At 47.7% G+C, this 72,089-nt stretch overlaps 1 pseudogene; it reads left to right on the top strand.

The window, feature by feature from the left end:
• Positions 1 to 25,995: 25,995 nt before the first annotated feature.
• LOC147107684 (tapasin-related protein-like) lies at positions 25,996 to 63,008 on the top strand (annotated as a pseudogene).
• The last annotated feature ends 9,081 nt before the right edge of the window (positions 63,009 to 72,089 follow it).

Genomic DNA, 72,089 nt, shown 5'->3' with positions numbered 1-72,089 from the left:
GGTAAATCGTTTTCCGGCCAGGTAGTGCCTCCAATGACGCACAGCCTCCACAATCGCCTGGGCCTCCTTCTCAACAGCGGAGTGTCTGGTCTCCGGGCCTTGGAGGGTTCGTGAAAAGAAGGCCACGGGTCTCCCCGCCTGATTGAGGGTAGCGGCCAGGGCAAAGTCAGACGCGTCGCTTTCCACCTGGAAGGGGATGGATTCGTCCACTGCGTGCATGGTGGCTTTGGCAATGTCCTCCTTGATACGGTGGAAGGCTAAGCGGGCCTCTGCCGTCAAGGGAAAAGAGGTGGACTTGATCAGCGGACGGGCCTTGTCCGCATAGTAGGGGACCCACTGGGCGTAATAGGAGAAAAACCCTAGGCACCTCTTCAGGGCCTTGAGGCAGTGGGGCAGTGGAAGTTCCATAAGGGGACGCATCCGGTCGGGGTCGAGGCCGATGACTCCGTGTTCCACAACACAGCCAAGGATGGCGAGGCGGTTTGTGCGGAATATGCACTTCTCCTTGTTATGTGTCAGGTTTAGGAGTTGGGCGGTGCGGAGGAATTTTTCGAGGTTTGCGTCATGGTCCTGCAAGTCACGGCCGCAGATGGTCACATTGTCCAGATATGGGAAAGTGGCCTGCAACGCATTTTGATCTACCATCCGGTCCATCTCCCTTTGGAAGACGGAGACCCCGTTGGTGACGCCAAAGGGAACCCTAAGGAAGTGATAGAGGCGGCCGTTTGCCTCAAAGGCAGTGTACTGGCGGTCCTCAGGGCGGATGGGGAGCTGGTGGTACGCTGATTTCAGGTCAATGGTCGAGAAGACGCGGTACTGCGCGATCTGGTTGACCATATCAGCTATACGGGGGAGTGGGTAGGCGTCCAGCAGGGTGTAGCGATTTATTGTCTGGCTGCAGTCGATGACCAGGCGCTGCTTCTCGCCGGTCTTAACGACCACAACCTGGGCTCGCCAGGGGCTGGTGCTGCCCTCAATAATCCCTTCTTTCAGGAGCCGCTCCACTTCGGTTTTAATGAAAACCCTGTCCCCGGCACTGTATCGCCTGCTCTTTGTGGCGATGGGCTTACAGTCGGGGGTGAGGTTAGCAAACAGTTGGGGGGGGGTGACTCTGAGTGTGGAGAGGTTGCACCTGGTGCGCGGCGGGCAGTTTGGAAGCTGCTGGCTGCGGACTGTGAGTGGGGGTAGGGGTCCACCGTACGCCATCGTAACACTTTTAAGGTGGCACTGAAAATCTAACCCCAGCAGGACGGCAGCGCAGAGGTCAGGCAGGACCAGAAGTTTAAAATGATCGTACACGGTCCCGTCTACTACGAGTGTCACCACGCAGTAGCCGCCGATGTCCGCCGACTGGGACTCGGAGGCCATAGAAATCCGCTGTTGCGCAGGCAGGACTGGGAGAGAGCAACGCCGCACCGTGTCGGGGTGGATGAAGCTCTCCGTGCTCCCAGAGTCAAAAAGGCAGATTGTATCGTGACCATTTACCTTAATGTCCATTGTGGAACTGGCCAGTTGGTGCGGTCTCGCTTGGTCCAGTGTAACGGATGCCAGCGTAGGGGTCGGTGTGTCGCTGCGGGTATCAGATGAGGCGGCGTCGGGGGCCTGCTGCGTCCCGGCTGTCGTCCAAGATGGCGGCGTCCATGATCCCCATGTGGCTGGAGGCGTCCAAAATGGCTGCTGTACCGGTGATTCGCACATGGCCGGGGAGGTCCAAGGTGGCGGCCTGCATGGCCCACACGTGGCGCTGCTGGGGTTCGGGGTGGCTTTGGCCCTGCAGACGCTAGCGTAGTGTCCCTTCTTCCCGCAGCCCGAGCAGATCGCGTTTTTCGCCGGGCAGCGCGCTCTGGGGTGTTTTGCCTGGCCACAGAAGTAGCATTTCTGGCCTTGGGGCACTGCTGTCTGGCCTTGGGACACTGCTGCGGTAGTTGGGCCGTTGTTGGGGTGTGGCTGGGGTGGCACGGCGCTATGAGGTGGTCCTACCGTGTCCCAGGCTGTCATTCCCCGCGGCGTCCACGGTGCAGAGGAGTAGGCATCCATGCCCTGGTAGGCTGCATCCAACGATAGTGCGAGTTCAGAGGCCTTGTTGAGGTCGAGGTTACTCTGCTCCAACAGTCGCTGTCGGGTGTAATTGGATCTGTGGCCCGCTACAAAAGCGTCCCGGATAAGTTCCTCTGTGTACACGGCGGCCTTTACATCCTTACAACCACAGGCCCGGCCAAGCACAGACAGTGCCTGAAGGTATTCCACGGTCGATTCCCCAGGTTGTTGTTTACGACTCCCCAGGAGGTGCCTGGCGTACACTTCGTTCACTGGGCGCGTGTACTGGTCCTTGAGGAGCTTGATAGCGTCCGCGTACGAGGTCGCGTCTTGGATGACCGAGTACACTCGGTGGTTCACTTTGGAGGTCAGGACATCCAGTTTGTCCTCGTCCGATTTGATTGCTTCGGAGGCGGTCAGGAATTTTTCGAAACACTTAAGCCAGTGAGTAAACTTGGTGGATGAGTCCGCCTCCCGATGATCTAAGTCCAGGCATGCTGGTGTGAGGATCTTCTCCATTATAAAAATGTTGTTAATAAAATTGATGCGCTATCAATTACTCATAAAAGACTGAGAGTTAGAAGAGTAACTAAAGGCTTTTATTAACAACAGAATGGAGGTCTGCCTCGCGTGGTCGACCGGTCCATGATACTAAGGGCTGGGGAGCAGTCACCTTTATACTAGGACCTGTGGGAGGAGTCAGCCGAGGCATGTCCAGGCATGTACACAGTGGAATACAAACAGGAATACAAACAGTGGTTTACCACCGTGTCCATTTCCCATTTCTGGCAGAAGCACGGTTGCACATTCTTACCCACTGAACAACTGTTGCTATCCCTGTCCCAGAACTGAACTTGTCAATTCAGCTGGTGCTGGGCAAAATGTCTTCACTCGTAAACTGTTTTACCAAGTGGATTCTCCTCATGGTTACTCTAGGTAAGGATGCTTATTTATTCTGACAATGCTAATGAAGTTGTGAGATCAGTTACTACAGGATAACCTGCTGGTACTGATTGTTATTTTTCTATCACTGAAGTTCCTGGCCTTGCAGGGTTTTTTTGTCAAGCATTCAGGTGGCCTAAATGTCGTGCAGTATACCACCGGGTGTTGGCCTGTATTCTTTTGAGGCCTTGCTTATATTCACAGATAACTAAATTTAAAAAGGAATCTGTCATGAATATGAAAAGGAAACTGTGTTTCGTAAGGCATTTATGTGCAGAGTAATGTGATAAGATGTGATTGATAATGCAGTGGTATCAACTTTGTCAATCTTATTTTCTGTTACCGATAATTCTTTTTGTGTAATTTTAATTAAGCATCAATTAAAGTTCAAAAACGTTCATTCTGAATCTTTGCCGTGTCTGCTGCAGTGTGAACATATCTCCACAGTTAACATGGTGGTAGGTGAGCAGTGTTTTTGAAAAAGTCACTTCTATACCTTTGCAGGCATTAAACGTGTCTAAAACTCTCCAGTACAAGCAAAGCACCATTTCAATTTTGTTTTCACTGTGAGTAGGCTATTCCAGCACAGTAAGAGATATACACTCGCCAAGAAGGTGCATTGATGTTAGACGTAGAGCAAAACCATGCAGGATTGTAAGATTTGCAAAATTTCTGCATTTCCCTGAAGGCTGTTATTAATAAACGGGACCCTGCGTGGACATTTTAAATCAAAAAGGGTACTCAAGATGGCGTCCGTGCCTTGTGGCAGAAAGCCTGTGGGATTTTAAAATGGATTCTGCTACGCAGACAGCTTGGAGAAATCGAAACCAAAGCTGCAGTGTCTGTAAAGAGAAGCTTTGTATTTTGAAACCAGACAGGACTCTGAATTATGCATTAGACCGTATTGGAGACAAAATCTAAATTCAGTTTAGGCCTATAGGTAAGGCCATCAAACAGTCTACATATATTATTGGAAACAGATTAACACAGCCATCGAGGCTGGACAAGCCCATCAAGGAACTATCATGACAATACAGGTCAATTATCGGGCTGGTAGATGTGATTACCGGCTATCTAAAACCAGTTAGTATGCATTGCTACCATTATTTAAACTAGCCCGCCAAAATTAAAACAAAGAACTAACCTGATTTGGCGTGCAGATAAGGGTTTTCGACGAAGGTATAATTGAAGGCCCCGGGTAGCATTGAGAAGTGTTCAAGATCGTCAGGTGTGTTCGTTGGTTGGTGTGCTGGTGCTGCTCTTCGACCCCTCGCCCTCGTGGCTGCCACTCTTTCCCCGTCCCGTGCTTACCCACTGGCCTTTGCCCGTGCCCTTTCCCACTCCATCTGGAATCGCCCCGGCACCGGGTCGGGCGGACATGGACAATTCAGGCCAGGCGAGGTGGGACGCGACGAGGGGAGGAGGGAAGACCACCGAAGGGCAGGCCACCTGAGGAAGACCAGCTGAAGAAGACCAACTGAGGAGACGAACCGAGGGGAGGCTTCGAATGATCGGGCCTTCAGCCTCGGCCGACCTTTGAATATCTGCATACCAACTCAAACTGGTGGCTGGCGGCTGTCGACGAAGAATCATCCTTGCAAGGTAAAGTGCCCAAACAGAGACTTTAACTTTGGGGTACATGAACCTGGACAACGCCCTTGCAGCGCCCAGAAACCACGTGACGATGGCAGGCTCCAGAGAGCACCAAGAGTGAACCCCGAACTCAACCGCTGTTTCGAGTCTAACAAACCCTTTTTGACTGGTGAGCATGAAGTTCTGACCCCTCATAGCTTAATCTAGTTAGGTATTGGGGGTGGGATAAGGATAAGGGGATTGTTAAGATAGTTGTTTTCCCTCAATGTGCCGTGTGTTCCCCATTCCATGTATAAGTATAGTTTATTATTATTCTTTTGTATTTTTGCCTGTAGAAGTGTACACTAGTAATTTTTCCATAAGATTGTATCAAGTTTTCCTCCTCAATAAAATCTTGGTTTTTGTTTACATCCAACCACCTGTCTACTCGAGTCTTCTCTGTACCGCTGCCTTGTCTAGAACCCAGGGGCGTGGGAGCGATTCGAATGGCTCACAAAACAGTCAGAGGCATAACTGACTGGGTGTACGTACGCGCCAAACACCACCACACGCCACCCCCTACAGAAATGGCGACCGCAGCAGGACACCGGCAACAAGGTTGCGATACAGTAGACAGTGGTTCGGATGAGTGAATCGTGATGGAGGAAAGGATTTCTGATTGTGTTTAGCAAGGTGAATATCACTAAGAAGTGGATCACCACTCTGTTAAAGGCTGGGCGTCCGATAGATGCAGCAGCTAAGTGGACAGAGGGAAAGGAACACAAGAAGTCCTTAGAGAAGGCAGTTTGGCTGATGTGCTTTAAGAAGCAGGTCCAGCTCTTGGACGGGCTCGTTGCAGCACAGGCAGTCAAGTTAAGCGAGTCGGCCCTGGAGACCCGGAACAAGGCTCTCGCAGGGGAGAAGTTATTAGTAGCTTTGCAGGCTTTGAACCAAGAGAGAGTACATTTAGTAGGAGTACACAAAGCCCAGTTGGAATACCTGCGGTGCCAAGTCACCGAAGCCAAGGGAAATGAGTTAAGGTTGCAGGAGAAAAACGCCCGCTTGGCAAGGCAGATCAGGGAACAGGAAGAGGAAGTACAGGAGGTAAAAGCCGCTTATAACGCTTATAAGCTAGCAAATGAACAGGGGTTTGAGGAGGCAGACCACGGCCCCTGTAAAGAGAGGATAGAAAATCTGAGCCGGGCCCTCCGGAGGGCAAAAGGCATGGTCTGCCTCATAAGCCCAAAGGCAGGCCAGGCAGATTTTCTGGGGAACGAGGCGAGGACGGTTCTAACGTCACCGGTGGTGCCTAGGGACGACCCGGTTGAGAGAGAGAGGAGACCTCACGGCCACCACCCGTAGCGCCAAGTTTCAGCGAAGTTTGGCAGCAAGGGGTTTGAACCAGGGGTGGAACACGAAGCGGAGCCAAAGGTGGAGGTAGAGCAACCCCCGCCCGAGAGGCCAGAGCCGGGTCCGATGTGCCCAGCACGGCATCAGAGGTTCGGCCCACCCGCCAACGGCAACATTGAGGGACCTCTCCAAAACCAGTTCGTGTTACCCTTCGACACCCAACAGCTCAGGGTTATGGTCAACCATATCCCAAAGCTTTCCGCAAAGGGAGACCCCTCGATCCACTTCAGGGAAATAGAGCAGACCGCCAGCGTCAACGACTGCGATGATGCTGAGAAGGCCAAAATGCTGCTGTTCTCCCTGGAGAGTAATCTCCTCCAATCCCTCTCTGACGAGTGTAAAAGGGGGCAGGGCGGGTAGGAGGAGCTTAGAGATGCGGTTCTAGAGGCCATGGGGATGGATGAGGGAAGTTCCTTCTCCCGCGTGGACAAGACGATCCAGCTTTCTGGGGAAACCCCGCAGGCTTTTGCGGACCGGCTGTGGCCGGTGTACCGGAAGGCTTGCCCGGGGTCGCCAGGCCGGACGTTCCTGAACGGGGATTCCCTGACGCATTGGCTCCGTTGCCTGGTGGCGAACAGCTTGCCACAGGTCCGGGCCAAGGCAGAAGCCTGGTTTGACCCCAAAGATCCCCAGACCACAGAGCTCACGGTAATTAGGCAGCTAACCCTAGCCTACAAAAACGGCAGGGGAACCGATACACACCCACCCAAAAGGAAGGTGCATGAGATAAAACTAGGAGTACAGAGTAGAAAGGAATGGCATCAGGAAGGGAGTAGTCCCCCCAACACAAAGGCGAATTGTTACGGGTGCGGGAAGGATGGTCACTGGCGGAAGGAGTGCAAAAACACTTGGAAAGATAACAAGGGAAAGAATTCCACAGCCCCAGCCCAAAAGGCGGAGGCAGGAATCACTCCCGCAGCGGTCGAGTCATTTTTGGACGCAATGAGGTCCATATTGACTGGCCAAGGGAGGGTAGCAGCCGCTACCGGTGCTCTGATCCCGTCAGCCCCACCCAACCCACAGCCCTGACTAGAACCAGCGCAGCCTGCCGACCTGTGTCCCTTTGAAAACGACGAGGGGAGCAGGCCCTGTGTTAAGATGCGGGTGGAGACGGTGCAGGGGAGATATTCAGTGGACACTGGAGCTTCCAGCACGGTGGTCCATTCAGAAGACCTGACCAATCCACCCCGGTCTAACAAGGTCCCATTTAGCTTAATGGGATCTACAGGGAACGAGCAGGCTGGGGAAATGGCCAAACCTTTGGCCATAGTTTTAGGAGCCCTCCCTACCACGTGGGAGGATAACCAATGGACCCACGAGGTGGCCGAGCAGAGGGCTAGGGAAGGAAAGTTATGGGATCCCTGTAGAGCAGGCCCGGTAGCCACAGTCCGGGACAAGGGAGGCACACGGGATAGCTTTGGCCCCGAATCTAAAGCAGGTCCAGGCCCAGGATCCCGTCTGTAAGGCCGTCCCGGTAAGGGAAGAGAAAGGGGAGCCCCTAGAAGGTCCGTTCGGGGCAGCGGGCGAGCCTTCAGCACAGGTTTTAAAACAGGCCGCTGGTTACATCAACCAGTGTAAGCCGTTTACACCTGAAAGGGGAAAGCAGCCAGTTGGAAAAGGGTCTGAGGATAAAGATCCTCAGCCCGCAGCAGGAGCGAGTTCACAGACTGCACAGGCAGGCGCTGTGGATTGTTTGAAGGGAGGGACCATCCCGCCCATCGGTTGGGACACTCCCCCACTCTTCTGGGATCCAGATGAGGGGGAGGGACCTGAGGGTGAAAACTCCGCCCCTAACCCAGGTGTAGGGAGGGAGGGACCTGTGGTCGAAAACCCCGCCCCGGACCCAGCCATGGGACCTGGGGGCGGAGACTCTCAGCTCGCAGCAGCAGGCTGTGAAAAGTTACCTGCCCCCCAGCCCAGGTTCGGGAGGGGTCAAGCCTGGGGGAGCAGCAGTTCGGGTAAAAGGCCCAGTGCCCAAGACAGCCCCACCCGTCAAAGCCCCATGAAGGTCCCCAGCCGAGAAAGCTTATCAATTACTCCATAAAAGACGATGAATCAGGAAGGTGATGAAAAGGCTTTTATTAACTAGAGAACAGAGCATGCCTCTCGTGGGTGGCTGGTTCCAAGAAGGAAGTGAGTCGGCGAAACCCCCACCTTTATACCTGGTCATGTGGGCGGAGTCAGCTGAGGCATGCCTTGGTACACAGCGCCACCCAGAGGTAACAATATACAATAACAGTGGTTTACCACATTCACCCCTTGTTTAAAATTAAGTCCGGCGGGGTGAAGGGTACTACAAGTTCGTGTAGTTAAGTCTATCAGGAGGCCTTGTCTGACGTCCTGATCGTCGTGGTGGCGGCGGCGGTGTTGCAGCATCCAACGTCGGATCTGGTGTCTGGGTGGTCAACGAAGGGTCCTGGGGCTCCGGCATGTCGTCTACAGGGGTTGGATTGGGAGGGGTGGTGGGGGATAACGGTGGTAGTTCAGGGGTACCCGAGGGTGCGAGATCTCGTATGGAGACCGTGTCCTCCCGCCCGTCTGGGTATGTCACCCAGGCATACTGGGGGTTGGCGTGTAGGAGGTGCACCCTCTCGACCAGGGGGTCCGTTTTATGGGTCCTTACGTGCCTCCGCAGTAGGACGGGCCCAGGAGAAGTCAGCCATGCCGGTAGCGAGGTTCCCGATGTGGACTTCCTGGGGAAAACGAACATTTGCTCATGAGGGGTGGCATTAGTGGCAGTACAAAGCAGTGACCGGATGGATTGGAGCGCCGCAGGGAGGACCTCCTGCCAGCGAGAGGTCGGAAGGCCCTTAGATTTTAAGGCTAAGAGGACGGCCTTCCAAACCGTCGCGTTCTCTCTTTCCACCTGGCCGTTCCCCCGGGGGTTGTAGCTGGTGGTTCTGCTCGTAGCAATAACTCTCGCTAACAGGTACTGCCGAAGTTCGTCGCTCATGAAAGGTGAGCCCCTGTCGCTATGTATATAGCTAGGGAACCCGAACAAGGCGAAGAAGTCATTCAGACATTTGATGACCGTGGTACTGGTCATGTCTGGGCAAGGGATGGCAAACGGGAAACGGGAGTACTCATCAATTATGTTGAGGAAGTACACATTGCGGTCAGAGGAGGGGAGGGGCCCTTTAAAATCGACGCTCAGGCGCTCGAAGGGGCGAGTGGCCTTGATCAGGCTTGCTCTGTCCGGCCTATAAAAGTGCGGTTTGCACTCGGCACAGATTTGGCAGTTCCTGGTCATGGTCCTGACCTCCTCGATGGAGTAGGGCAGGTTACGGGATTTGATGAAATGGAAGAACCTGGTGACCCCCGGGTGGCAGAGGTCATTGTGGAGGGTCTGCAGTCTACCAACCTGCGCGTTGGCGCATGTACCACGTGATAGGGCGTCTGGGGGCTCATTTAGTTTCCCGGGCCGGTACAAGATATCATAATTGCAGGTGGAGAGTTCGATTCTCCACCTCAAGATCTTGTCGTTCTTGATTTTGCCCCTCTGCTTATTATTAAACATAAAAGCTACTGAACGCTGGTCAGTGAGCAGGGTAAACCGTTTTCCGGCCAGGTAATGCCTCCAGTGACGCACCGCTTCCACAATAGCCTGGGCCTCCTTTTCGACAGAGGAGTGTCGGGTCTCGGGGCCCTGGAGGGTCCTTGAGAAAAAGGCCACGGGTCTGCCCGCCTGGTTAAGGGTCGCAGCTAGGGCGAAGTCGGATGCATCGCTCTCCACTTGGAAGGGGATCGACTCATCCACTGCGTGCATTGTGGCCTTCGCGATATCGCTCTTGATAAGAGTGAAGGCTGCACACGCCTCTGGTGTCAGGGGGAAGGAGGTGGATTTGATGAGGGGTCTAGCTTTGTCTGCATAGTGGGGAACCCACTGGGCATAGTAGGAGAAAAACCCCAGGCATCTCTTCAGTGCTTTTTGGCAGTGGGGGAGGGGTAGCTCCATTAGGGGGCGCATTCTGTCGGGGTCGGGCCCGATGACTCCGTTCTCCACCACGCAGCCGAGAATGGCGAGGCGTTTGGTGCGAAACATACATTTCTCTTTATTGTACGTTAGGTTCAGCCGTTGGGCCGTACGGAGGAATTTTTCTAGATTAACGTCATGGTCCTGCTGGTCGTGGCCACAGATGGTGACGTTATCCAGATAGGGAAAGGTGGCCTGCAGCGCGTTCTCGTCAACCATCCGGTCCATCTCCCTTTGGAAGACCGAAACCCCGTTGGTGACGCCGAAGGGAACCCTAAGGAAGTGGTAGAGGTGGCCGTTCGCCTCGAAGGCAGTATACTGGCGGTCCTCATGGCGGATGGGGAGCTGGTGGTATGCTGACTTAAGGTCAATGGTGGAGAATACTTTGTATTGCGCAATCTGGTTGACCATATCAGATATGCGAGGAAGCGGGTATGCGTCCAGCTGAGTGTACCGGTTTATGGTTTGGCTGTAGTCAATGACCAGGCGGCGTTTATCAGTGGTTTTAACGACTACAACCTGGGCTCGCCAGGGGCTAGTGCTCCCTTTGATAATGCCCTCCTTCAAGAGCCGCTCCACCTCAGAGCCAATGAAAGCTCTGTCCCCGGCGCTGTACCGCTTGCTCTTGGTAGCGATGGGTTTACAGTCGTGGGTGAGGTTAGCGAACAAGGGAGGGGGGGGGACTTTTAGTGTGGAAAGGCTGCAGGTGGTTTGCGGCGGGCGATTTAAAAGGTGTTGGTTGCAGACTGTGAGTGGGGGGAGGGGTCCACCGTATGCTAATGTGACACTTTTAAGGTGGCACTGAAAATCCAACCCTAGCAGCACGGCAGCGCAGAGACGGGGCAGGACTAGAAGTTTAAAATTTTTATATTCTGTGCCCCCAACCGAAAGGGTCACCACACAGTAGCCGCCGACGTCCATTGAATGGGACTTGGACGCCATAGAAATCCGATGGCGCGTCGGCAGGACCGTGAGGGAGTGGCTACGTACCATGTCTGGGTGAATAAAACTCTCTGTGCTCCCGCTGTCGATTAGGCAAGTGGTGGCGCGGCCGTTTACCGTGATATCCATCATGGAGCTGGATAGATGGTGAGGGAGGGCTTGATCCAGCGTAACGGAGGCCAGTGTATGGCTTAGTGAGTCGGTATGGTCGTCCGACGAGACGGTGGTCGAGTCCGGAGACGAAGTGGCGGTTGAGTGCGGCGAATAAAATGGCGGTGGCCATGCGGCTGGAGGTGCACAAAATGGCGGATAAGATGGCTGCCCCCATGGTTCGCACGCGGCACTCCTGGCGTTCGCTGGTTTCCCCCTGCAGGCATTGGCGTAATGGCCTTTCTTCCCGCAGCCCGAGCAGGTAGCGGTCTTAGCCGGGCAGTGCGCTCTAGGGTGTTTTAACTGGCCACAGAAATAGCATTTTTGGGCCTGGTTACGGGGCATCGCTGCGGTTCTTACCGGGGGCGGCTGTCCCAGTTGATTTCGGGACATCGCTGCAGCAGTTGGTGCCGGGGGCAGCGGTCCCATGTCCCACGGTCACGATGGCCATGGCGCGGCGCCGTTACGTGAGTATGCTTCGAGGTTTCGGTGGGCCGCATCTAGCGAGAGCGCAAGGGCTACGGCCATCTTCAGGTCGAGCTCCTTGCTTTCGAGCAGTCTCTGCCGGGAGTAGTCGGACTGGAGGCCCCTGACGAAGGCATCACAAGTAAGTCCCTCCGCGTGCCCCGCAGCCGTTACCTCCTTACAGTCGCAGTCTCTGCAGAGTGTCTGTAACGCCCGTAAAAATGCCTCTACCGATTCCCCCGGTTGCTGCCTGCGGGATCCCAAGAGGTGTCTGGTGTAAATCGTGTTCACTCGGCGCGTGTATTGCCCTTTTAGTAGTTCGAGGGCCGCCGTGTACGTAGTAGCGTCCCGGATGAGCGTATATACTTGAGGGCTCACCTGGGCGGTCAAAACTTTTAGTTTGTTCTCCTCCGATGTCACGGCGGAGGCTCCTAGGAAGGATTCAAAGCAGCTCAGCCAGTGTTCGAAATTGGTTGATGAACCCGCTGCTTGAGGGTCGAGGTCCAGGCATGCCGGTCTGAGGGCTCGCAGCAACGCCTGCTGTTGTTGCTGTTCAGGTGTCGCCATTTTACTTCTAGTTAATAAAATTGATACGCTTATCAATTACTCCATAAAAGACGATGAATCAGGAAGGTGATGAAAAGGCTTTTATTAACTAGAGAACAGAGCATGCCTCTCGTGGGTGGCTGGTTCCAAGAAGGAAGTGAGTCGGCGAAACCCCCACCTTTATACCTGGTCATGTGGGCGGAGTCAGCTGAGGCATACCTTGGTACACAGCGCCACCCAGAGGTAACAATATACAATAACAGTGGTTTACCACACACCAGCCCTCCAGTTACCAAGGGCCGCCCCTCGAGTCAGGGAGAGGTCCAAGGACAGAGGTCCTCAGCCAGCAGCCACGGGCTGCGGGGGGCCAACAGTCAAGGACGGTGCGGTCACGCTGGGGGTAGCGGCGAGCCGCAGTCCGACCAGGGATTAGCCTGGCCGCCCGGAGACGGGCGGCGGATGTATATAGTTTTAGTTTAAGTTTAAGTTTTAAGTAAGTGTAATTATTTAGCTTAAGTTTGGGTGTGTATAATTTAAGTTGAATAAGGTGATGGGTAGTTTTAAGTTAAGTAGTCTGTTGAGAGTGTATCTTTGGGTCGAGGTCGCGGGACCCGACCATGCTTCACCAAGCCAGAGAATCTCTTGGGGACCTGGCTGCATGTTTTTACATCTTTTTGATTGAAAGATTTTTGGGATGGAATGGATCGTGATCCTATTCGCCCTGATCGGGATGAGTGTGGAGAGGAGGGGCGACGTCCAAGACTCCCACATCTACGGGTGTTCGGGAGACAAGGCGCCCCTGGCGATCGATGGGAGCGGTGAACGGGATGCGGAGGAGACCGCCATCTACTTCCACGAGGGAAGGTGGCCAGGATGGTTGGGGTCCAATTCATCTCAGTACTCCAGCCAAACCAGATTCACGTACGGGGAAGCCTCCCTCCTGTGCCCCAGGGTACGAGTCGGTACCACGAGGGTCAGCGTCACCGTTGGAAAGCGAATATGTTTGACGTGTAAAGGACACATTCCACTGGATAGGTGGTGGTGGCTCAGGAAGTTGAGCAAGGACATGAGGAACCCTGAAGTTGAATGGGAACGGTTGGGAAACAACACCCATCGGACAATTACCGGGATTCATGGAGGACTAATTATGCGTTGGGACAAATGGTGGGAGCCGGATCAAGGGATTTACATCTGTATGTAGGGGTCAGAGATGGTCTGCCCCGCAGTTTTCCACCGGCAGTGGCAAGACGCCAGGGAGGGGATAAGGTGGGATACCAGCCAGAAGGTGTGTGCGGTCCCATACACCCAGATCTGAGTCAATGCCACTGAACTTGTGCCCCGCCCACGGCGCAGGCGGTGAGGTTATCCAGGGAAGATTGCCCCACCGCCACCAAGGGACCAGGGAATGGTTTGGTAGTAGTATCCACCGATCAGATGCTGTACCAGGGGGTACACTACGCGGTAGCCTCCATGATTTTAAATCTCACCGAGGTACATTTACCAGAGTTGTAGTGTCCGAGTATAAATAATACACGGACTGCAGGAGAACAATAAAACAGGTATTTACTGGACAGAGAGTAATTCAAGACTGAAATACAGAAGCCTGCTATGGCTTTATATACAGGGGTGGTCACTGCCGGTACTGCAGTATAGAATCAGTTCTTCTCTTAAAGGCACATACACAACAATTCCTCCCCTTTTAGATAAATAGTACGTAACATTCATTTAACAACTAAATAATAACTAATTACAATTACAATTTTCTCTGTACTATATACATCAACTGAAATAATCATTTATAAGTTCAGTCTTTGAGGAGGCTTCCTGATCCTGACTGGATAGTGCCTTTCTCGAGTATCCTGTTCTTGCGGCGGAGTTGATTCTGGCTCATTGTCATTGGTTGGTTCGTCAGCTTCCAATACCACTGCTTCTGAGGTAGACGCAATCTGTACTTCGGGTTGATTACCAGGTGCACCTGCTCGTGGTATGGGTTTGGCTTGTTCCTGTGACTCTAGAATCTGGTCAGCATGGCGTCTCACGATGCTCTCTCCAACGTCCACTGTGTACATTAGTGGTCCCTGCTGTGTGCATATCGTTCCTGGCTGCCATTTTTCTGTTCGGTAGTCGCGGGCCAAGACTGGTTGCTCTATATTGAAGCTCCTGGTTGGCTTCTCATTTATGTGCTGGAATTGCTTATCCTCAACATCTCGTCTTATGTTTGGTTGGAACAAATCCAGGCGACATCTTAGCCTTCGGTTGAAGAACATTATGGCTGGAGCTTGGTTGGTGACTGCAAGCAAACAAGAAATTATCCACCTTGTGTTGTAGTGGTATGTCGTCATTATGCATTGCCTTTATTGCCTTTTTAAAGGTCTGAACAAACCTCTCAACCAATCCATTTGTGGCTGGGTGATATGGGGCAGATGTGTAATGTTTCACCCCATTATTCCTCAGAAACCTCCGGAAATCCTCTGACACAAACTGTGGCCCATTGTCGGAGCAAATCTGTTCTGGCAAGCCATTCCTGGCGAAGATGGTCCGTAGGACTGCAATAGTTTTCTCCGTGGTGGTGGAGGACATTTTGATGACCTCTGGCCATTTCGAATGGGCGTCCACAGCGATTAGGAACATTGAGTCCATAAATGGACCAGCAAAATCAATGTGTACCCGTTGCCATGGAGATGAGGGCCACTCCCATGGATGTAGCGGGGCCTGTGGTGGAGCGTTTTGGACCTTCTGGCATCCTGTGCATCTCTTGGTCATATCCTCGATTTCTTTATCGATTCCCGGCCACCACACAAACGCCCTGGCTAGGCTCTTCATTTTTACCCCTCCCAGATGACCCTCATGAAGCTCATTGAGCACTCTATCTCTCAACTTGCGTGGAATTACCACTCGGGATCCACACATCAAGGTTCCCCGGCACACTGACAGCTGTTCTCTCCTTGGCGAGAATGCTGGCAACAGTGAGTCGCCATGTGCTGGCAATCCCTTCACCGTCAAATCATAGACCCGAGAGAGTGTCGGGTCATTTCGGGTTTCCTTCTCTATACTTGAGTTTGTAACAGGTAGACATTCGACTATGGTCGCATGGAATATCTCAACAGGGTCCACTGCAGGTGCTTCCTCTACTGTAGGCAACAGTAGGCGCGACAGCCCATCAGCGTTTCCATGCTGTTTCGTACCCTTGTACTCTATGTCGTATTGATGTGCCCCTAGAAAAAGTGACCATCTTTGCAGCCGTTGCGCCGTCATCACTGGAACGCCCTTCTTTGGGTTAAAAATGGAGACCAGGGGCTGATGATCAGTCAGTAGGGTGAATTTCTGCCTGTGCAGATAGTGATTGAACTTCTTCACCCCCCACACCAGGCTGAGGGCCTCCCTGTCAATGTGGGCGTAGTTACGCTCGGCTGAGGTTAACGAGCACGACGCAAAGGCTATTGGCCTCTCTGAACTGTCAAGGAATTTGTGTGACAGCACCGCTCCGATGCCGTAGGGAGACGCATCACATGCTAACTGAATCGGTAGTGTTGGATTGTAGTGGGCCAATACTTCTTTTGAAGTGATTAGGCATTTACATTTCTGAAAGGCACGCTTACACTCATCACTCCATTTCCATGTTACTCCAGTTTGCAGCAGGGCGTTCAGTGGGTGCAGAATTGTAGATAAATTCAGCAAGATCTTATGGTAGTAGTTCACCAACCCGAGGAACGACCTCAGTTGCGACACATTTTCCGGTGCTGGAGCCTTGACTACAGCCTCAATCTTGTCTGGCGACTTATGCAACCCTTCCTCATCAATCATGTGGCCACAATACGAGATTTGTCTCCTGAAGAACTCGCATTTGGGGCGGTTGGCTCGTAGCCCATATTCCTGTAATCTCGTGAGCACCTGCTCCAGGTTGGCAAGGTGTTCACTGTCATTTTCGCCCGTAACCAGGATGTCGTCCAAATAACACTGGGTCCCCGGGATCCCTTGCAGGACTTGTTCCATCGCCCTCTGCCAAATAGCCGGGGCTGATGCTACCCCGAATACCAGTCAATTATACTGGTAAAGGCCTTTGAGTGTTTATCGTGAGGTATTTCCTAGATGCTTCTTCCACCTCCATTTGTAGATACGCTTGGGCCAGATCAATCTTTGTAAAGCGTTTCCCTCCAGATAGTGAGGCGAAAATATCTTCTATCCGTGGAAGTGGATATTGCACTGTGTGCAGGACTGGGTTCACAGTTACCTTGAAGTCCCCACAGATGCGAACCTTCTTCAGTTCCCCAGGCATGCTGCTCAATGATTTCTTCATTACAGGAACGATGGGTGTGGCCCACTCGCTCCAGTCCACCTTGGACAGCACACCCGAACGGTCCAGACTCTCCAGCTCTGCTTCAACGGCTGGGCGGATCGCGTAAGGTACCGGTCTGGCCTTAAAAAATTTTGGGTTTGCATTATCTTCGATTTTTATCATTGCCGTTACTCCTTTTAGAGTCCCAAGTCCTTGTTGGAACACCTCTTTCGCGTCAGTTTGAATTTTTGAGTCGTCCAGGTGTGACGTCATCATCCTTTTTATCAGTCACAGTTAGCGCCTGACTGGAATGCCAATCCAATTGTATTTTTCGGATCCATTCACATCCCAATAATGGTGGTCCTCCATCTGGTAGTGTATATAGATACAGTTTCTGTGTTTCCTTGCCGTTGTATTCAACTGGCACCCTTATTTTTCCTCTGGGGTAGACTTTTTGCCCCGTGTATGTCTTCAATACAATGGACGTGTCCTTCAAGGGTATGTGTGAGAATAGCCGCTCATAGTCTCGTCGATTCATGACAGTTAGGGCTGATCCTGTGTCCAATTCCATCTTTACTGGGGACCCTGCTATCATGAGGGTGACCCAAATGGTTCGGTGATCCTCCTTTGCGATCACGTTGTGTAACTTTAGACAACTTAATCTCCTGCTCCCGGAGTCCTTATCACTCTCCTGATCTTCCGAACTACTGTCTGTCAATTTCTTTACTTTCTTGTACTTTCCTTAGTAGTTCTTGTAGTGTTGGTTTTCTTTCCCGACCTGCAGACTCTTGCTATGTGTCCCATTTTCCCACATTGCCTGCATACTTTGTCCTTAAACCAGCAGTCCTTCTGATCATGGGTTGTTCTGCCGCAGCGATAGCACTTTTCTGCTCCATACGCCATTTCGTCAGCGCTGTATTCTTGCGGTTTCTGTTGTATTTCCGCAGCTCCCCGTGCTGCTGCTTCGTAGGATACTGCCACGCTGAAAGCCTGTTCTAGCGTCCGGTCCTTTTCCGAAAGTAGTCGTTTCTGGGTTCCTTCACTCTGGAGCCCGCAGACAAACTTATCCCGTAAGGTGTCTGCCAGTCCTGCTCCGAACTGGCAGTGCTTCGATAACTTGCGTAGTTCCGTAAGATAGTTAGCATTGCTCTCATCTTTGTGCTGGTTTCTTTTATGGAACTTGAATCTTTCTGCTATCAGCAGCAGTGTAGGGTTTAGGTGTTCTTGTAAGATATTAACAATCTCTTCAAAACTGTTCTCCATTGGTTTAGCTGGAGTAATTAAATTCCGCAATAGGCCGTACGTTCTCGCGCCCATCAAATTTAATAATACCGACGCCTTCTTTCCATCGGCCACCTCATTTGCCTCGCAGTACACTTCAATTCTTTCCACATACGTGGTCCAGTCTTCTACCTCGTTGTCGAAAGCAGTGATACTGCCACTTTTCGGCATCTTGGGTGATTTAAAATGGCGCCTCCCGTGCTTTTTCTTCTTCGCCAATGGATTAAAATGGCGCCTCCCGCGCTTTTCCTTCTTCCCCTTGCTGCCACGCTGCTCCTAGCGTTCTGCAGGGTAATGGCGGCGACCCATGGCTTCGGCACGCCTCACTTTTCCTTCCCCTTGTTTTATTTTTGCTACGCTGCCCGGTTCTTGAGCTCCACCCTCTCTCTCTCTCTTTTCTTCCCGACGACGCTGCACGGCCCCTTTGCAGAGCCGCTCGAGCCCGCCGCAGTCCGGAAGGGTCAGCGCACTACCTGCTACCAGGACGATTTGCTGGAACACCTTGACTGGGGAGCCAAGCCCAGCTCTCCACAGCCTCTCCTGCAACTCTCCGAACTCCGATGGATCCTTGGGCGGTTGCCCGCGGTCGACGCCCGCTGTTCTGACTTCGACCTCCAAGAAGCTTCTTCTCAGGGAAAGATCCCCGTGAGGTGATGCAGTACTGCAGGTCAGTTCGAACCTGTTCGTCGCCAATGTAGTGTCCGAGTATAAATAATACACGGACTGCAGGAGAACAATAATAACAGGTATTTACTGAACAGAGGGTAACTTATGACTGAAGTACAGAAGCCTGCTATGGCTTTATATACAGGGGTGGTCACTGCCGGTACTGCAGTATAGAATCAGTTCTTCTCTTAAAGGTACATACACAACAATTGTGGTGCCCCAAAGAAACAGAGCAGTTATACCAGGCCCTATTAAAGGACATGTTCAAGAAATTTTACGGCCCCGATTTTCAGCTTGTGTGGGGAATGGTTGGATTTCCCCGAATGTGGGGTTTCTGACAACACAAAAAAGTGTCAGCCAGCTCCACGCAATTTTCCCTCAAGTGGCCAATTAATTCCCAGCATGTGGGAAGCCTTGTTAATTGTCCAATTCGAGTCAGAAATCCCCACAGTATGATGTCATCATTCGTGGTGCTTTCAAGGTCCATAGCAAGCACTGCATCCTCTGAAGGCTTCCAAATGAACCATACAGGATGGCAGAGGAGCCTGCAGCAGCTGTGGCCAGTGCCAGACCCCGAGCTGCCTCCAAATTCGACGAGGGTTCACTGCAGGCATTATTGGATGGGGTTAGGGCCCACAGGGAGGTCCTCTTCCCTAGGTCAGGGAGGAAGAGGCCTCCCACTGAGACCAATGCTGCATGGATGCAGGTGTCAGCAGATGCCAACTCGCTGGGAGTCACCAGAAGAACCTTGGCATTACATCTCTATCTTCTTCCTTTACAGTACCATCCAGAGCCTCCGTCCTCACTGTGGAGGAGGAAGAGGCTGTGCAGCCAGACTCCTCAGAGGAAGCTCCAACCTCTGAGGGCGCAGCGTCAGCAGAAGTAAGCGCACCCAGCACCAGCGCAGACGCTTGCACCTCGGGGGGACCTTCGGGACATAGAGTAGTGTTGTCACCTGGTGTTACACAGCTCACAAGTGAGCCTCAGCAGATTCTGGAGACAGGGACAGCAGTGGAGAGTCCTCGTCGGGGGGCGCAGGACTCTGCCAGCTCAGCTCAGCTGCGCTGCATGTCGACCCTCTGCCTCTGGGTCCATCCGCAAGAGAAGAGGTGATGGATCTCCATGCACAGATGCAGGAGTCTCTGGCAGGTTTTGTCTCCAGGGTCACTGCGAGTGTGGAGCGAATGGAGGAGTCCATAGCGACCATGAGCAGAGCCTTTGTGGAGTCATTGGCGCATGAACGCATCACCATGGAAAGGTTGGCAACCTCCATGCAGGAGATAACTCGCCAGGGTACGGAATACATGGTGAGTGCTCATAAGAGAATGACATCTCTTGAGGAGCGTTGGCCATCTGTTGAACAGAGAAACCAGATCTTCATGGAAGTCCTCCTGAGTAGGACTGCCAGTGCAGAAACGGGTCCCACTGGCCCCCTAAAGCGCAGCAAGGTGCTCTCAAGCCATTTCCCAGCACTGGCCCCTTCTGGCCTGTGCAGCTTCAGGTGAGTGAGCAGCAGCCTGGTGCTCATCCTGCTGTTCCTGGTTCTGCTGCTGCCGCCTCTGCCGTTGGAGATCCTCTAATGCCAGGAAGGGAAGGTACCAAATGCCTCCCATGCTTCTGGCAGATAACTCTGTTGAGGAGGCGCTGAGTTAGTGTGGTGAGAGGGGCTTCCCAGGAGCTCACACTGGAGAAGTGTGTGAGGCTCCAACTTTCTACAGCTGTTCCTAAACCTTCAAAAAGTTCCCCCAAGCCTTGATCAACAAGGTCCTGCAGCCTGCAAATACTGCCTGTTTAAATCTCTTCAGCCCTCAGCGACCTGCTGCTGCAAGCAAGCAAGCCAGCTGTTTTCACGCCAGCTCTCATCGGCAGGGTTCCCCGCAGGCGTCTTTCATGTGGGGAAAGCCCCAAAGTTGCAACGGCCCCGGAAAATCTTCCTTAACAAGCTGATCATTGGTGATTAGTACTCCGACGAGCAGTCCCGCCAGCGGCGGCCGGGACTGAAGCGGGTGACGGAGAAACGCCGGTCCAAAAGTCGGGCGGGGCGGGGAAGCAGGCGGGGGGGGGGGGGTTCCCGACCCGCTTTTTCCACGATTTTCGGACCCTGGCCACATGAAAAGCCGCCCGACGGCTGCCAGAAAATCAGGGCCTACGAGTTCGATTTTGCCCACGTGGACAAGACCGAACTCTACACCACACACCGAGAATTTTTGGGTAATGCAGGGAGGCAAAGAAGGGGAGTATGGAATGATGTTTTTACTGCGTTTAATACTGGGTCCTCTGTCATCAACAGCTTGGATGACATAGAGCTGCAGACCCAGATAAACGGTTTAAAAACACAGTTAAAAAGGATATTGCTGGATGAGAACAAGGTAGTGGGCTCGGAGTTGCATGAGGACCAGGTCATGACGGCCCATTTAAAAGAGATCATAGCCGAGGTGGAAAAGCATGCAAAGACGGTAAATGCTCTCATAAGGGAGGACAGAAATGCTTCTGACCAGGCTGCGCAGAATGAGGTGTGCGTGTTATACGGGGCGTGGTTACTGGGCGAGGGCCGCAGTACCCTGGAGGATTTAAAACAAGGTTTGGTCCCCTCCTGGATTAGCAACTAGCACCTCGTAGCCCTCCACCCTTTTGAGAATGCATTGAGCCCGTGCCAACTCTGGCTAGCCTCCGAATCCTATCCAGTCCCCATGGATTGTGGGCGGTCCAACCATACAATCATGGGAGTAGTAGTTAGGATGCCGGTCATGGGTAGGACAGCCCGACCCGCACCGGTATACAGGGTTGAGAACATTGGAATCATTCAAGGGGGTGCACACATTCGTTTCACAGCGGTCCCGCCTTACGTCATTAAGTGGGAGCACGCTATGACAGGTACTGACCTCTCAGGGTGCTGGAGCCGGGGAGCACACATACTCCTGTGTCCCCAGCACTTGAATGCCTTTTCAAAACCGCAGTGTGGGTTTAGAGCTGCTGACGCGAAGCCTATAAATTGTACCATGGAGGCAATGGCACAAGGCCATGTTCCCCCGCAGGTAGCATATATAGGGGGTGGGACATATTGTGTCACCACCGGCGCATCCCACTACCAGCATGGACAGCATAGCTGGTGTCCGGTTAGTGACAGTTTCTGTTTTAAACCCGAGGCAGAAGTTCAAGTGGCCCAGGAGCGAATTGTCCCCATTCCTGAACCCTCCACTGTTCACCTCACTGTGAAGGAGAACTTTATGAATTTGCAGAAGTATGTAGCGCACTTTGGCTACGAAATTCCCCCTCTCCCTGAACATCTGACTAAAATACTCAAAGCCGTTATAGTTTCGCAGAAACATTTTTATACACTCGAACAGAAAACAGTAGAGATAGGGACGAAGATATTGGATATTGTGACTCCACCCTGGTGGAACATTTTCAGTAATATGGAGGTCCCTTCGGGGATCAGACTGGCTTCCCACATTCTCATGGTTTGCCAGTTAGGGATAGAGTTGTATTTAGTCTGTATCCAGTGTAAGGGAAAAGGTCGGTGGTCAGAATTCCGAAACCAGAGGATTTGGAAAGAACATTATGTAAAGGTGGAGGGAGATACGCCAGTTTAAGTCTTTTTCCCTGTATTTGATTAAAGGGTTATTGTTTCTTTGTGTTTGTTATTTTTAATTAAAGATTTTTTTTTTTTTTTGTGACGCGGTTTAATAAAGATATGTGTACCAAGTGGTGCAGGGGTGTTGGGGTGTTGGACCCCTCCATCCTAGGGTCTTGAGGGAAGTGGCAGTAGGGATTGTGGATGCATTGGTAATTTTCCAAAACTCCCTGGACTCAGCAAAGGTCCCGGCAGACTGGAAAACTGCTAATGTAATGCCCTTATTTAAAAAGGGCAGTAGACAGAAGGCTGGAAACTATAGACCGGTTAGCCTAACATCTGTGGTAGGTAAAATATTGGAGTCCATTATTAAGGAGACAGTAACAGGACATTTGGATAATCATAATTTAATAGGACAAAGTCAGCATGGTTTTATGAAGGGGAAGTCATGTTTGACAAATTTGCTGGAGTTCTTTGAGGAAGTAACATATAGGGTGGATAAAGGGGAACCAGTGGATGTAGTGTATTTAGACTTCCAAAAGGCATTTGACAAGGTGCCACACAAAAGATTATTGCTTAAGATAAAAAATCACGGGATTGGGGGTAATATTCTGGCATGGATAGAGGATTGGCTATCTAACAGAAAGCAGAGAGTTGGGATAAATGGTTCATTCTCGGACTGGCAATCAGTAACTAGTGGTGTTCCACAGGGGTCAGTGCTGGGTCCCCAACTCTTTACAATCTATATTAACGATTTGGAGGAGGGGACCGAGTGTAACATATCAAAGTTTGCAGATGATACTAAGATGGGAGGGAAAGTAGTGAGTGAGGAGGACATAAAAAACCTGCAAGGGGACATAGACAGGCTAAGTAAGTGGGCAGAGATTTGGCAGATGGAATACAATACTGGAAAGTGTGAGGTTATGCACTTTGGCAGGAAAAATCGTAGAGCAAGTTATTATCTTAATGGCAAGAAACTGGAAAGTACTGAAGTACAAAGGGATCTGGGGGTCCTGGTGCACGAAACTCAAAAGGTTAGTATGCAGGTGCAGCAAGTGGTTAAGAAGGCCAATGGAATGTTGGCTTTCATTGCTAGGGGGATAGAATATAAAAATAGGGAGGTATTGCTTCAGTTGTACAAGGTATTGGTGAGACCGCACCTGGAATACTGCATACAGTTTTGGTGTCCATACTTAAGAAAAGACATACTTGCTCTCGAGTCAGTACAAAGAAGGTTCACTCGGTTAATCCCGGGGATGAGGGGATGGACATATGAGGAGAGGTTGAGTAGATTGGGACTCTACTCATTGGAGTTCAGAAGAATGAGAGGCGATCTTATTGAAACATATAAGATTGTGAAGGGGTTGGATTGGGTGGATGCGGGGAAGATGTTCCCGATGATGGGTGAAACTAGAACTAGGGGGCATAGTCTTAGAATAAGGGGCTGCTCTTTCAAAACTAAGATGAGGAGGAACTACTTCACTCAGAGGGTGGTAGGTCCATGGAATATGCTGCCCCAAAAAGCTGTAGAAGCTACATCATTACATAAATTTAAAACAGAAATAGACAGTTTCCTAGAAGTAAAGGGAATTAAGGGCTATGGGGAACGGGCAGGAATTTGGACATGAGTCTAGGTTCGGATCGGTCATGGCCCTGTGGGTAGCGGAGCGGGCCCAGGGGCCGTGTAGCCTGATCCTGCTCCTATTTCATGTATCTAATTCTGTTAGATTCAGGAAATGGTTCAGTGATAGTAGATTGGCGGTTAGGATCAGATCAGCCATGATATTATTGAATGGCGGAGCAGGCTCGAGGGGCCGATTGGCCTACTCCTGCTCCTATTTCTTATGTTCTTATGCTTGGATGTGTGTGTAAAGTCTGTAATTTTACTCTCTGTATGCTGACGTACACTACATTTTCACGGAATGGGAAGTGCATGTGTCGTGGATATATTAGATAGATAATTATAGGGGAAGGTTGACTCTGGAGGGTCAGAAAAATTTTGCTCACCTTAAAAGTATGATACTTCAAGCAAGTTTTAGTATCACAGGGCGGACTGTAAGATTTGCAAAATTTCTGCATTTCCCCGAAGGCCGTTATTAATAAACAGGCCCCTGCGTGGACATTTTAAATCAAAAAGGGTACCCAAGATTGCATCTGTGCCTCGTGGCAGAAAGCCTGTGGGATTTTAAAATGGATTCTGCAACGCAGACAGCTTGGAGAAATCGAAACCAAAGCTGCAGTGTCTGTAAAGAGAAGCTTTGTATTTTGAAACCAGACAGGACTCTGAATTATGCATTAGACCGTATTGGAGACAAAATCTAAATTCAGTTTAGGCCTATAGTTAAGGCCATCAAACAGTCTACATATATTATTGGAAACAGATTAACACAGCTATTGAGGCTGGACAAGCCCATCAAGGAACTTTCATGACAATACAAATCAATTATCGGGCCGGTAGATGTGATTACCAGCTATCTAAAACCATGGATTGCTACCATTATTTAAACTAGCCCGCCAAAATTAAAACGAAGAACTAACCTGATTTGTGGCGCAGATAAGGGTTTTCGATGAAGGTATAATTGAAGGCCCCGGGTAGCATTGAGAAGTGTTCGAGATCGTCAGGTGTGTTCGTTGGTTGGTGTGCTGGTGCTGCTCTTCGGCCCCTCGCCCTCGTGACTGCCACTCTTTCCCCGTCCCGCGCTTACCCCCTGGCCTTTGCCCGTGCCCTTTCCCACTCCATCTGGAATTGCCCTGGCACCGGGTTGGACGGACAATTCAGGCCAGGCCAGGCGGGACGCAACGAGGGGAAGAGGGAAGACCACTGAAGGGCAGGCCACCTGAGGAAGACCGGCTGAAGAAGACCAACTGAGGAGACGAACCGACGGGAGGCTTCGAATGATTGGGCCTTCAGCCTCAGCCGACCTTCGAATATCTGCACACCAACTCAAACTGGTGGCTGTCGACAAAGAATCATCCCTGCAAGGTAAAGTGCCCAAACAGAGATTTTAACTTTGGGGTACTCGAACCTGGACAATGCCCTTGCAGCGCCCAGAAACCACGTGACGACGGCAGGCTCCAGAGAGCACCAAGAGCGAACCCCAAACTCAACCGCTGTTTCGAGTCTAACAAACCCTTTTTGATTGGTGAGCATGAAGTTCTGACCCCTCATAGCTTTATCTAGTTAGGTATAGGGGGTGGGATAAGGGTAAAGCGATTGTTAAGATAGTTGTTTTCCCTCAATGTGCCGTGTGTTCCCCATTCCCTGTATAAGTATAGTTTATTATTATTCTTTTGTATTTTTGCCTGTAGAAGTGTACACTAGTAATATTTCCATAAGATTGTATCAAGTTTTCCTCCTCAATAAAATCTTGGTTTTTGTTTACATCCAACCACCTGTCTACTCGAGTCTTCTCTGTACCGCCGCCTTGTACCTAAGTCCAGTGTCTAGAACCCAGGGTGTGGGAGCGATTCGAACCGCTCACAAAACAGTCAGAGGCATAACTGACTGGGCATATGTACGCGCCAAACACCACCACACGCCACCCCCTCCAGGATCCTTGCATTGTTAATATTGGAACATGAGAAATAATCTAATCACTTCCTCTGCTGGCACCAATCTCAATGCTGCATTCTCAATGTACATGATTTAATTGGAAATGCACTTAACTCTCATTGAACCAAACAATTATATTATAAATCTCTTGTGACGAAGCACATTGTTATTACAAACCTCGTTATATCAAACTAGTATTATTAAAACAAGCAGTGCTATGCTTTTCCATGAGACCCTTTTAATTGATTGTACCATTGACCTAGGTTTCATACCTTGATTTCATCCTTTCCTAGAATCAAATTTTGATTAAAAACAAAAGACAAAATGAACACAGCTTATGCTGAGCTGCAGAACCCATGTAATGTCTTGCTCAGTAACGATTGTCATTTCAATCAATATTAAAATCATATCTTTAAATAACTAGGCAGATTCACACAGAGATATTTGAATCGTTTTTATTAACTATGCTAATTTGTTTTGATTTTTCATGGGAACAGATTTGACATAATGAAGAGCAAGTTCCCCAAACTCCAGCTGTCCTCAGAAGGTTAACGGGAGAGAGTGCTAACCTCACCTGTTCCTACTGGCACGATCACTCCGAGCTAGAAATGGTGTCTGTTTCCTGGTGGAGGAATATGCATAACGATCCTGTGTGTAGAATACTTTATATGAATAAGATGCTGATGCAGAGTCCTACGTGTGATAGTCGAGTGAGCATTACTTTGGAGCTCAGTGCTCAGGTTATGCAGTTTTCCATCCGAGATCTCCAAGTGAATGACACAGACCTTTACTACTGTAAGATTACAACCTCTATACCACCGCCTGCCATAGAAATACAAGGGAGCACAACACGCCTCATAGTAAGAGGTATGAATTATTATATTAATACATTATAAAGTCTTATATATATTTCAATTCTATTGTATTGACAACATAAATCTGTTGTATTTTCACCTAATAATTGTCTTTTGTGGTCACAAGATAGTTTGAATTGTAAATATCTTTGAAAAAGAAATTCTTATGATTATTATCTACATCATAACCAACATGTTTGCCTGTCATAGAATCAATGTACAGCATTAAGTTGAGAGAACATCATCACTATATGCACAATTCTAGAATCGGGGCAGAGGGTATTTAAAAATAATAATAAATTTAATTAATTACATAGAATGGGAGAGCAGGTGATGTGTTACTGCTGCAATATGTGGGAGCTGGTGGACACCATTGATGCTCACGGTGATCACATTTCCAGTGAGTGCTGGCTGCTCGAGGAACTCCGGCTCCGTGTTGAAGAGCTGGAGTCTGAGCTTCAAACACTGCGACACATCAGGGCGGGGGAGAGTTACCTGGACTCTGTGTTCCAGGAAGTAGTCACACCAATTAGATTAACTAATTCAGATGTATTCCGTGGTCAGGGACAGGAGGGTGTGACTATGAGTGAGGCAGGTACGGGGATCTAGGAGGTAGTGTTTGAGGAGCTGCAGCCCTTGCTCTTGTCCAACAGGTTTGAGGCTCTTACTCCCTGTGAGGACGGCAATGGGGACTGCAGGGAGGATGAGCAACCTGGCCACAGCACTGTGGAACGAGGGGTCATTCAAGTGGGGGGAGTAAAAAGAAATGTTGTAGTGGTAGGGGATAGTATCATAAGGGGGATAGATAGGGTTCTTTGCAGCTGAGAGCGAGAGTCCCGAAGGTTGTGTTGCCTGCCCGGTGCCAGGGTTAAGGACATCTCCTCTGGGCTGGAGAGAGACTTGGAGTGGGAGTGGGAGGATCCAGTTGTCATGGTCCATGTTGGTACCAACGACATAGATAGGACAAGGAAAGAGGTTCTGCTGAGGGAGTATGAGCAGCTAGGGGCCAAATTAAAAAGCAGAACCACAAGGGTAATAATCTCTGGATTACTACCTGAGCCATGAGCAAATTTGGCTAGGGTAAATAAAATCAAGAATTAAATGCGTGGCTCAAAGACTGGTGTGGGAGAAATGGGTTTTGCTTCTTGGGACACTGGCACCAGTACTGGGACAGGAGAGAGCTGTTCCGTTGGGACGGACTTCACTTGGCCAGTGCTGGGACTAGAATCCTGGCGAATTGAATAACGAGGGCTTTAAACTAATTAGTGGGGGGGAGGTTTCAAGAGAGCAAAAAATAAAAATGTCAGCGGAGAAGGCAATAGAGCAAAGTAACAGTGGGGAAATTAAAAACCAGAGCGTGTCAGGAAGGGACAGAATATATAAAGGTAAAGGGGGTAAAAGCAGAAATAAATTGTCAGAAAACATATTTAAAAGTTCTTTATCTGAATGCACATAGCATTCGTAACAAAATAGACGAGTTGACGGTACAAATAACTACACATGGGTATGATCTGGTGGCCATTACAGAAACATGGCTGCGAGGTGACCATGACTGGGAACTAAACATCCAGGGGTATTTGACTATTAGGAAGGACAGACAGGAAGGAAAGGGAGGTGGGGGTGCTATGTTAGTCAAGGATGGAATCACTGCAATAGTGAGAAATGATATTGGGTCAAAGGATCAGGATAGTGAAACAGTTTGGGTGGAGATAAGGAATAATAAGGGGAAAAAGTCACTGGTGGGCGTAGCCTATAGGCCTCCTAACAGTTGCAACTCTATTGGTCGGAGTATAAATCAGGAAATAGTTGGGGCTTGTAATAAGGGAACAGCTATAATCATGGGAGATTTTAACTTTCATATTGACTGGACCAATCAAATTGGGCAGGGCAGCCTTGAGGAAGAGTTCATAGAGTGCATTAGGGACGGGTTCCTTGAGCAGTATGTTACTGAACCAACCAGGGGGCAGGCAATCTTAGATCTGGTCCTGTGTAATGAGACAGGATTAATAAAAAATGTCCTAGTAAAGGATCCCCTTGGTATGAGTGACCATAACATGGTTGAATTCCAAATTCAGTTGGAGGGTGAGAGAGTTGGATCTCAAACCAGCGTACTAAGCTTACATAAAGGAGACTATGAAGGTATGAGAGCAGAGTTGACTAAAGTGGACTGGGAAAATAGATTAAGGTGTAAGACGGTACATGAGCAGTGGTGTACATTCAAGGAGATATTTCACAACTTTCAAGAATAATATATTCCACTGAGGAAAAAGGGGCGTAATAGAAAAGACAGCCATCCGTGGCTAAGTAAAGTAATAAAGGATAGTATCCGACTGCGGATGGGAACGGGGACTGCGGGAAGGATGAGCAACCCGGCCACAGCACTGTGGAGTGGGGGGCCATTCAAGTGGGGGGAGATAAAAGAAATGTTGTAGTTGTAGGGGATAGTATCGTTAGTGGGATAGATAGAGTTCTTTGCAGCTGAGAGCGAGAGTCCCGAAGGCTTTGTTGCCTGCCATGTTTAAGGACATCTCCTCTGGGCTGGAGAGAAACTTGGAGTGGGAGGGGGAGGATCCAGTTGTCGTGGTCCATGTAGGTACCAACGACATATATAGGACAAGGAAGGAGGTTCTGCTGAGGGAGTTTGAGCAGCTAGGGGCCAAATTAAAAAGCAGAACCACAAGGGTAATAATCTCTGGATTACTACCTGAGCCACGTGCAAATTTGGCTAGGGTAAATAAAATTAGAGAGTTAAGAGAAATGGGTTTTGCTTCCTGGGACGCTGGCATCACACACACAGAAATCACACAGAAACCCCACAATGCAGATAGAGGCCATTTTGGCCCACCGAGCCTGCACCGACACATATCCCACCCGATCCCAGTAACCCCTACACCAACACATATCCCACCCTATCCCCGCGTATTTAATCCCCCTAACACTAAGGGTCAATTTATCATAGCCAATTAACCTAACCCGCACATCTTTGGACTGTGGGAGGAAACCCATGCAAACACGGGGAGAATGTGCAAACTCCACACAGACAGTCACCCGAGGCCAGATTCAAACCCGGGTTTCTGGCGCTGTGAGGCAACAGTGCTAACCACTATGCCACCGTGCTGCATCAGTACTGGGATAGGAGAGAGCTGTTCCGTTGGGACGTACTTCACCTGGCCAGTGCTGGGAATAGAGTCCTGGTGAATTGAATAACTAGGGCTGTAGAGAGGGCTTTAAACTAATTAGTGGGGGGGAGGTTTTAAGAGAGCGAAAAATAAAAATGACAGCAGAGAAGGCAATAGAGCAAGGTAGCAGTGGGGGAATTAAAAACCAGAGTGTGTCAGGAAGGGACAGAATGTATAATAAAGGTAAAGTAGTAAAAGGGGTAAAAGCAGGAATAAATTGTCAGAAAACATATTTGAAAGTTCTTTATCTGAATGCACGCAGCATTCGTAACAAAATAGACGAGTTGACAGTACAAATAACTACACATGGGTATGATCTGGTGGCCATTACGGAAATATGGCTGCAAGATAATCATGACTGGGAACTAAACATACAAGGGTATTTGACAATTAGGAAGGCCAGACAGGAAGGAAAGGGAGGTGGGGTTGCTATGTTAATCAAGGATGGAATCACTGCAATAGTGAGAAATAATATTGGGTCAAAGGATCAGGATAGTGAAGTAGTTTGGGTGGAGATAAGGAATAATAAGGGGAAAAAGTCACTAGTGGGCGTAGTCTATAGGCCTCCTAACAGTTGCAAATCTGTTGGTCGGAGTATAAATCAGGAAATAGTTGCGGCTTGTAATAAGGGAACAGCTATAATCATGGGGGATTTCAACTTTCATATTGACTGGACTAATCAAATTGGGCATGGCAGCCTTGAGGAAGAGTTCATAGAGTGTATTAGGGATGGGTTCCTTGAGCAGTATGTAACTGAACCAACCAGGGGGCAGGCAATCTTAGATCTGGTCCTGTGTAATGAGACAGGATTAATAAAAAATGTCCTAGTAAAGGATCCCCTTGGAATGAGTGACCATAATATGGTTGAATTCCAAATTCAGTTTGAGGATGAGAGAGTTGGATCTCAAACCAGCGTACTGAGCTTAAATAAAGGAGACTATGAAGGTATGAGAGTAGAATTGACTAAAGTGGACTGGGAAAACAGATTAAAGTGTAAGACGGTACAAGAGCAGTGATCTACATTCAAGGAGATATTTCACATCTTTCAAGATAAATATATTCCACTGAGGAAAAAGAGGAATAATAGAAAAGACAGCCATCCGTGGCTTAGTAAATTAATAAAGGATAGTATCCGACTGAAAACAAGGGCATATAAAGTAGCCAAATCCAGTGGGAGGATAGAAGATTGGGAAGCATTTAAAAGCGAACAAACAATAACTAAAAGATTAATTAAGAAAGGGAAGATCGATTATGAAAGTAAACTAGCAAAAAATATAAAAACAGATAGCAAGAGTTTTTACAGCTATATAAAAAGAAAAAGGGTGGCTAAAGTGAACGTTGGTCCCTTAGAGGATGGGGCCGGGAAACTAGTAGTGGGGAACATGGAGATGGCAAAGACGCTGAACAAATATTTTGTATCAGTCTTTACAGTAGTGGACACTAAAAATATCCCAACACTGGACAAACAGGGGGCAATGGGGGGGGGGGGGAGGAGCTAAACACGATTAAAATCACTAAGGAGATGGTACTCAGTAAAATAATGGGACTTAAGGTGGATAAATCCCCTGGACCTGATGGCCTGCATCCTAGGGTCTTGAGAGAAGTGGCGGTAGAGATTGTGGATGCATTGGTGATTATTTTCCAGAACTCCCTGGACTCAGGAAAGGTCCCGGAAGATTGGAAAACTGCCAATGTAACACCCTTATTTAAGAAGGGAAGTAGACAAAAAGCTGGAAACTATAGACCAGTTAGCCTAGCATCTGTGGTTGGCAAAATGTTGGAGTCCATTATTAAGGAAACAGTAATAGAGCATTTGGATAAACATAATTTATAGGACCGAGTCAGCATGGTTTTATGAAGGGGAAGTCATGTTTGACAAATTTGCTCGAATTCTTTGAGGATGTAACATACAGGGTGGATAAAGGGGAACCAGTGGATGTAGTGTATCTGGACTTCCAAAAGGCATTTGACAAGGTTCCACACAAAAGATTACTGAGCAAGATAAGAAATCACGGGATTGGGGGTAATATACTGGCATGGGTGGAAGATTGGCTACCTAACAGAAAACAAAGAGTTGGGATAAATGGTTCATTCTCGGGCTGGCAATCAGTAACTAGTGGTGTTCCGCAGGGGTCAGTGCTGGGACCCCAACTCTTTACAATCTGTATTAATGATTTGGAGGAAGGGACCGAGTGCAACATATCCAAGTTTGCCGACGATACAAAGATGGGAGGGAAAGCAGTGAGTGAGGAGGACATAAAAAACCTGCAAAAGGACATAGACAGGCTAAGTGAGTGGGCTGAGATTTGGCAGATGCAATATAATGTTGGAAAGTGTGAGGTTATGCACTTTGGCAGAAAAAATCAAAGAGCAAGTTATTATCTAAATGGAGAGAAACTGCAAAGTGCTACAGTACAAAGGGATCTGGGGGTCCTGGTGAATGAAACACAAAAAGTTAGTATGCAGGTGCAGCAGGTGATCAGGAAGGCCAATGGAATCTTGGCTTTTATTGCGAGGGGGATGGAGTATAAAAACAGGGAAGTCTTGCTGCAGTTATACAGGGTATTGGTGAGACCACACCTGGAATACTGCGTGCAGTTTTGGTTTCCATATTTAAGAAAAGATATACTTGCTCTCGAGGCGGTTCAGAGAAGGTTCACTCGGTTGATTCCAGAGATGAGGGGGTTGACGTATGAGGAAAGGTTGAGTAGGTTGGGACTCTACTCATTGGAGTTCAGAAGAATGAGAGGCGATCTTATCGAAACATATAAGATTGTGAGGGGGCTTGATCGGGTGGATGCGGTGAGGATGTTTCCACTGATGGGTGAGACTAGAACTAGGGGGCATAATCTAAGAATAAGGGGCTGCCCGTTCAAAACTGAGATGAGGAGAAACTTCTTCACTCAGAGGTTAATAAATCTATGGAATTTGCTACCCCAGAGAGCTGCAGAAGCTGCAACGTTAAATAAATTTAAAATGGAGATACAGTTTCCTAGTAGATAAGGGAATTAGGGGTTACGGGGAGAGTGCAGGGAAGTGGACGTGAGTCTAGATTCAGATCAGCCATGATCCTATTGGATGGCGGAGCAGGCCCGTGGGGCCGTATGGCCTACTCCTGCTCCTACTTCTTATGTTCTTATGAAAACAAGGGCATATAAAGTAGCCAAATCTAGTGGGAGGATAGAAGATTGGGAAGCATTTAAAAGCCAGCAAAGAATAACTAAAAGATTAATTAAGAAAGGGAAGATAGATTATGAAAGTAAAGTAGCAAAAAATATAAAAACAGATAGCAAGAATTTCTACAGTTATATAAAAAGAAAAAGGGTGGCTCAAGTGAACGTTGGTCCCTTAGAGGACGAGACCGGGAAATTAGTAGTGGGGAACATGGAGATGGCAAATACGCTGAACAAATATTTTGTATCAGTCTTTACAGTAGAGGACACTAAAAATATCCCTACACTGGACAAACAGGGGGCTACAGGGGGGAAGGAGCTGAACACAATTAAAATCACTGTTCTGGACCGATGGACATTCTGAACATTTTATGTGTGTAGATAGCACCCTCTGGTGGCCGTTATTGTGTTAACAGTTTGTATGCTGGAAAGGTCATCTGACTTTTCTTCCTGTGTGAGGTCATTTGACCTTCTTACCTTTCTTCCTGTTGACCCCAGGAAGCAGTTTTACCAGGAAGAACCTGACTTAAGTAATGGAGAATTCCATGAGGGATTCAATCCAGTGTAATCTGACTTCATATGTTAGGCCAAACGCAATATCTGTGAGTATCTTTGCTATTATGCTAAGAACTAATGTTGTCAGAGTAATATTTTGATAATACTATGTTTGTAAAAGGTTAATATTTGATAGTCATAGAAGTTAGTTCAAATGTATGTTAGTTGTACAATTAGTCTATTCTACTGTTGTAAATATGTTTATATCTTGTGTAATATCGAATGTGTAGTACTCAGTTTATGAACAAAACATACTTTGTCTTTGTTTACAGTTTCACAAATTTGTTCAAGTAAAGCTTCAAACAGCGAAAAGGCTTCACGAAGAATTATTATGAATGAGTGTTTAACTTGCTGGATAGCTAGATAGGAGCACGTCTAGCGCGGCCAGTACAGTGAAAAGATAGCAATACGGCTAGCTGTGAAGAGCGGAGCAGGAGGAACCCAGAGTAAGCCTTAACCTCGTAGAGCACATCTACCTCACATCAACATGTCAGAAGATAATAGCGAAAATGCTTTGCAGCAAGTAGAAGACCTTAAACAGGCAGATGAAACTATAGAACGTGACAATCGGTCTATAAGCACCGGTTACTACAGGTCGCAAGTTGGCTCACGGTCATCGGGTGGTTCTAGAGTAAGCATAGCCCTCGCCAGAGCACGGGCTAAACTAGTAGCAGCTCAAGCCAGAGCTGCGCATACGGACAGTGAAATAGAAATAAAAGTAAGTCAGGCCCGTCTCCAAGCTGAACCCCAAGCAGAACAGGCCCGACTCCAAGCTGAACCGGCCCGACTCCAAGCTGAATTCCAAGCGGAACAGGCCCGACACCAAGTGGAACGCGAGGCTGAACAGGCCCGTCTCCAAGCCACATTGGAGGCTCTGCAGCAACAAAAAGAGATAGATGCTGCATTAGCCGAGACACAAGTATTCGAGGCAATTTTTGAGGGAGCTGATCCCGAGACAGCTTACAAACCTTTAATTCCCGTTCAGTGGCAGAGTCCACGACTGCGCACCATAGATTACGTGAGCGACCATGCCGACATACAGTTTACAGGAGAAAGGGATGGAGGCCCGCACATCTCTACAGACGCAAACACTTCGTATAACATGCCACAAGTTGCCAACCAAGGTCAAAGCAGACGGCGTGCCTCAAGCCGCAGAGTCTCCCCCAGCAGAGCTGAAGACACAGAGCAAAGGAATAGGACGCCGAATAGAGAAAGTCGGAGGGAAATCCCCTCTCGGTCCCTTGAGACCCCCAACAGAGCCCCCAGCCAAGGCAACCCTGGCCCAGGTCCCAGCACCTACGACCTCGTCAAATACCTTGCACGCACCCAGCTGGTGACTTCGGGGTTAATCAAGTTTGATGACAGGCCAGAGAATTATCGGGCTTGGAAGTCCTGCTTCCACGATGCCATATCGGGCTTAGACCTGTCGGCAGGAGAAGAGCTCGGCCTCCTTATCAAGTGGCTCGGCCCAGAGTCCGCCGGACAGGCCTACAGGATAAAAGCGGCCAATGTGGGGCAGCTGCCAGAGGGGTTGAAGAAGGCTTGGGTGAGGCTGGAAGAAAGCTACGGCTCGCCCGAAGCCATTGAAAGGGCTCTCTTTGACAGGTTGGCGAACTTTCTGAGGTTGACGAGTAAGGAACCCCAGAAGCTCCGCGACCTTGGCAATCTGCTGTCGGAACTCGAAGCCGCAAAGCAGGACGGCTACCTACCCGGTCTATCGTACTTAGACACTTCCAGAGGGGTAAGTCCCATCATTGAGAAGCTTCCATTTAACCTGCAGGAGAAGTGGATAACGTTTGGATCAAAGTTCAAGCTAAAGCACAACGTGGCGTTCCCACCATTCTCTGCGTTCGTTAAATTCATCCGTAAAGAAGCCAAAGCCAGGAACGACCCCAGCTTCAACTTCTTCTCCTCCCAACCAGCACTTGCCAGAAGAGACAAGTTCGACAGACATGGAAAGACACCAATATCTGTCCACAGAATGCAAGTGTCCTCAACTGAGCACACAAAGACTCAGAAGAAACCGGAGGATATGAGCAAACAATGCCCTATCCACAACATGCCCCATCCTTTAAAGAAGTGCAGAGGCTTCAGGGAGATGTCCCTGGAAGATCGGAAACAATATCTTAAAGAGAACTCTATATGTTTCAGGTGCTGCTCGTCCACGAGCCATCTCGCCAAGAACTGCAAGGTGGATGCAAAATGCACTGAATGTGAAAGTGATCGGCACGTTTCAGCACTACACCCAGGCCCAGCTCCTTGGAAGTCGGAGACGCCTCCTCCCGCATCAGAGCACGGCGGGGAGAGAGAGGGAGCTGCTGGTACGGAGATTACATCCAGGTGCACGGAGGTGTGTGGAGAAGGAGTGAGCGCAAGAGCATGCTCCAAGATATGCCTCGTTGATGTATACCCTGCAGGATGTCGCCAGGAATCTGAAAAGATGTATGCCATACTAGATGAACAAAGCAATCGCTCTCTAGCAAGATCCGAGTTCTTCAACATCTTCAAGATCAAAGGAAGTCCGTCGCCTTACACGCTGAAGACGTGTGCTGGACTTTCAGAGACAGCCGGCAGGAGGGCCTGCGGTTACGTTGTTGAGTCAGTCGACGGGAAGATTAGTCTCCCCCTTCCTACACTCATCAAATGTAATCAAGTCCCCGACAACCGTTCCGAGATTCCCACTCCGAATGCAACTCGTCATCACCGTCATCTGAGACGCATTGCAGATGAGATCCCACCTTTTGACCCAGATACAAGCATACTTCTGTTGTTGGGAAGAGACATCCTGAGGGTACATAAGATAAGGGAGCAGATCAACGGTCCACATGACGCCCCTTTCGCCCAAAGGCTATGTTAAGTCTGTGGGTTGTATTGCAAATAATACACAGACTCCAAGATTAACAAATAAAACAGGTCTTTACTATTCAGAGGTTCGGGCGAATCTGCCCTAGTTAACGTATCACAACCCTTATATACTGGTGTGGTCACTATCGGTATTACAGTATACATGAGCCAACAAATAGTGCCACCCTAAAGTAGTGCTCTTAAAGGCGAACGGTTACATTCTATAGTTCCCTTAAAGGTAAACGGTTACATACACAACACTCCTCCCTTTTTAGCTTATTACTTACAGAATCCCCTTTAAACATACAATCTTCAACTTCATATAAACAGTTTACAGATATACTCTCGATGGAGTCAACATCATATAACAATTTACAGATATACTCTCGATGGAGTCAACGTCATATAACTTCATGTTTAACATAACATAATAACATATATAACTTCATGTCAAAACAGATCACAGATTCAGTCTCTGCGGAAAACAGTTCACATTGCTGAAGTGACTCATCCAATAGTCCTTCCATGGATTTAACAGTTTGAACTTCCGAACTGATTTGGCTCCGTTCGGAGGGACCACGTGTGTGATCTGGTAGAGGTGATAATGGTTCAGATGGGTCATCTTCTGTTTCGACTTTTCCTTTTCTGCTTCTTGGAGACTCTCTGGGCTCCACTGTCAGCTGCCAGCTGCCTGCGCAGTTCCTCCTTCTCTGCCTCCTGTTTCCGTCGTAGAGCCAGCTTCACCCGATGTTCCGTAGACTTTTGGTGCTCCTCCATGATTTCTGCACTTTGGGAGTCGAAGTTACAAGCTGGGCAGGACAGGACATCGCAATATTCGGTGTAGTCCACCAGGTCATGGTAATATTCGGTGTCGTCCTGATCTAGGCCAGCGAGAGGGTCGTCTATTTCCTCCATACCCAGCTGGACGTTAGCCAGCTCTTGTTCCAAATCCAGACATCTTTCCTGAAGAGACTTCTTCATGTGTACCTCTTCATCCAGCTTTTTCTGGGCTTTCAGCAAGTCGTTTACTAATGACCTCATTTGTGATTTTAATACTTCAACTTCCTTTGGAGATTGATTGATCGGACTATTCAATCCCTCTACCGGAGCAGCTGTTTCAGCGGTCTGTTGTTCTACATTGACGTGAGTCAGCGTACTTTTGGTATCCAAGGGTTGCTCTGCTGCCATCTTCTCAGTCTGTGTTGCAACCTCAGCTATTTCCATAACCCTTGAGAGCTCCAACCCCCTCTCCTCTTCCACCACTAATGTTTCATCTATGGATGGAATCTTTACCGATGAGGCAGCCTTGGCCTGGAGCTCATCAAACATTTCCTGCAGCCTTTGGACTTCTTGCTCATGTTCAACCTTTAGTTGTTCATATGCTTCTACTGAAACTAGCTTTTCGGGGGTTGCCGAGTTAATCCCCTCCAGAATTGTAGCCTGGGCCTGTCCATACTGTTCTTTCAACTTCTCACACTCTGCTTGTAAGGAGTCGTAAAGAAGGACTGGAATAAAATCCTGGCTTCCTGAAGATTCCTCTGCAATTGTTTTTTTTGCAATTTCCTGTTGGAGTTCAGCCAAGGCTGCTATGCTATCTGCCTCTCGAAGTCTCACTGCCATCAATTCTTCTTTATTCTTGCAGTCTATCTCAGCCATTTCCCGTTTACTCTCATTTAACTGAGTGAGTAGCCCCTTATTCTGGGCTGAGAGATATTGCACCTTCTCATGTAGACCATAGCACTCCTTCTCTGCTCGACATAGCTGATTTCTGCTGATTTGGTTCTGTATTTCAAGTTCCAACATCCTTTGCTTAGCTTCTTTCAGTTTCGCCTCAATAATCCCCTCTCGCAACATGTCCACATTATTCACATCAGGTAAAGAAGCGTTTCTCTTTTCCATGTCCAAGATTTGTTTCTGCATCTCCTTAAGAGCACACTGCGATTCAACTTCTCTTAACCTTGCCTGCACTAGCTCCGTCTCTAATTGCAGAACAAAATCCTCAGTGTAGTGTGGTTTGCCCTTCTGCTGTATCTCTAGATCATGCAAATATTCTAACTCCTGAACATCATAAGGGAGATGTGATCGGTAATTGATCACGATGGCTCTATGGTCGCTCTCTGCTTGAGCCAGTAGGTTCTGTTGTCTTTCCAGACTCTCCCATTCGGTGTCATAGAACTTTTTCATTGTTTTCATCTCTTGTACGAGGCGGTAACTTAATTGTTCTAATTGTTGTTGTACTTTGAAATAACGTTGAGTTCGAGCCCGGTGTTCCTCTGTAATGCATATGTCTGTAACTTGAACAGACTCAGAATTCTCTGTCTTTATGCACGCCATCGATTTTCCAACCTTAGTCCGTGAGTTCATGTTAACCTTGTTTTTCATACGTAAGCTGGACTTATTGTCTTCCGGCTCGGAGTCTGAGCTGCTTGTCTGCACTGAGTCCTCACTCGTCATTGCTTGTAGGTAGTGCCATTCCATGTCTATTTTCTTGATCCACTCCCGTCCTAGAAGTGGTGGTCCTCCCTCAGGTAGTACGTACAAATTCATTCTTGGGTGTACTTTACCCCTATCTCTCACCTTGACTCTTATTTTCTCCATGGGGTATACGTTATGCCCCGTGTATGTCTGTAATACGAACTTGGTATTTCTTAAGGGTATGTGAGAGAATAGCCGGTGGTAGTCCTTTTGGTTGATGACTGATACAGCTGATCCCGTGTCCAGCTCCATTCGTACTTGGACTCCAGCTATTTTTAGTGTGACCCAGATCGTCTGTAGATCAGTCACTTTACCCACATTGTGGATTCTCAGACTATCCAACTCCTGGCTGTTTGGGTCTGAGTCAGAATTTTGTTCGTCTGAACTCTTTTCAGCCACCTGATGCACCTTGTTGTACTTTTCTTGTGGTGGTGGCTTCCTTTGCTTGTTGGTCTTCTTTCCGGACCTGCATACCTTCGCGATGTGACCCAGTTTGCCACATTTCCTGCACTCTTGGTTCTTAAACCAGCACTGATTCTGGTCGTGCGTTGTCTTTCCACAACGGTAGCATTTGGAATTGCTTGCAGTAATTTGGTCCACCCCGAGTGCCGCCGCCTTTTGCTGCATTTCCGCCGTTCCTTTCACTGCGGCTTCGTGCGATGAAGCTATGAGGACAGCCCTGTCCAGTGTGAGGTCGTTTTCTTCCAGAAGTCGCTCCTGCGTTCCTTCTTTGGCCAAGCCGCAAACGAACTTGTCCCGCAGCGCCTCTGTCAAATTTCCTCCAAACTGGCAGTATTTCGCTAGCTTACGCAGTTCGACTAAGTATTCCGCATTGCTTTCATCTTGCCTCTGGGTTCTGGCGTAAAATTTAAATCGTTCAGCCAGCATCAACGGTGTGGGGTTCAAGTGATCCTTCAGCACTGCTACGATCTCTTCGAAGGTCTGGTCCACTGGTTTAACTGGTGCTATTAGATGTTTCAAAAGCCCGTATGTTTTTGCTCCCATCGAATTTAACAAAGTTATTGCCTTGTCGTCATCCTCAATTTCGTTGGCTACGCAATATATTTCTATGTGTTCCACATACGTGGCCCAGTCTTCTATTTCAGCATTAAAATCATTAATATTTCCTTGCTTAGGCATCTTCTTCTCTTTTCGAGAACAGTTCAAGTATTTCTTTACTTATTATTAATTTTCTTCTCTTCTTGAGAACACCACAAGTATTGCTTTACTTATTCTTATTTTTCCTCTCTTCTTGAGAACACCCCAGCCTTTCTGAAAATTCTAATTAATTTTCTAAGATGGCGGTTTCCCGCTTCTGTCTTCTTCCCCAGCGGTTTTCCCGCGAAAAATGGCGGCTTTCCCGCGCTTCTCGCTCTCCCCGCCCACTTCAATGGCGGTTTTCCCGCGCTTGACGGTCTTCACCTGACCCCCGACGCTGTCTTTCAGCCTGAGTGCGGCCCTTATCTCCGCCGCGATCGATGGCCCGCGCTGTTCACCGCGGCTCTCGCGCCTTCAGTGTCTGCCGACTCTGCCCTACCAGCCCGAGTGCGGCCCTTATCAGGGATTGCGATCGATGGCCCGGCTGCGCCCCTCACTTCAAAGCGGCCCGGCCCTTATCAGTGGATGTGATCGATGGCCCGCGCTGCGCCTCTCGCCCCTTATCGCTGGTGCGATCGCTGGCTCGCGAAGCGCCTCCCACTCGAAGCGGCTCTTGCTCGCTCCCTCTCGGGCTCTGGCTCACCCGCTCGCGCGGCTCTTGCTCGCTCCCTCTCGGGCTCTCGCTCAGCGGATTCAAACGCCTCTCCCCGACCTCCCGCAGTCCGGCCCTTTCCTCCCCGGCTGCGGCTGATTCTTCGCGGGTTATTTAGTTATTTATTTATTTATCGCCACCGCGCCTTGTGATCCCGGTCGCTGTCCGGCCTTTTTCACCCCCTCGACCGTGGTGGTCACTGCCCTTATCCTCCGGATATTTTCCACACTTTCCCCTACTCACAGTCGTTGCGGTCGCCGGTTGCTTTCTTTTGTTAGTTGATCGACGCACTCCGCACCGTGGTAAAAGGGTAGTTGTGCCTGTTGCTGATGAACTTTCGTTGCTAGTCTGCTTCCTGTCTGTTGCTGCAGCCTCGTGTGTTCTTCCAGCAGCACGACGAAGGCGGTTGCCTCACTTCGACGCTCCTTAGTAGCTTAGGAAGTACTGTTGCCGCAGGGTACGATCGTCCTCGTCGCCATTGTTAAGTCTGTGGGTTGTATTGCAAATAATACACAGACTCCAAGATTAACAAATAAAACAGGTCTTTACTATTCAGAGGTTCGGGCGAATCTGCCCTAGTTAACGTATCACAACCCTTATATACTGGTGTGGTCACTATCGGTATTACAGTATACATGAGCCAACAAATAGTGCCACCCTAAAGTAGTGCTCTTAAAGGCGAACGGTTACATTCTATAGTTCCCTTAAAGGTAAACGGTTACTTACACAACAGGCTAGACCTCGGCTGGGTCGTTGTTGGAGATGTGTGCCTCAAGGGCGCTCACAAGCCATCTCAGGTGAGCACACTCACGACTTCCATCTTGGAGAATGGTCGTACAAGCTACCGTACCCCATGCAGTAGTCAGATCCGAATGACAGAGAAGTTCAGTCATACGGCTCAGCCTCAGAAAACCCCAGCGCTGATCTCCGCAGACAGCACACAGATGATGCTCACTGGAGAGAACCCGGGTCAGTCAGTCTTCTGTCGCACCACCAACGACCACAAACTTGCTCCATCGATCGACGACATGAGGTTCCTCCAGATTATGGACAATGAGGTCTCTCGTGACAGCTCTAACAGCTGGGTTGCACCCTTACCCTTCCGGAACCCCAGACGATGGCTGCCGGACAACAGGGGTTATGCCTATAATCGTCTTAACTCGCTCCGTCGCACACTAGAGAAGAAGCCAGAAATGAAAGCACACTTCCTAGAATTTGTCAAGAAAATGCTTGTCAACGATCATGCAGAGATAGCTCCTCCACTCCAGGAAGGCCAAGAGTGTTGGTACCTCCCTTCCTTCGGAGTCTATCACCCCAAAAAGCCGGAACAGATCCGCGTGGTGTTTGACTCCAGTGCACCATATCAGGGCGTCTCTCTCAACGACGTACTCCTCACAGGGCCTGATCTTAACAACAGCCTCTTGGGAGTGCTCATGAGATTCAGGAAAGAGCCCGTCGCCATCACTGCCGATATCCAGCACATGTTTCATTGCTTCGTGGTGAGAGAAGACCACAGAGACTTCCTCCGCTTCCTGTGGTATCGGGACAATGACCCTAATAGAGACATTGTGGACTACAGAATGCGTGTCCATGTCTTTGGGAATAGCCCATCCCCTGCTGTCGCCATATACGGACTAAGGAGGGCTGCCAAGGAAGAAGACGACGACTTTGGCAGTGATGTGAGAGGGTTCATCGAACGAGAGTTCTATGTCGACGACGCACTGAAGTCATTCCCGACCGAAGCAGAGGCCATCAGTACCCTCGGACGAGCCCAGGAACTACTTGCACTATCCAACCTCAGGCTGCATAAGATAGCCTCTAACAGACCAGCAGTGATGGAGGCATTCCCCCCTGAAGATCGTGCTAAGGACGTCAAGGACCTGGACCTCTTCACTGATGACCTCCCTCTACAGCGTAGCCTAGGGGTGTCGTGGAACATAGCAACAGACACGTTCACGTTCCAAGTCCTAGACGCCAAGAAACCCTTCACACGTAGAAGAGTGCTCTCTACAGTCAACAGCCTATACGACCCTCTCGGCTTCTTAGCCCCTGTCACCATACAAGGCAGGCTGCTCCTCAGGGAACTCTCCACATGCGCCGAAGAGTGGGATTCACCTCTCCCTGAAGAGATGGAAGCAGAGTGGGACAGATGGAGAGACTCACTCCAAGACTTACAGGAGATCCGAATACCTCGCTGCTATTTGTCTTTCTCTCCCTTAAATGCCCAATTCAAAGAGCTTTGTGTCTTTGCAGACGCATCCGCTAAGGCCATTGCAAGTGTGGCTTATCTGAAGGTCACCACTCAAGAAGGACAAAGCAAAATCAGCTTCGTCTTTGATAGAGGCAAGTTGGCGCACCAGCCAGACCTCACCATACCCAGATTGGAACTGTACGTAGCAGAACGCAACCTACCCCCTCACAGCAGTCTAATGAAGCTGCATCCTATCATCGACACCGACGGACCGTCTTCGAGGTGGTTCTTCTTTTGTCGCCAGAGGACTCCAGTGACAAGTAGAGTTCGGATTATGTGGAGTCGTTAATGACCCCAGACGGGGAGTGTTCTGGACCGATGGACATTCTGAACATTTTATGTGTGTAGATAGCACCCTCTGGTGGTGGTTATTGTGTTAACAGTTTGTATGCTGGCAAGGTCATCTGACTTTTCTTCCTGTGTGAGGTCATTTGACCTTCTTACCTTTCTTCCTGTTGACCCCAGGAAGCAGTTTTACCAGGAAGAACCTGACTTAAGTAATGGAGAATTCCATGAGGGATTCAATCCAGTGTAATCTGACTTCATATGTTAGGCCAAACGCAATATCTGTGAGTATCTTTGCTATTATGCTAAGAACTAATGTTGTCAGAGTAATATTTTGATAATACTATGTTTGTAAAAGGTTAATATTTGATAGTCATAGAAGTTAGTTCAAATGTATGTTAGTTGTACAATTAGTCTATTCTACTGTTGTAAATATGTTTATATCTTGTGTAATATCGAATGTGTAGTACTCAGTTTATGAACAAAACATACTTTGTCTTTGTTTACAGTTTCACAAATTTGTTCAAGTAAAGCTTCAAACAGCGAAAAGGCTTCACGAAGAATTATTATGAATGAGTGTTTAACTTGCTGGATAGCTAGATAGGAGCACGTCTAGCGCGGCCAGTACAGTGAAAAGATAGCAATACGGCTAGCTGTGAAGAGCGGAGCAGGAGGAACCCAGAGTAAGCCTTAACCTCGTAGAGCACATCTACCTCACATCAACATGTCAGAAGATAATAGCGAAAATGCTTTGCAGCAAGTAGAAGACCTTAAACAGGCAGATGAAACTATAGAACGTGACAATCGGTCTATAAGCACCGGTTACTACAGGTCGCAAGTTGGCTCACGGTCATCGGGTGGTTCTAGAGTAAGCATAGCCCTCGCCAGAGCACGGGCTAAACTAGTAGCAGCTCAAGCCAGAGCTGCGCATACGGACAGTGAAATAGAAATAAAAGTAAGTCAGGCCCGTCTCCAAGCTGAACCCCAAGCAGAACAGGCCCGACTCCAAGCTGAACCGGCCCGACTCCAAGCTGAATTCCAAGCGGAACAGGCCCGACACCAAGTGGAACGCGAGGCTGAACAGGCCCGTCTCCAAGCCACATTGGAGGCTCTGCAGCAACAAAAAGAGATAGATGCTGCATTAGCCGAGACACAAGTATTCGAGGCAATTTTTGAGGGAGCTGATCCCGAGACAGCTTACAAACCTTTAATTCCCGTTCAGTGGCAGAGTCCACGACTGCGCACCATAGATTACGTGAGCGACCATGCCGACATACAGTTTACAGGAGAAAGGGATGGAGGCCCGCACATCTCTACAGACGCAAACACTTCGTATAACATGCCACAAGTTGCCAACCAAGGTCAAAGCAGACGGCATGCCTCAAGCCGCAGAGTCTCCCCCAGCAGAGCTGAAGACACAGAGCAAAGGAATAGGACGCCGAATAGAGAAAGTCGGAGGGAAATCCCCTCTCGGTCCCTTGAGACCCCCAACAGAGCCCCCAGCCAAGGCAACCCTGGCCCAGGTCCCAGCACCTACGACCTCGCCAAATACCTTGCACGCACCCAGCTGGTGACTTCGGGGTTAATCAAGTTTGATGACAGGCCAGAGAATTATCGGGCTTGGAAGTCCTGCTTCCACGATGCCATATCGGGCTTAGACCTGTCGGCAGGAGAAGAGCTCGGCCTCCTTATCAAGTGGCTCGGCCCAGAGTCCGCCGGACAGGCCTACAGGATAAAAGCGGCCAATGTGGGGCAGCTGCCAGAGGGGTTGAAGAAGGCTTGGGTGAGGCTGGAAGAAAGCTACGGCTCGCCCGAAGCCATTGAAAGGGCTCTCTTTGACAGGTTGGCGAACTTTCTGAGGTTGACGAGTAAGGAACCCCAGAAGCTCCGCGACCTTGGCAATCTGCTGTCGGAACTCGAAGCCGCAAAGCAGGACGGCTACCTACCCGGTCTATCGTACTTAGACACTTCCAGAGGGGTAAGTCCCATCATTGAGAAGCTTCCATTTAACCTGCAGGAGAAGTGGATAACGTTTGGATCAAAGTTCAAGCTAAAGCACAACGTGGCGTTCCCACCATTCTCTGCGTTCGTTAAATTCATCCATAAAGAAGCCAAAGCCAGGAACGACCCCAGCTTCAACTTCTTCTCCTCCCAACCAGCACTTGCCAGAAGAGACAAGTTCGACAGACATGGAAAGACACCAATATCTGTCCACAGAATGCAAGTGTCCTCAACTGAGCACACAAAGACTCAGAAGAAACCAGAGGATATGAGCAAACAATGCCCTATCCACAACATGCCCCATCCTTTAAAGAAGTGCAGAGGCTTCAGGGAGATGTCCCTGGAAGATCGGAAACAATATCTTAAAGAGAACTCTATATGTTTCAGGTGCTGCTCGTCCACGAGCCATCTCGCCAAGAACTGCAAGGTGGATGCAAAATGCACTGAATGTGAAAGTGATCGGCACGTTTCAGCACTACACCCAGGCCCAGCTCCTTGGAAGTCGGAGACGCCTCCTCCCGCATCAGAGCACGGCGGGGAGAGAGAGGGAGCTGCTGGTACGGAGATTACATCCAGGTGCATGGAGGTGTGTGGAGAAGGAGTGAGCGCAAGAGCATGCTCCAAGATATGCCTCGTTGATGTGTACCCTGCAGGATGTCGCCAGGAATCTGAAAAGATGTATGCCATACTAGATGAACAAAGCAATCGCTCTCTAGCAAGATCCGAGTTCTTCAACATCTTCAAGATCAAAGGAAGTCCGTCGCCTTACACGCTGAAGACGTGTGCTGGACTTTCAGAGACAGCCGGCAGGAGGGCCTGCGGTTACGTTGTTGAGTCAGTCGACGGGAAGATTAGTCTCCCCCTTCCTACACTCATCAAATGTAATCAAGTCCCCGACAACCGTTCCGAGATTCCCACTCCGAATGCAACTCGTCATCACCGTCATCTGAGACGCATTGCAGACGAGATCCCACCTTTTGACCCAGATACAAGCATACTTCTGTTGTTGGGAAGAGACATCCTGAGGGTACATAAGATAAGGGAGCAGATCAATGGTCCACATGACGCCCCTTTCGCCCAAAGGCTATGTTAAGTCTGTGGGTTGTATTGCAAATAATACACAGACTCCAAGGTTAACAAATAAAACAGGTCTTTACTATTCAGAGGTTCGGGCGAATCTGCCCTAGTTAACGTATCACAACCCTTATATACTGGTGTGGTCACTATCGGTATTACAGTATACATGAGCCAACAAATAGTGCCACCCTAAAGTAGTGCTCTTAAAGGCGAACGGTTACATTCTATAGTTCCCTTAAAGGTAAACGGTTACATACACAACACTCCTCCCTTTTTAGCTTATTACTTACAGAATCCCCTTTAAACATACAATCTTCAACTTCATATAAACAGTTTACAGATATACTCTCGATGGAGTCAACATCATATAACAATTTACAGATATACTCTCGATGGAGTCAACGTCATATAACTTCATGTTTAACATAACATAATAACATATATAACTTCATGTCAAAACAGATCACAGATTCAGTCTCTGCGGAAAACAGTTCACATTGCTGAAGTGACTCATCCAATAGTCCTTCCATGGATTTAACAGTTTGAACTTCCGAACTGATTTGGCTCCGTTCGGAGGGACCACGTGTGTGATCTGGTAGAGGTGATAATGGTTCAGATGGGTCATCTTCTGTTTCGACTTTTCCTTTTCTGCTTCTTGGAGACTCTCTGGGCTCCACTGTCAGCTGCCAGCTGCCTGCGCAGTTCCTCCTTCTCTGCCTCCTGTTTCCGTCGTAGAGCCAGCTTCACCCGATGTTCCGTAGACTTTTGGTGCTCCTCCATGATTTCTGCACTTTGGGAGTCGAAGTTACAAGCTGGGCAGGACAGGACATCGCAATATTCGGTGTAGTCCACCAGGTCATGGTAATATTCGGTGTCGTCCTGATCTAGGCCAGCGAGAGGGTCGTCTATTTCCTCCATACCCAGCTGGACGTTAGCCAGCTCTTGTTCCAAATCCAGACATCTTTCCTGAAGAGACTTCTTCATGTGTACCTCTTCATCCAGCTTTTTCTGGGCTTTCAGCAAGTCGTTTACTAATGACCTCATTTGTGATTTTAATACTTCAACTTCCTTTGGAGATTGAGTGATCGGACTATTCAATCCCTCTACCGGAGCAGCTGTTTCAGCGGTCTGTTGTTCTACATTGACGTGAGTCAGCGTACTTTTGGTATCCAAGGGTTGCTCTGCTGCCATCTTCTCAGTCTGTGTTGCAACCTCAGCTATTTCCATAACCCTTGAGAGCTCCAACCCCCTCTCCTCTTCCACCACTAATGTTTCATCTATGGATGGAATCTTTACCGATGAGGCAGCCTTGGCCTGGAGCTCATCAAACATTTCCTGCAGCCTTTGGACTTCTTGCTCATGTTCAACCTTTAGTTGTTCATATGCTTCTACTGAAACTAGCTTTTCGGGGGTTGCCGAGTTAATCCCCTCCAGAATTGTAGCCTGGGCCTGTCCATACTGTTCTTTCAACTTCTCACACTCTGCTTGTAAGGAGTCGTAAAGAAGGACTGGAATAAAATCCTGGCTTCCTGAAGATTCCTCTGCAATTGTTTTTTTTGCAATTTCCTGTTGGAGTTCAGCCAAGGCTGCTATGCTATCTGCCTCTCGAAGTCTCACTGCCATCAATTCTTCTTTATTCTTGCAGTCTATCTCAGCCATTTCCCGTTTACTCTCATTTAACTGAGTGAGTAGCCCCTTATTCTGGGCTGAGAGATATTGCACCTTCTCATGTAGACCATAGCACTCCTTCTCTGCTCGACATAGCTGATTTCTGCTGATTTGGTTCTGTATTTCAAGTTCCAACATCCTTTGCTTAGCTTCTTTCAGTTTCGCCTCAATAATCCCCTCTCGCAACATGTCCACATTATTCACATCAGGTAAAGAAGCGTTTCTCTTTTCCATGTCCAAGATTTGTTTCTGCATCTCCTTAAGAGCACACTGCGATTCAACTTCTCTTAACCTTGCCTGCACTAGCTCCGTCTCTAATTGCAGAACAAAATCCTCAGTGTAGTGTGGTTTGCCCTTCTGCTGTATCTCTAGATCATGCAAATATTCTAACTCCTGAACATCATAAGGGAGATGTGATCGGTAATTGGTCACGATGGCTCTATGGTCGCTCTCTGCTTGAGCCAGTAGGTTCTGTTGTCTTTCCAGACTCTCCCATTCGGTGTCATAGAACTTTTTCATTGTTTTCATCTCTTGTACGAGGCGGTAACTTAATTGTTCTAATTGTTGTTGTACTTTGAAATAACGTTGAGTTCGAGCCCGGTGTTCCTCTGTAATGCATATGTCTGTAACTTGAACAGACTCAGAATTCTCTGTCTTTATGCACGCCATCGATTTTCCAACCTTAGTCCGTGAGTTCATGTTAACCTTGTTTTTCATACGTAAGCTGGACTTATCGTCTTCCGGCTCGGAGTCTGAGCTGCTTGTCTGCACTGAGTCCTCACTCGTCATTGCTTGTAGGTAGTGCCATTCCATGTCTATTTTCTTGATCCACTCCCGTCCTAGAAGTGGTGGTCCTCCCTCAGGTAGTACGTACAAATTCATTCTTGGGTGTACTTTACCCCTATCTCTCACCTTGACTCTTATTTTCCCCATGGGGTATACGTTATGCCCCGTGTATGTCTGTAATACGAACTTGGTATTTCTTAAGGGTATGTGAGAGAATAGCCGGTGGTAGTCCTTTTGGTTGATGACTGATACAGCTGATCCCGTGTCCAGCTCCATTCGTACTTGGACTCCAGCTATTTTTAGTGTGACCCAGATCGTCTGTAGATCAGTCACTTTACCCACATTGTGGATTCTCAGACTATCCAACTCCTGGCTGTTTGGGTCTGAGTCAGAATTTTGTTCATCTGAACTCTTTTCAGCCACCTGATGCACCTTGTTGTACTTTTCTTGTGGTGGTGGCTTCCTTTGCTTGTTGGTCTTCTTTCCGGACCTGCATACCTTCGCGATGTGACCCAGTTTGCCACATTTCCTGCACTCTTGGTTCTTAAACCAGCACTGATTCTGGTCGTGCGTTGTCTTTCCACAACGGTAGCATTTGGAATTGCTTGCAGTAATTTGGTCCACCCCGAGTGCCGCCGCCTTTTGCTGCATTTCCACCGTTCCTTTCGCTGCGGCTTCGTGCGATGAAGCTATGAGGACAGCCCTGTCCAGTGTGAGGTCGTTTTCTTCCAGAAGTCGCTCCTGCGTTCCTTCTTTGGCCAAGCCGCATACGAACTTGTCCCGCAGCGCCTCTGTCAAATTTCCTCCAAACTGGCAGTATTTCGCTAGCTTACGCAGTTCGACTAAGTATTCCGCATTGCTTTCATCTTGCCTCTGGGTTCTGGCGTAAAATTTAAATCGTTCAGCCAGCATCAACGGTGTGGGGTTCAAGTGATCCTTCAGCACTGCTACGATCTCTTCGAAGGTCTGGTCCACTGGTTTAACTGGTGCTATTAGATGTTTCAAAAGCCCGTATGTTTTTGCTCCCATCGAATTTAACAAAGTTATTGCCTTGTCGTCATCCTCAATTTCGTTGGCTACGCAATATATTTCTATGTGTTCCACATACGTGGCCCAGTCTTCTATTTCAGCATTAAAATCATTAATATTTCCTCGCTTAGGCATCTACTTCTCTTTTCGAGAACAGTACAAGTATTTCTTTACTTATTATTAATTTTCTTCTCTTCTTGAGAACACCACAAGTATTGCTTTACTTATTCTTATTTTTCCTCTCTTCTTGAGAACACCCCAGCCTTTCTGAAAATTCTAATTAATTTTCTAAGATGGCGGTTTCCCGCTTCTGTCTTCTTCCCCAGCGGTTTTCCCGCGAAAAATGGCGGCTTTCCCGCGCTTCTCGCTCTCCCCGCCCACTTCAATGGCGGTTTTCCCGCGCTTGACGGTCTTCACCTGACCCCCGACGCTGTCTTTCAGCCTGAGTGCGGCCCTTATCTCCGCCGCGATCGATGGCCCGCGCTGTTCACCGCGGCTCTCGCGCCTTCAGTGTCTGCCGACTCTGCCCTACCAGCCCGAGTGCGGCCCTTATCAGGGATTGCGATTGATGGCCCGGCTGCGCCCCTCACTTCAAAGCGGCCCGGCCCTTATCAGTGGATGTGATCGATGGCCCGCGCTGCGCCTCTCGCCCCTTATCGCTGGTGCGATCGCTGGCTCGCGAAGCGCCTCCCACTCGAAGCGGCTCTTGCTCGCTCCCTCTCGGGCTCTGGCTCACCCGCTCGCGCGGCTCTTGCTCGCTCCCTCTCGGGCTCTCGCTCAGCGGATTCAAACGCCTCTCCCCGACCTCCCGCAGTCCGGCCCTTTCCTCCCCGGCTGCGGCTGATTCTTCGTGGGTTATTTAGTTATTTATTTATTTATCGCCACCGCGCCTTGTGATCCCGGTCGCTGTCCGGCCTTTTTCACCCCCTCGACCGTGGTGGTCACTGCCCTTATCCTCCGGATATTTTCCACACTTTCCCCTACTCACAGTCGTTGCGGTCGCCGGTTGCTTTCTTTTGTTAGTTGATCGACGCACTCCGCACCGTGGTAAAAGGGTAGTTGTGCCTGTTGCTGATGAACTTTCGTTGCTAGTCTGCTTCCTGTCTGTTGCTGCAGCCTCGTGTGTTCTTCCAGCAGCACGACGAAGGCGGTTGCCTCACTTCGACGCTCCTTAGTAGCTTAGGAAGTACTGTTGCCGCAGGGTACGATCGTCCTCGTCGCCATTGTTAAGTCTGTGGGTTGTATTGCAAATAATACACAGACTCCAAGATTAACAAATAAAACAGGTCTTTACTATTCAGAGGTTCGGGCGAATCTGCCCTAGTTAACGTATCACAACCCTTATATACTGGTGTGGTCACTATCGGTATTACAGTATACATGAGCCAACAAATAGTGCCACCCTAAAGTAGTGCTCTTAAAGGCGAACGGTTACATTCTATAGTTCCCTTAAAGGTAAACGGTTACTTACACAACAGGCTAGACCTCGGCTGGGTCGTTGTTGGAGATGTGTGCCTCAAGGGCGCTCACAAGCCATCTCAGGTGAGCACACTCACGACTTCCATCTTGGAGAATGGTCGTACAAGCTACCGTACCCCATGCAGTAGTCAGATCCGAGTGACAGAGAAGTTCAGTCATACGGCTCAGCCTCAGAAAACCCCAGCGCTGATCTCCGCAGACAGCACACAGATGATGCTCACTGGAGAGAACCCGGGTCAGTCAGTCTTCTGTCGCACCACCAACGACCACAAACTTGCTCCATCGATCGACGACATGAGGTTCCTCCAGATTATGGACAATGAGGTCTCTCGTGACAGCTCTAACAGCTGGGTTGCACCCTTACCCTTCCGGAACCCCAGACGATGGCTGCCGGACAACAGGGGTTATGCCTATAATCGTCTTAACTCGCTCCGTCGCACACTAGAGAAGAAGCCAGAAATGAAAGCACACTTCCTAGAATTTGTCAAGAAAATGCTTGTCAACGATCATGCAGAGATAGCTCCTCCACTCCAGGAAGGCCAAGTGTGTTGGTACCTCCCTTCCTTCGGAGTCTATCACCCCAAAAAGCCGGAACAGATCCGCGTGGTGTTTGACTCCAGTGCACCATATCAGGGCGTCTCTCTCAACGACGTACTCCTCACAGGGCCTGATCTTAACAACAGCCTCTTGGGAGTGCTCATGAGATTCAGGAAAGAGCCCGTCGCCATCACTGCCGATATCCAGCACATGTTTCATTGCTTCGTGGTGAGAGAAGACCACAGAGACTTCCTCCGCTTCCTGTGGTATCGGGACAATGACCCTAATAGAGACATTGTGGACTACAGAATGCGTGTCCATGTCTTTGGGAATAGCCCATCCCCTGCTGTCGCCATATACGGACTAAGGAGGGCTGCCAAGGAAGAAGACGACGACATTGGCAGTGATGTGAGAGGGTTCATCGAACGAGAGTTCTATGTCGACGACGCACTGAAGTCATTCCCGACCGAAGCAGAGGCCATCAGTACCCTCGGACGAGCCCAGGAACTACTTGCACTATCCAACCTCAGGCTGCATAAGATAGCCTCTAACAGACCAGCAGTGATGGAGGCATTCCCCCCTGAAGATCGTGCTAAGGACGTCAAGGACCTGGACCTCTTCACTGATGACCTCCCTCTACAGCGTAGCCTAGGGGTGTCGTGGAACATAGCAACAGACACGTTCACGTTCCAAGTCCTAGACGCCAAGAAACCCTTCACACGTAGAAGAGTGCTCTCTACAGTCAACAGCCTATACGACCCTCTCGGCTTCTTAGCCCCTGTCACCATACAAGGCAGGCTGCTCCTCAGGGAACTCTCCACATGCGCCGAAGAGTGGGATTCACCTCTCCCTGAAGAGATGGAAGCAGAGTGGGACAGATGGAGAGACTCACTCCAAGACTTACAGGAGATCCGAATACCTCGCTGCTATTTGTCTTTCTCTCCCTTAAATGCCCAATTCAAAGAGCTTTGTGTCTTTGCAGACGCATCCGCTAAGGCCATTGCAAGTGTGGCTTATCTGAAGGTCACCACTCAAGAAGGACAAAGCAAAATCAGCTTCGTCTTTGATAGAGGCAAGTTGGCGCACCAGCCAGACCTCACCATACCCAGATTGGAACTGTACGTAGCAGAACGCAACCTACCCCCTCACAGCAGTCTAATGAAGCTGCATCCTATCATCGACACCGACGGACCGTCTTCGAGGTGGTTCTTCTTTTGTCGCCAGAGGACTCCAGTGACAAGTAGAGTTCGGACTATGTGGAGTCGTTAATGACCCCAGACGGGGAGTGTTCTGGACCGATGGACATTCTGAACATTTTATGTGTGTAGATAGCACCCTCTGGTGGCGGTTATTGTGTTAACAGTTTGTATGCTGGCAAGGTCATCTGACTTTTCTTCCTGTGTGAGGTCATTTGACCTTCTTACCTTTCTTCCTGTTGACCCCAGGAAGCAGTTTTACCAGGAAGAACCTGACTTAAGTAATGGAGAATTCCATGAGGGATTCAATCCAGTGTAATCTGACTTCATATGTTAGGCCAAACGCAATATCTGTGAGTATCTTTGCTATTATGCTAAGAACTAATGTTGTCAGAGTAATATTTTGATAATACTATGTTTGTAAAAGGTTAATATTTGATAGTCATAGAAGTTAGTTCAAATGTTAGTTAGTTGTACAATTAGTCTATTCTACTGTTGTAAATATGTTTATATCTTGTGTAATATCGAATGTGTAGTACTCAGTTTATGAACAAAACATACTTTGTCTTTGTTTACAGTTTCACAAATTTGTTCAAGTAAAGCTTCAAACAGCAAAATGGCTGCACGAGGAATTATTATGAATGAGTGTTTAACTTGCTAGATAGGAGCACGTCTAGCATGGCCAGTACAATCACTAAGGAGATGGTACTCGGTAAGATAATGGGACTTAAGGTGGATAAATCCCCTGGACCTGATGGCTTACATCCTAGGGTCTTGAGAGCAGTAGCGGTAGGGATTGTGGATGCATTGGTGGTAATTTTCCAAAACTCCCTGGATTCAGGAAAGGTCCCAGCAGATTGGAAAATTGCTAATATAATGCCCTTATTTAAAAAGGGAGGTAGACAAAAGGCTGGAAACTATAGACCAGTTAGCCTAACATCTGTGGTTGGTAAAATGTTGGAGTCCATTATTAAGGAAGCAGTAACAGGACATTTGGATAAGCATAATTTAATCAGACAGAGTCAGCATGGTTTTATGAAGGGGAAGTCATGTTTGACAAATTTGCTCGAATTCTTTGAGGACGTAACAAACCGGGTGGATAAAGGGGAACCAGTGGATGTGGTGTATTTGGACTTCCAAAAGGCATTTGACAAGGTGCCACACAAAGGATTACTGCACAAGATAAAAAATCACGGGATTGGGGGTAATATACTGGCATGGGTGGAAGATTGGCTATCTAACAGAAAACAGAGAGTGGGGATAAATGGTTCATTCTCGGGTTGGCAATCAGTAACTAGTGGTGTTCCGCAGGGGTCAGTGCTGGGACCCCAACTCTTTACAATCTATATTAACGATTTGGAGGAGGGGACCAAGTGCAACGTATCCAAGTTTGCCAACGATACAAAGATGGGAGGGAAAGCAGTGAGTGAAGAAGACATAAAAAACCTGCAAAAGGACATAGACAGGCTAAGTGAGTGGGCAGAGATTTGGCAGATGGAATATAATGTTGGAAAGTGTGAGGTTATGCACTTTGGCAGAAAAAAATCAAAGAGCAAGTTATTATCTAAATGGAAATAAAGTGCTACAGTACAAAGGGATCTGGGGGTCCTGGTGCATGAAACACAGACGGTTAGTATGCAGGTACAGCAGATGATCAGGAAGGCCAATGGAATCTTGGCTTTTATTGCAAGGGGGATGGAGTATAAAAGCAGGGAAGTCTTACTTCAGTTATACAGGGTACTGGTGAGGCCACGCCTGGAATACTGCGTACAGTTTTCGTTTCCATACTTAAGAAAAGATATACTTGCTCTCGAGGCAGTTCAGAGAAGGTTCACTCGGTTGATTCCGGAGATGAGGGGGTTGACTTATGAGGAAAGGTTGAGTAGGTTGGGCCTCTACTCATTGGAATTCAGAAGAATGAGAGGCGATCTTATCGAAAAATATAAGATTGTGAGGGGGCTTGATCGGGTGGATGCGGGGAGGATGTTTCCACTGATGGGTGAGACTAGAACTAGGGGACATAATCTTAGAATAAGGGGCTGCCATTTCAAAACTGAGATGAGGAGAAACTTCTTTACTCAGAGGGTAGTAAATCTATGGAATTTGCTACCTCAGAGAGCTGTGGAAGCTGCGACATTAAATAAATTTAAAACGGAGATAGACAGTTTCCTAGCTGATAAGGGAATTAGGGGTTATGGGGAGCGGGCAGGGAAGTGGACATGAGTCTAGGTTCGGATCAGCCATGATCCTACTGAATGGTGGAGCAGGCCCGAGGGGCCATATGACCTACTCCTGCTCCTACTTCTTATGTTCTTAATGGGTATTTTTTCCAATGGATAATAAAGTAAAATATATAATTTTCAAATATTAATGACGCTTGTTACATTTTCTTCACCAAGCTTCTCCAGAGGTGGAAGTTGAATTTCTTCCCCCGCCTGAAAATGGCTGCTGCGTACAACTGGTTTGTAGAGCAGAGAACTTCTATCCTGAGAACATTCAACTGAGCTGGAGTAAAGAAGGGAAGGAAGGCTCAGCATGGATTTACTCTGCAATAACTATTACGTCAAATATAAGCAATTCCAGATCAAGTTATCTTAACCTCTCTGACTGGAAGGAGGGGGATGTGTATTCATGTCATGTGAATCATTCATCATTGCAATCCCCTCTCATTAGAATAATAACCATACCATTTGATGGGCAGCGTGAAGGTATTTCAGTTTTACAGTTTTCTTCCCCTTCACTTTAAAATCACTCTCTCCTTTTAATCAGAAAGTGAAATAGTCTGGGTAGTATTCTTCCAACTCTTTATCTGTGTTTACAGAAAATAGCAGATTCCATAAGTGGACTGATGTCCCCTGTGTGTTAAAACCTACTGTCTTGGAGGCCGTGACATGAATACCACAGAAATAACAAAGGGCTTTTTACTAAAATATTGACACTGGATGAGCTGCCCACCATGCACTCCTACTCCCTCTGATTGCTCTGGCTAAAACTATAAGTAACATTTATTTTTATGAATGAAGTTTATGCACAAGCATAAGAAATTAGTAAGAAACTAAGGTGGGAATTTGAACACCTGCTGCCCGCCGGGCTGTTAGCATGGAGTGGGTGAAATCTCCATTCCATGACTCGGGCGGACACCTCATACATTTATGCAAATTGAGGTCCAATTACAGTAAGAGGACCCCAACGCCATCTTAACCAGGAAGTCAGTGGGACGCCCGTGGCAGCTGCCCCGAGAGCAAGGACCTGGTCTCCAGGGCAAAGAGCTTTTCCAGGCCCCACAAGTGAAGTGTTGGCCTCTCCTTCCCCGGACTCTCGCTTTTCGCAAACCACTGACCACATTTTACCCTCCGCATGCACCTGCATTTACCCTGGGCCCGGTCCTGTCCCATTCCCCACCAGTTCCTGCCAACTTGTGGACAGCATTTCATCAACTGTCAATTGTACTGATCCTCATAACCCTCGGCCCTGTTCCCAACCAAATATTCATCCAGTATTTTGTTATACAGCAATTAATTTTTTATTACAGGCCGAGTGTATATTTGGGCGGTGCTTGCTTTTCTGTGCCTAATCCTAGTAACTGTGGTTGGCTATTTACTGTTGAAGCATTCAAGAAAAGGTAAGATCCAGATCTTTATAGCCTTTGCTTGCAAATCATCAAAGTTGTGGTCTGTGGATGCCTTTAATTGATCATGTGAAAATGGAGTCAGTATCACTGTTTGCACTACCTTTCTGACTTGATCCAGGTTCCAGTAGGTGAATCCATGTGTGGGCTGAATGGAGCTGATGCACTTACACTGCTGGCTTTCAGTATACGTGTTTTACATGCCTAACTGATAGCTGGGTGTAGTGGATTAGAAGGCTGTCTTTTCATGTCTTAAACCAATATTCTCAACCCAGTTCCAACTGGATATGGTCCCATCATACAAAACTGCCCTTTGGCACTAAACTGGTAATCTCATTGAGAGAGTAGACAAGGATGGCTGGTGTGGGAATTGGAAAAAGTCACTATGGGGCAGTCGGAGTAGCACTGTGAGATTGGGTTAAGGAACATTGATAAAGCAGAGTGTAGCCTGATTTATTCTTCATAACCCATGATATAATATAACATAGGAGTGCTTCAGACTGATACTGGGTTCACCTTGATGAGCATAAAATTCATAAATTATTTTTATTAAACTGTTAGCTTGATATTGAGTATAAGACTGAGTACATCTGACTGATGCATGTGCACATACACACACAGTATGTGTTGAGTCTGTGTTTTCCAAATGTAGTTATGCTGAATAACTGGACACAGACAACAGAATACTTAAACAGGTCTTTAGTAATTGAGGGTCAGGGATGAACTGAAATAAAAACTGCTCCACAGGGTTTATATACCGGTGTGGTCACCACCGGTACTACAATATACAGGAGCCATCAGAAAGTAGTTCATCACCTTAAGGTAGTCTCTTAAGGTGGTACAGGTTACATACACTACAATTCCTCCCCTTTTAGCTTAACAGTGTACACCCCAATTTAAACATAACATGGATAACATATATACAACTTTCATACAAAACTGTTCAAAGATTCAGTCTCTGAGGAGGCCTCCTGATCCGGGCCGGATAACGCCTTTCAGGGGTCTCTGGTTCTCGTTGCTGGGGTGACTCATCCATTTGATCTCTTATGGATTGAACATCATCATGTACGTTCGAGTCTGAGGTAGATGCTACAGGCTCAATAACTTCTTCAACTGGTGTCTCTGCCGTAGACATGGGGTCGACCCTTGTTCTCGATTCCACAAGTTGGTCAGCATGACGTTGTATTACGTTCTCACCAACGTCTACCGTGTACATCAAGGGTCCTTGTCTGGCACGAATTGATAATTGCCATTTATCATTCCTATAGTCCCTGGCCAACACTGGTTGTCCTATTTCGAAACTCCGAGTGCCGTTGTTATTTACGTGCTGGAATTGTTTGTTTTCGACTTCCCTACGCACATTGGGTTTTAACAAATCCAATCGGGACCGCAACCTCCTGTTATAGAACATTATGGCAGGGCTTTGATTTGTCACTGCATGCGTGGCGTTCCGATATGCCATCAGGAAATTGTCCACCTTGTGTTGTAGTGGAATATGGTCTTCGCTCATGGCCTTTATCGCCTTTTTGAACGTTTGTACAAATCTCTCGGCCAACCCATTTGTAGCCGGATGATATGGGGCAGATGTATAGTGTTTCACCCCATTCTTCTTCATGAATTTCTGGAATTCTTCTGACACGAACTGTGGTCCGTTGTCTGAACATATTTGTTCCGGCAGCCCATCACTTGCAAATATGGTTCTTGAACTGCGATCGTCTTTTCAGAGGTAGTGGTCGACATCTTAATCACTTCTGGCCATTTAGAATGTGCGTCTACCGCTATCAAAAACATGGAATCCATGAATGGACCTGCAAAGTCGATATGCACACATTGCCATGGGTTTGAAGGCCATTCCCACGGATGCAGCGGTGCAATTGGAGGTGCATTTTGAACTTTTTGGCACCCTGAGCAGCTTTTAGTCAGATCCTCTATTTGTTTGTCGATACCTGGCCACCACACATAAGCCCTAGCAAGGCTTTTCATCTTGACTCCCCCCAGATGACCTTCATGTAGTTCCTTCAGAACTCTCTCCCTTAATTTAGGAGGAATAATCACCCTTGTTCCATACATCAATGTTCCTTGACAGACGGACAGCTGCTCTCGTCTGGCTGAGAATGCCGGTAACAGTGGTTCGCCATGTGTTGGCCATCCCTTCACTGTCAAATTGTAGACCCGAGACAGTGTCAGGTCGTTTCTGGTCTCTCTCTCAATACTCGCATTGGTGACTGGTAAGCATTCGATGATGGTCGAGTGAAATATCTCGACAGGGTCAACTGCCGGTGCCTCTTCCGCTGTAGGTAGTGGCAGGCGCGACAGCCCATCAGCATTACCATGTTGCTTTGTACCTTTGAATTCGATATCATATTGATGTGCCCCTAGGAAAAGGGACCATCTCTGAAGCCTCTGCGCCGTCATAACCGGAACACCCTTCTTAGGGTTAAAGATGGAAACCAACGGCTGGTGATCTGTCAGCAGCGTAAACCTTTGGCCTTGCAGGTAATGGTTAAATTTCTTAACTCCCCACACGAGGCTGAGAGCCTCCCTATCTATCTGAGCATAGTTGCGCTCAGCGGAGGTCAATGATCTGGATGCGAACGCGACTGGCCTTTCCAAGCCATTTGGCAACTTATGCGAGAGCACTGCCCCGATACCATATGGAGAAGCATCACAAGCTAAACGAATAGGCAGCATTGGGTTAAAGTGAGCCAACACTTCCTTAGAGGTGATCAGTGCCTTGCTTTTTTGAAAAGCCCGCTTACAGTCCTCGCTCTACTTCCATGGTACTCCCATTTGCAAAAGAGTGTTCAGCGGGTGTAACACCGTGGATAAATTTGGAAGAAACTTGTGGTAATAGTTAATCAACCCAAGGAACGACCTCAACTGGGATACATTTTCCGGAGCGGGAGCTTTCACAACAGCTTCGATCTTGTCAGGTGACTTATGAAGCCCCTCCTGGTCAATGACGTGACCGCAGTACGAGATTCGCTTCTGAAAGAACTCACATTTCTGGCGATTAACTCTGAGTCCATATTCTTTCAATCTGGTGAGCACCTGCTCCAAATTCGCGAGGTGTTCCTTATCATCATCTCCTGTAATCAGAATGTCGTCCAGGTAGCATTGTGTGCCTGGAATTCCCTTTAATACCTGCTCCATGGCCCTTTGCCAAATTGCTGGAGCTGATGCCACTCCAAAAACCAGTCTATTATACCGATATAAGCCCTTATGTGTGTTGATCGTGAGATACTGGCGTGGCGCTTCATCAACTTCCATTTGTAAGTATGCCTGCACCAGGTCTATCTTGGTGTAGTGTTTCCCACCAGACAGCGAAACGAAGATATCCTCAATCCGCGGAAGCGGATATTGCACCGTGTGAAGAACCGGATTAACAGTGATCTTGAAATCGCCACAGATGCGAACCTTCCCAGGTTCCCCCGGCTTGTTGCCCAACGAACGCTTCATGACGGGAACAATGGGCGTGGCCCATTCGCTCCAGTCCACCTTTGACAGTACTCCTGAACATTCTAGCCCTTCCAGCTCTGCTTCCACAGCAGGTCGTATCGCATAAGGTACCGGTCTGGCTTTGAAAAATTTTGGGTTTGCATGTTCTTCAACCTTGATGTTTGCCGTAATTCCTTTCAGTGTTCCCAGTCCCTGTTGGAACACCTCCTTAGCATCGTCCAATATTTTGGACAGTCGTTTAGGTTTGACATCGTCCTCTTTGCAGGAATCTACAGTTAGTGCTTGTAAGGAATGCCAGTCCATATTTATTCTCCGGATCCATTCCTGTCCCAGTAGTGGTGGACCTCCCTCAGGTAACACATACAAGTCCATTCCCTGACTTTCTTTACCATTGTAGACCACCTTTACCTTTATCTTTCCGATGGGGTATACTCTTTGCCCCGTGTATGTTTTCAATACAATCTCCGTATCCCTCAGGGGAATGTGTGAGAATAACCTTTTGTACTCTTGCTTATTCATGACCGTCAATGCCGATCCAGTGTCCAATTCCATCTTCACTTGGACTCCTGCTATCCGAAGCATGACCCAGATAGTTTGGTGGTCTGCTGTGTTACCCACATTATGTATTTTTAGACAACCCAGTTCCTTACTGCTGGAGTCTGAATCCACCTTTTGTTCATCCGAACTGTTCTCTGTCACCTTGTGTACTTCCTTGTACTTCTCCTGCGGCGACTTTTTGTTGCTGGTCTTCTTTCCTGACCGGCATACTTTCGCTATGTGACCAAGTCTGCCACATTTCCTGCATTCTTTATCTTTGAACCAGCACTGGTTCTGATCATGCGTTGTCCTTCCGCAACGATAAAACTTTGCTGCACCCAATGCCATTTCATTGGTGCTGAATTCCGATGGCCTTTGCTGCATTTCCGCAGTGCCTCGTGCTGCTGCCTCGTGCGATGCTGCAATGCTGAAAGCTTTGTCCAGTGTAAGATCCTTTTCCTCTAGCAGTCGCTTCTGGGTTCCTTCCTTTAGTAGCCCACACATGAACTTATCTCTCAGAGCGTCTGCTAGTCCTGTACCGAACTGACAGTACTTTGATAACTTGCGCAGTTCGATTAAGAATTCAGCGTTGCTTTCCTCCTTAAGCTGAATTATTTTGTAAAATTTAAATCGTTCCGCTATCAGCAGCGGCGTGGGGTTTAAATGCTCTTGCAGGATAGTAACAATCTCAGCTAAACTCTTTCCTACCGGTTTATCTGGTGTTACAAGGTGCCTTAATAACCCGTACGTCTTCGCACCCATCGAGTTTAATATGGTTAGTGCTTTCTTATCCGCCGGTACCTCATTCGCTGTACAGTAAACTTCAACGCGTTCCACATAAGTGGCCCAATCTTCTACATCGCTATCAAAAGCAGTGATGTTACCCGTTTTTGGCATCTTGTTGAGTTTCCTTAATTTTATTTATTTTTCCAAAATGGCGGCTTCCCGCGCTTGGCGGCTTTTCCCGCGCTTATCTTCTTACCCCGCCAACTAAAATGGCGATTACCACGCTGTTGCCGTTCTCGCCTCCCAGCGGTCCTTATTTCCCCCGACGCTGCTGCTCTTGTTCCCCGCCGCTCCCGCGGTCCTCGTGGACATTAACGCTTTTCTGGCTGCTGCGCTTCTCTGCCCGATTGCAGTCCGGCCCTTTTCACCGGCTGCGGTCGTGTTCTCCGCCCTTTTCTTTGGTTTCCCTCCCCTTCTCCCACTGACAACTCGGCCGACTTTCTCTCCGTGTCGCTAGATCGGGCTTACCCGCCGCTGTCGTAGAAGGGATGATCACTGCCTGTTGCTGATGGTGGACTTCGTGGCCAGCAAATCCAAACCGGGTTCTCGATGCCTCCCATGCGATGCGGTGCTCAGCAGGATGATGAGGGCGGATGCCCCTTTTCGACGCCCATTCTGAGGACGAAGCTTCCTTGGATGCAAAACTGCCGCTAGGTACGATCAGACTCGTCGCCACTGTTGAGTCTGTGTTTTCCAAATGTAGTTATGCTGAATAACTGGACACAGACAACAGAATACTTAAACAGGTCTTTAGTAATTGAGGGTCAGGGCTGAACTGAAATACAAACTGCTCCACAGGGTTTATATACCGGTGTGGTCACCACCGGTACTACAATATACAGGAGCCATCAGAAAGTAGTTCATCACCTTAAGGTAGTCTCTTAAGGTGGTACAGGTTACATACACTACAGTATGCAAGTGAAAATTGATATTTTTTGCTAATTTTTGGTCAGCAAAATAGAGAAATATACCAAACCGAACGAATCCACTTGTAAATTCAACAACCATTTGCATTCGACTGTCTCCAAATATGTCCTGGCAACCTAACCCAGAGTTGCATTGACTTTATACAAAGCCACATTCAGAGTGAAAAATTGAATTTATATTGACATTGAATTTACCCTGGCTTTTAGCTTACACTGTTAGTTGGATATATTCCTCATTCTACCTGTGAATTGCTATATCAGTAGGGTACCATGTGGTCAGTTCTGTAATTCACCACAGTCCTGCTGGATGCAGAACATAGAGCTCTATGAAACCTCATCCTGTATCCACACGTTATTAAGCAACACTTATCAATCAATCATGCATCATAGAATATTAATTTATGACTATTCTTACATTATAGTCCTCTGTACTGTGAAACAGATACTTGTATCGCTCTTCTTCAAGTAAATGTTTTAAATATTAGTTCCTAGGATGCCAGCAATGCTGGCAAGGCCAGCATTTATTGTCCATCCCTAGTTGCCCTTGAGAAGGTGGTGGTGAGCCACCTTCTTGAACCGCTGTAGTCTGTGTGGTGAAGTTACTCCCACAGCGCTGTTGGCGAGGGAGTTCCTGGATTTTGACCCAGTGACGATGAAGGAATGGCGATATATTAACTGACATTCAGCTACTAATTTAAAACTGAGTTTGCAAAACTGTTCTCAGTAGTTTTCAAGTGACTGAAACTGAAAGACAGTCTTGCTAGCAATGACAGAACGAGAGTTTCGCTAGCAGAAGACAAACTGCATGCACTGGTGCAAAATGATAAAATCCACTTTCCGTGTGAGTTTGCCATGGGATTTTACACCACTGCACTATCCATTCAGAGGATTGATACTGATTCCTCTGTGATTGTGTGTTCTTTAGGTGTATGTATATCACAGAATGAATTAAATGACACAAATAGCTTTTTTAGACAATTTTTCTTTCATTTTAGCAGATTCTGAAGCCAATCCAATCTATGTTAATTTTGTCGCTGGATCAAGAGAAGTGGCTGCCTCAATATATGTCAGAATTCTAATCAAAATTCAGCTTCTAATTATAGTTTTATTGGACACATTCCATTGGTTGTGAAGGGGTTAAAATGAACCCTCTCAGAATTCAGACAGCCGAGGTAACCACTAATTAAGTGGTGCCAGCAGAATTAAAATCAGAGCAAAGGAGTGGGATCATGTGAAGATGAACAAGAGCTAAAATGAACCAGGTGGCGATAAGAAGTCTCATACTAACAACTTTCTTATGTGAAAAAAACAAAGATAAGACAGTACAGACTGAAAGTGCTACTTTCTTATGTGAAAAAGCAGAACTAAACAAAGGACAGTGTGTAGGGAAGCTTTGCAAAACAAAGATAAGATGCAGCTGTGGGACAAGACAGAATGTGTGTTCTGAATAAGCGATAAGAAATGTGCTGCTTTAGCTAAAAATTGTAGACACAGCAGAATATAGGGGTCATGGGAATTTGACCTGTGACCAAAGGCATAGTAAGATGTAACTAACCTTTACTAATACTGAAAAGAATAAATAAACCATATGTGATCAGGTGATTATTGTAATACAATGTGATTGGATGAAAATAGAATAAAAAGCTGTACCAACCAAGAGAGAATGAGAAGGGTGTCACTAGACCGTGGGGTCTATGACCTTCTCCCAGAACATTCTGTTAATAAACTGTGTACTTTCACTTTTACTTTAAGACAGACTCGAGTGAATTTATTTTTCACCAACAAATTGGCGTAGTCGGCAGGATGCTACGGAACTGAAAGACCGCCCGTACCAGTGAACCCGGATGAGAAGTCAAATTTTGTCCATCCAGAAATTGAGTCATTTGGGAAGGCGGAGGGACAGTGCCGTAGCATCACGAATCAAGTGAAATTCTGTAAGAGGTGAGAGAACACAGTTGTGTGAGTGTGGATCACATGAACTAAGGGAACACTGTGTAGCGATAGAGGTCGTGAAGGAATGAGTGATTGACTGATCAGCAAGGACAAGGAGGGTGCCTGTCTCATCAACCGTAGCCTGAGCCGGAATTAAGTGGGCGATTGGGCCCCACGTGATGGCCAGGATCAAGTAGGCTGAGAGACTCCAAAGTACCCTGGGATCGTGAAGTCAATGAATGTATGTGTGCTTAATTGTGATTAATTAACCACTTAAAAAGTCTTTTACGACCACCGGGGGTGTTACTAGAGGTAAGACGGAGGGGAGAAATCCCAGGTCACGGGCGTACCATGAATAAAGACAGGATCACAGCAAACCCACATAGAGAAACGCAGCAGAGTAGGTAAGACTGACATAGGACTGGATATGGTGTCGGGGAAATAGATGGCATGGGGACCCCCTGGGTCCCTTACCAGGCTCTATGCAGACGACCGGAAGGGTTTGATAGACAAGATGAAAAAGGATGGATGGGATCCGTCTAAGTACCAGTGTACCAACGAGAATGGTGGGAGACACAAAAGGGAAGTAAGACAAAGAAAGCGGGAGTTATATTGATACACCAATTAGTAACGGTCATTCAAAAGACCGAGGAAATTAAAACAAAAATCTACAGGAGCAGGTGACAAAATTAGAGAAAAAAATTGGCAAAACTAAAGGATAAACAAGGAGAAAGAAGATGGGGACACCGATGGAAAAAGAGGAAAAAAAAGAGAAACTTAAAGTTTTACTGACATGGAAGTTAGTGGCCCAGAAATTCGGGTCGGGGGCTTCCCGCGGGTGCAAGCCCCCGACCTACACTTACATAGCGCACCGACAGTTGAAGCCTGGCCCTGCGTGGATTTCCTGTCAGTGGCCCGGTTCAGCTCCCGGCGCGCTGTGCTTGCGTGATCCAGCGGCGTAGTTAGTTCGATGAGCCGGCTGGGATCACATGAGCACTGGGCAACCAATCGGAGGTTGCAAAAGTTCATTCATGAGTTTGATAGTAAGAACTGTCAAACTCATGAAAACTCTGGGCGCCCAAAACAATACTTAAACTTCAAATAAAAGTTTTTAAAAATCCCACTAATTAAATGAATTATTAATAACTGTAAAAAAAACTATTTTAAATAATTATTCAAATTTCTGATTTAAAAAATAAATAAATCGGGTCTAAAAATACACTTACCTTACTGTAAAGTCTTAAAAAATAATAAACCTGTGGAAAAAAAATTCTAACTTTAATTATTAGACCACTTACCTTTGAAAACTAAGTCCTTACGTCTGCTTTTCTCATTCGTAAAAAGTTGAGGCCTTCACGCACGGGCAAACCTTTAAAAATAAAGGAATTTCAGCGCGCACGCGCAGACTACTGCGTGCACATGTTCGACCTCTGAACCCCTTGGTTCAGAGGAAAGGAAATGCCGGTTTTCCGCGCATGCGCTGCGCATGCTGAAAACCAGCAATTCCATCGGGCCCATGCGTGAGTACCCCGTCTGTACTCATGTGTTGGGACCCGAATTACTGGGCCATTAACATTTGTGCTGAGACAAATAAAACACAAGATTTGCTGAGTAAAAGGAACCTTAAAAAATGCTGGAATTTCAGTTTGTGTGAAAGTGTGTTAAAGTGTGAAAGTTTTCCTGACTATGAATGTTTAAGAAGTTACAGTATTTCTTTTGTCTGAAAGTCTGTCTTTAAAAGAAAGATTCTGTTATGTTTGTTTTAGCTCCACCCACTTCTCTGTGTTAAAAGCGTTTAAAAACTTCTGTCTTGTCTTGGATTTTGGAAGTTTTAAGAATGTGCGAATAAGATTGTGCTCCAAGAATTGGAAAAAAACCTTTGAATTAATTTAAGTTCAGCTGGTGTGTAAAAACTGAGTAGAGCAACAAAAAGTTTGTTTAACAAAAGATTAAATTTCAGTCTAAGATTTAACCTTGGAGTCGCGGTTGCTATGGTGAAATCTTCTAAAGCAGTTTGATTTGATTTGTTTAAATGTGAAAAACTAATTTTTCTCCAGTTATATTCAATGTTTTTACAGTATTTTGGAAAGACATCAGAAGGACAATAAGAAAATATGACGTAATTTACTGTTTTCTGCAAGAATGTGCTATTTTGTTTTGTTTGTCTGTTCATAGTTTTACAAAAGATAAGCCTCTGCCTTAAAGTTACAGTTGCCAATGTGCTTGGAAGAAAATTAATTTGAATGTTTACAAGATCTGGATTAAATTGGAGTTATGAGGTTAATTAACCTATTAAAACCAGACTTTCATTGTGGCCACGGTGAAATTTTGGTTGGTGTATATTTGTGTAGACCGTATTGAATAAGATATCTCCGCTCCACAAGAACATCTGATAGTTGCAGAGTTCCTTACAAAGACTTACTTAGCTTGTGAACTTTGCTCAATCCCGTCTTTCTTCACTGTCCATATTACCTCGGTGTTCGTGTTTAGTTAAAGTGTGAAAACACAACTGTCTTTCGATCAGGAAAGTTCTTTTTTTTGATTTACGTGAATTGACGCAGTTGCGTGCATTTGATAATGTTTTGCTCCACCTTCTTAAAAACCTGCAAAGGAGTTAACCCTTTCCACTGACAGCTGTTTAAGTTCACCAAGCAACAACTTTAGTATGAAATCTAAAGATATTGGACATTATTAAATTTAAGTTTCTTAATTTTAAGTTATTATTTCACCACAGTGACAGAGGGAAAATTAAGATTTGATAAATTAACCCCTTGGGCTCTAAGCAGAGTCACAATGGATTCCCTTCTTTCTTTGTTATATGGAAGTTACCTTGTAAACTAATTGCAGCACTTCTGTCTCTAATGTTAAAAACACTGTGTAAGCTACCTAGCCTGAGAATCACTTGTTTCTGAAATTGGAAATGGAAGATAAATTGATAGAGATGAAATTGAACATTGACAAAACCTGTCAGTTCAACTGCACTGCTATTTGGATTTTGGGATAATTTTGAAATGACAAAATGGACTCAGGCACTATATATTTGGTTACTTTGGGAAAATAAAAGATCCTCTAAAAAATAATGATAAAATGTGTTAATAACTTGGATCAAGTGAGAACGTTTGATCTATGTTTTCTATCTTAAATATTGTACTGGACAGTAAAGTTTTTCCAGGACTCATGAATGAGATATGAATGGTAATTAAAGGAAAGTGATTGAGAGTGTAAGATTGAAACAGGAGAATTACACTACTGAATGGGAATTTTCAAAATTTTCTAGTGAAAGTCAGGAAAATGTAGTTAAGAATAGTAAATTGATAGCTTTCTCTTGGAGACATTTGTGTCCCTGCCTTTAATGAACTTTTAAGAAAACTGAATTTGATCATCTGGCCACTACCCAAGACATCGGGACCATGCAGAGGAAGATGAGTAAAGATCTCCAAGCGACTACAATCTTTCGATAAGATACCTGAAAGCCTGAGAAAGGCTTGTATCGGATGGCACATGTGGCACGATATTGAGATACTGATATGAGTGTGCAAATGTGATTCAATACGTATGAGGTAATTACCATCCAGAAATGTATGCTGAGTTTGCACTGAAGAATGGGTCTCAGACATGCTCAGTTACTTGACAACAGCAAGACATGAAATGGTTAATGTGGCTCAGGAGAGCGAGACAACTTTTAAAGCATACTCCATCGAGAAACTATCTAATTAATGAAACGATCAGAATAGAGTTAAACACACGGGTACCTGTTAGAGGGATTGAAGTTGAAGTGGAGAGTTGCATGGAATCTGGATTGGTACAATCGAGGGCTAAGGAGAAATCATGATTAGTAAGAATTATCCACAAGATGGATACGAGCAAAAGAGAGATCTGGAGAATCTTTTAAATCCATGATTTGTTGATTAGATGTTAAACTGTAATGTATTTGATATGATTGTAAGACTGAATTTAACTGTGACTGTAATAATTGTGTTTTGTAGGTAACAGAGCGTGGGAAAAACCAGTACGAATCCAGTATGAGGTGATTTTAGTGGTGCCTCCTGTGTCACTACTACTGCAATTACCATGCTTTACGGGTCTAACAGGACCTGTCCCATCAACCAACATGTTTTTAAGTATGAGCTACACAATTATGTGGCACAATTCGGATACTCGGATATGACATTCCCCTGTTGTTTGTGGGTTTCAGTGAGCTCATGATGCGACTGAACTCCTCCCTAAAGCATTTTTATGTTTTGGAGCAAGACAACTCAAGAATAGATATTGAAATTGACAGCATAGGGGACAACTCACATTGATGGGATATTGGGCTTAATACATCAGCGCACCCTTAGGTTTGTATTATTTCACATGCTCTGGTAGTTATCCAACTTGTAATGATAGTGTATTTGATATATGTAACGTGTGTAGTAAGACTTTGATACATAAGCCAATTGGGTACTCATGCCCATGACTAACCAGCACTAACAAATTAATTGAGCACACCAAAAGAGAAGATCCAAAGCAATGTAGAGGAGACCCCAGGCGGGGTAACATCAGGAAAGATAGAAGAAACAGAGGATCTCCCAGGCGGGGCAGAATTGGAACACCGGAACAGTGAATTGAATTTGAGTAAGGGGTCAGAGGTTGCTCCTTCTCCTCAAAGGAATGGACTGTAAGGAAGGGAGAAATCTTCAAGACTCCCTACTAACTAATGCCCAATAGATAACAAGGAGCCACGAAACCCCAGGGGAAGGTTGGTGGAGTTGGCTATTTGGAGGATCTTGGGGTTCATATCTGATGCATGGACTTATAATTGTTATTATAGTTGTAGTATTATTTTGTGTTATGATGACGGTTTTGAATGCATGTTGTAGGGCAGCTGTGTCCCGAATAGTGCCGGTTGCTACAGTTGATATAATCGATATTGAGCCAGAAACCAAACAGTTAATGCGGGATAATGAACTGACAGAAGTAGGTACATACATGTAAAGCTCTTCGGTCATTTGCAGAGACTACCATGCCCAGCACAACAAGATAGACAGAGGGGAAAGACGAACTTAGGTACTAAGTATTATGTCCGTGAATGATTGAGACACGGACAGCAGGAGTTGAACAAAACAAGTCTTTACTGATTGAAGTCAATAGGGAAACTGAAAACACAGAGGCTCACTAGCGCCTTTTATACAGGGGTGGTCACTGCCGGTACTGTAGTCTGAGACCAGTTATTCTCTTAAAGGTACATACACAACAATTCCTCCCCTTTTAGATAAACAGTACATAACATTCATTTAACAACTAAATGATAACTAATTACAATCACAATTACGGTTGCTAGATACATTGGTTAAGTTTAAGCAATTATAAGTTCAGTCTTTGAGGAGGCTTCCTGATTCTGTCTGGATAACGCCTCTTTGGGGTATCAGGTTCTTCTGGCAAGGTTGAGTCGGGATCAATGTCGTTGTTTGGTTCATCTGCTTCCAATATCACCGATTCTGCGGTAGCTGCAATTGGTACGTCGATTTCATTGCCAGGTGTATCAGATCGTGGTGTGGAGTTGACGTTTTCCAGTGACTCTAGAATCTGGTCAGCATGGCGTCTTACAATGCTCTCTCCAATGTCCACGGTATACATGAGAGGTCCTTGCCATGTACAAATCGTTCCTGGCTGCCATTTCTCAGTGCGGTAGTCCCGGGCCAAAACTGGTTGACCTATCTTAAAACTCCTGGTCGGCCTTTTATTCATATTCTGAAACTGCCTGTTCTCCACATCTCTTCGGACGTTTGGCTTAACCAAATCCAAGTGGCATCGTAGTCTTCGATTGAAGAACATCATGGCTGGAGTTTGGTTGGTAACCGCATGTGTCGCATTCCGGTAGGCAAACAAGAAGTTGTCCACCTTGTGTTGTAGGGGTATATCTTCATTACACATTGCCTTGATAGCCGCCTTGAATGTTTGAACAAACCTCGGCCAATCCATTAGTGGCTGGATGATATGGGGCAGATGTGTAATGCTTAACACCATTGTTCTTTAAGAACCTCCGGAACTCTTCAGGCACAAACTGTGGTCCATTGTCAGAGCAAATCTGTTCAGGCAGCCCATTCCTGGCGAATATGGTTCGTAAAACTGTGATAGTTTTTTCCGTGGTGGTTGAGGACATTTTTATTACCTCTGGCCACTTTGAATGTGCATCCACCGCAATTAAAAACATCGAGTCCATGAAGGGACCAGCAAAATTGATGTGCACCCTTTGCCATGGAGATGAGGGCCACTCCCATGGATGCAGAGGAGCTTGTGGTGGGGCGTTTTGGACCTTCTGGCATCCTGCACAGCTCTTGGTCATCTCTTCGATTTCTCTATCGATTCCCGGCCACCACACAAACGCTCTGGCTAAGTTCTTCATTTTTACCCCACCCAGATGACCCTCATGAAGCTCATTGAGCACTCTATCCGTCAACTTAGGTGGAATTACTACTCTGGATCCACACATCAAGGTTCCTCTGCACACTGACAGCTGTTCTCTTCTCGGCGAGAATGCTGGCAGCAGTGGTTCGCCATGTGCTGGCCATCCCTTCACCGTTAAATCATAGACCCGTGATAGTGTCGGGTCATTCCGTGTTTCCTTTTCTATGTTTGCATTCGTTACAGGGAGACATTCGACTATGGTCGAGTGGAATAACTCCATTGGATCCACTGCAAGGTCTTCTTCTTCCACCGTCGGCAACGGTAGGCGTGACAATCCATCAGCATTCCCATGCTGTTTAGTTCCTTTGTACTCGATGTCATATTGGTGTGCCCCTAGGAAAAGGGACCACCTCTGCAACCGTTGTGCTGTCATTATCGGTACGCCCTTCTGAGGATTGAAAATGGAGACAAGAGGTTGATGATCGGTTAGAAGAGTAAGGGCTAGATTTTCAGTTGCTTGCGCCAGCAGTTAGCGCCTTAAGAGAAGTGATTTTCGGGCGCTATGCGTGTAGCGCCCGGGCGCAGCGCAGTTTGCGCCCCGCCCCAAATTAAGTTGCCCGTTAGCACCGGCGCAAAGTTTAGCGGCCGCCCGGATGCGCGCGCAGAAAATGACGTCACATCCTCGTGCAACGCCCTTTGGCCGCCTCGAATCCAAACTTCAGTCGGACCGCCCCATTGTGCGGCTGGCGTCCAGAGCGTTTGTAAAATGGAACGCAACACACCCTGGGGAGCGCAAATTAAAGGGCACTCCTCCTGCACTATAAGAGGCAGTCTGCATGTGTTGTGTGGAAGGCTCCAGTGTGTTGTTGTGAACGGTGTATTTATGTTTCCGGCCACCACCACCACCACCACCACCACCTCCTCCTCCTCCTCCTCCTCCTCCTCCTCCTCCTCCTCCTCCTCCTCCTCCTCCTCCTCCTCCTCCTCCTCCTCCTCCTCCTCATCCTCTTGTTTTGTCCCCCAGACTCTGCCTTTGAAACAAACACATGCACCCTTCCCCTTTAAGAGCTCACTGGCACCAGAGTGTCTGCCGTGCGCTGCGCCCGAGCTCGGGTGTTGCGCTCTGCACCGCCGGCTTAGCGCCTAAAGATAGTAGTGGAACGCCTCTTTTAGCGCTCCACCAACCTCTTAGGGCGAAGCCACTGAATTTCCGGCAATGGGGCGCTACTTTGGGGCGGGCGCTAACTTCGGGCGGGCGCTAAGGTTAGCGCCCCAAAACTGTCTATACTGAAAATCTAGCCCTAAATTTTTGACCGTGCAGGTAGTGATTGAACTTCTTCACCCCCCCACACTAGGCTGAGGGCCTCTCTGTCAATCTGGGCGTAGTTACGCTCGGCTGAAGTTAACAAGCATGACGCAAAAGCTATCGGCCTCTCTAAACCATCAAGGAATTTGTGTGACAGTACCGCCCCAATGCCGTAGGGAGACGCATCACACGCCAGTCTGATCGGCAGTGCTGGGTTGTAGTGAGCCAATACTTCTCTTGAAGTGATTAAGTACTTACTCTTCTGAAAGGCCCGCTTACAATCATTGCTCCATTTCCATGCTACTCCCGTTCGTAGCAGGGCGTTCAGTGGGTGCAGAATTGTGGACAAATTCGGCAAAAACTTATGGTAGTAATTCACCAATCCAAGGACTAACCTCAGTTGCGACACATTTTCAGGCGCTGGGGCCTTAACAACCGCTTCAATTTTGTCAGGGGACTTGTGTAACCCCTCTTCATCAATCACGTGGCCACAATACGATATCTGTTTCTTAAAAAACTCGCACTTGGGATGGTTGGCTCGTAGCCCATGTTCCCGTAGTCTAGTGAGCACCTGTTCTAGGTTGTTAAGGTGTTCACTG

This window comes from Somniosus microcephalus, chromosome 14 (genome assembly GCF_052327205.1).
Source record: "Somniosus microcephalus isolate GS21.2 chromosome 14, FLI_Smic_1.0, whole genome shotgun sequence".
NCBI classification, from domain to species: Eukaryota; Metazoa; Chordata; class Chondrichthyes; order Squaliformes; family Somniosidae; genus Somniosus; species Somniosus microcephalus.
Note: the sequence above shows the minus strand (reverse complement) of the source record. Positions and strands in the feature narration are given on the sequence as shown.